Source organism: Homalodisca vitripennis, chromosome 5, assembly GCF_021130785.1.
Source record: "Homalodisca vitripennis isolate AUS2020 chromosome 5, UT_GWSS_2.1, whole genome shotgun sequence".
Lineage (NCBI taxonomy): Eukaryota > Metazoa > Arthropoda > Insecta > Hemiptera > Cicadellidae > Homalodisca > Homalodisca vitripennis.
In genome coordinates this window covers 151,640,210-151,712,298 of record NC_060211.1, presented here as the reverse complement: position 1 = coordinate 151,712,298, position 72,089 = coordinate 151,640,210, and the positions used below count along the sequence as shown (strand labels likewise).

The following is a 72,089-nucleotide window of genomic DNA, read 5'->3' as shown; positions in this document are numbered from 1 at the left end:
CCAACTGCCCAGGACATCCAAGTGCTGCAGAAAACTAGCGCACCAAGCTGTGGGAAAATCCTTCTCTCTTCACAGCAAGCTACGTGAAAAGGTATACAATATCTGAATTAACATCTTTACTGTAGTTAATTGTGGTACATGACTAGTATTTAACTTTGGTTTTTAATCCAACATTGTGTAATTGTATTTTCTTGTGGGTTTGCATAAAATCTGTACAAAATGTAAAGACTGTGTTTTTCTTTACTTTTTGTAAAGAGTGAATTCCTCCTCAACTTGTCTTTTTCTGATAAAATGCAAGATGATTTAATATACATGGAATGTAGAGTTTTGTTTATTGTAGTATCTCTAAATAAAGGTATACAACATTTTCCACATATATAAATTTTTTATTTTGTGCAAGGCCTTTCCTGAATTCAAAGATTCCATCATCAGGCACTTCATCAAAATAGAGTTTGTGTTGACATCTAATTTTTACACATACTGCAGCAATAGCTGCTTAATACCTATAAGTCTGATATGTTTCATCATCCACCATACACCTCTGATTGGGTACATCAAAATAACATATTTCACTTGTTTCATAAGAAGAAGAATGACAAGTTACAATGGTTTTTTTTCCAAGGGAAAGAGGCGATTGTCTCCGCACTTAGTCCTATAAGGACGTTTGCGCTTACCTAACTTATATATTTTGTATCCTCAGAATCTGAGACTTTTACAGAAACTGATCAGATTTGAGGACTCCTGTTCTCTGATGTCCTTAGGGCTCAGTCACAATGGTTAGAATATGAATTAAAAGTGAGTATCAAACATATTATACTTCATACATACAGAAGCTTGTACAAGGGCATTGAAAAACACTTTTCTTGATATGGTAAGTGTCTTTATTTTGGAGGAAAATAGCTGAGTGTTTTAGTTTTAGGCTGGCAAAATACTAAAAACTTTCCAAATTACTTTTTCAAATTTGATATTAGTGTTTTTCTTTATAACTGTGTAAAAATTGTTATTCAAAAATCACTCATGTAAAAATTTGTTTAGAAATTTTAGATTATCAATTAAAGTTTACTGAAACAGTCTGTTATAACTGCAACATTCACATTCAAATGCTGTAATTGAGGTAAATAGTAATTGCAGTCACTGTGAATGGTTCTGTATGTCCAGCCTGCTGAGATACTGGGAGGACGGTCTGAGTGACAAGAATATGGCGTTGTTAATTGAACTCACTCAGATATACAGCGGTACACAGCCTCGTAAGGGCAAGTCCCTGGAGAAGGTGTACACCATGGCGTCCCTGCTGGACCAGGGGCTCGTGGTCAGTGAAGACGAGGAGGAGAACAGTCATTCTCAGGACATTCTACCTTGGCAACTCTACTCAGGTAGCCATTTTTCTTTTCTGATCCAAGAGTAATCGTCAGTTTGTAACAATAGATTGAATTACAATGATTTGAGGTACTCTAATTTCGGTGTTCTTTGTAAAAACTGTTGGTTTACTGTTATTATTGTAGATTAAAAACCAACAACTTAAAATTTATCATATATTTATTTTGTTAAAATATTAGTTTTCTAATTTAAGGTATAACTTTCATTGCGTTCTAGGGGATGCAGATTGGCTTCGATGTCCTCTTGGATCACTGCCGTGGCAATCTTTATGATTGTTATTGCCAACAAAAGATTATACTGGCTAAAACTTGAAGATTGGTGATATTGCTGTTATTTTGTCTAAAATAGATTGATAATAAAATGTGTTTGATTTTTTATTACAAGTGAGATTTAGCAGTGCAATTCCTTTACAAAGCTTATTAATAATAAGATATTATAGAAATACATAATTAAAGCCTCTGGATTTTTTTTATACTTAAAATCAACTGCCAGAAATGTAAATTAAGTTTAAATCGGTGCCAGGTAACCATTTAAACACCAGGATAAGATGTAAAAGGGGATTGGTCTCTCCTTGAAATAAAAAAAAGAAAAAGGTATAGACAGACTAATTTGCTTAAAGAGACAACTTCTTATTACTATCAATTATCTAGTTGTCTGATGGTGATATAACTATTATTTATGTGTCTGACGATCAATTGTTAGTGTATTAAAATAAAAAAAAGTTATTGTTTCATATTTTAACCCTTTTGATACCCTCTCATTTCAACCTCTGCCAAAATTATTATGGCTGATATTTGATTTCTTTCTTAACAGAAACTCCTCAATCGATTTGAAGAAAAACCCAGATTGTGTACTTATACAATAGAAATTGGTTCTCAGCTTCTAAACTATTAACACTTAATCTCTTGTGTCAGATTGTTTTTGAGGTGGTTTTTTTCTACTAGCCCAATCTCAACGACTTCTATTGCACTTAAAACTTTTACAGACAGTTTAGAAATGGCATCATTAATTTACATTAGGTTTTACCGGTATTGAAGTTTAGTAACCAAGTTGATAGGTTGGAAAATCTGATCTGGTATTAAATCTATGAAATCTTTATCTTTTTGTTAAATAGCTCATAAAATTTTGCCTAACAGCGCAGTAAAAAACCAATGCCCATAACGATTGTGGGCACACATACAGCAGTGGTATAAACATCAATTTATAACTACTTGAACTAATGGGCTCTGCGCCTTTTATTATATTTATTATTAGATTTAAATTATTGGCTTGGTTGAATAAAGAAACGACATATTTTAAATAAAGAAGTATTGGAATTTATAGAGAATTCTCCAAAAAGCATTCCTCTGTAGTTCTTTTAAAACTTCAACCTCTAAAGGAACTCTATTGCGCAATATATTCTTTTAAAAAATTCAGTTGGCATATTTTATGATTAGTTTGCTTCTTCCAATCACGGTGCATGTTTTTCCTGTGCTACAATTTTATAACAGTAATGGTTGTGGAGTGGCTAATGGATACGAATAAGTATAACTCTAAAAATTACTAATCTCAATATAAGTCTTTGAAGAATATTTTTTGTGCATTTGTCCAGTATAGGTTTTGTTCCTTTTAATTTATATTATCCATTTATAATTTTAAATTTAGTAGGAATGTATATTAAAGGACTTCATATCCTTAATACACATTACTGTCTATTACTAGAATAATAGTAGTAGATGTATGTATAATCTACTAATTTAAAATTATATTTTTTGTAATTTTTCTCAAATTTTGTTGATTACCAAGGCAAATGGTGTAATATGACATTCCATCCCATCAAGGTAAATCATTCCATATCAAAGAATGAAGGTGTTTGGTTTTGCCCACCAGTCAATTGTGACAAAAAGTCAAAGATATATCTGCTAGGATTTGTTTATGACCCCAACAGTTGCAGTACAACTTTGTAATTTGAGAACTCATCTTTTCCAGGTAAGAAAGGGATCAAACCGTGCCCTCTTCCCTCTACTTACAGAGTTTTAGTATTGGATATAAATTGTGAGGTTAGGCGTCATCACGTATTTTACACAAGAAATGAGCATTTATGTATTAAGCCCAATGTGGTGGATGACATACCAAACTCTTAAGTGAGGATAAAGTGTTGAAGGCGATTCGTTAAGAGTCCCAACCCCACAGGGTAGATGCAAGTCTTATCTGTTAGCTCCTTGTAATCTCCAGCCCTTTGGAATTGTAAAGGGCAGTGAATGAGCATTTTCTAGGTCCTTCTAGACTAAGCCTAAGGAGACTTCTTTGGAAAAATGTACGTAATGGATAATACAGATGAGAGACCTTGAAAATGAGACTGTGGGATATAATGTCACCCTGATTTGAGATCACGAGGCATCATGGAGTCTTTTTACGACTTAGACCTGCCTAGTCTCTTGAAACTTTCAAGTCCTATTATTAAGCTACTGTATATATAAATAGAAAACATTTCAAATCAATTAAAACTGACTGTTGCCATGAATTATTGCCAGCTGCAATAAATACATTATTGTTATTAGTCAGCCAACACGTATCATGAATGGTCGTATTTCGCAACCGCAGGCCTAGAGCGTAGTCAAAACTTGTGGGAGTATACCCCTGTGCTAATCGGGCAGTAGGGTCGGGACGGATTGTGCGCCGACTGCAGGAGCAAAATACGGTAGGTTCGTGCGCAAGGCGCGTTATTCCACGCGCCTTGGGTCGTGCGCACGCTAGTAACTTACACATAAATCGCCGGCTTATAATAACCTGTTTTACCAATACATTTATTGTGGTTGGTTCTTAGGATGCAGCGCCCATATGTAATGGTGCCAGACCATCTATAATCGTATTATACAGTGCAGCTCTTAGGATTGTGTTCTGGCAGTTTTGACATGATGTAGACACATGCTATCCCATGATTTGAAACGATCTCTGCTTAAGAGATGAATGGAACAGAATTGCAGCAAAATTAATTGTAACCTGAGTGACTCTAAAGCGTAAATAACCTTATTTGTCAGAACGACTTTGTCACCAGGTCGATCGTTATGTTCGTGGTCCCAATTTGGAAGATGAGGCTATGAACACCGATCTAGACTATTTTGACGTTCGGAACTACGATTTAGTAGCCTAAAATAGAGATTACGTTGTCGGTAGCCAGAATAGCCTACACGACCATTACGGGAGCTTTCTCGAGAACTGTAGAGGCAGTCTTAATCTTGCTCCATTTGATATTATAATAAGGTTATCTCAATGTAGGATATGTTCATGACATGTTTAGCAGGAAGGACAAGGGTCGGCCTCTGGTTACAGTAGAACCTGTACCCATTAGCTGGTAACCAAACGTCAATTCTAAAACCTTGTATCTCAGAAATTTGTGATCCGTTTGGTATAAATGATAGTTACAAATGTACTATTTTAAATGTGTATTTTTATTATTGAATTACAGAAATAAATATTATACAACTACCATCTCAACTTTTTTCTTCATCAGGCTGCATTGGTCCACGTTGTGGAGCTCTTAAGATCATTATCTAGGGCGTATAATTTAATAAACTATATAATTTTCCAAATAAAATCCAAAACTACTGAAACGCGCAAACCACCGGTATTGCATTATTAAGGGGAGCACTTCGTAAAAAATCTCAAAAATTACAAATTTTTTTTTTTTTTTTTTTATTAAAGTTTGGAATTTCCCGATAACAATGGTGGTATTAAATTTTTTTTATGATGACTAGAAGTGTCCGAAATTTTTTTTTATGATGACTAGAAGTGTCCGAAATATTTTTTTTTTAAATAGGCCCTGCAGGCAGTTTCGGGCCTGTAGCAGTCACACTTTGAATGGTGCTGTTATAGTACTACTTCGTTGCAGTCATGTTCATGATTTGGTTGGCAGTGACAGTTTGTTATGTCAACAACTTACACTAACCAACAAAACATCTGTTTTATAACCATTGCTTATAACCTAGGTAGCATACATGTTTTGGTTACTGACATTTCTGTTTTAGAGAGTGAAAATTACGTAAATGATTATGGTTTTTTGTGAGTTTAGTGGAGAGTTCTGAGTATTTTTTGTTATAAGTGTAGTGAATTTTATAATGCCACGTTTCAAAGCCTGCTTTCAAGAAACGCGTTTTCAAAGGAAATCAACATAACCCTCCAACTAGTCCTAGGCCTAGTTTCTCAGGATCAAGTAACAATCGAGGTACCAATACTCCAAATGTGGATAGGCCAAGACCTCAAAGTGCATCTTCTAAGAAGGTCAGTCCTTTTTTGAAACAGTACCAATTGAATGAAAATGATGAGTCTGAAAACTGTATAGTTAATATAGGATTGTTGAATGAGGCTCTTAGTAACGTTTTCAGTGTGTAAAAAATTGCCATGGCCAACTTGTTTACAAAGTAAAACACATTGTAGGCCTAGCATCAAAAATTATAGTCAGCTGTTTCTGATTGTGAAAACACTATTACTGTGACAAACTCTGAATTAGTCAGGCCTAACACTAATCAGAATGAAGCAAAGTCTGATAGGCCTAACACATTTTATGACCTAAATCTTCGTTTGGTTTATGCTATGCGTAACATAGGCAAAGGTAGAGTGGCTGCGGAGAAAATTTGCGCTTTTATGAATCTTACACCTCCGCCTTTGAGATATCATGAACATGAGCATTACTTGGGTTCAATTGCTGAGTTAGTGTGTAAGAAGTCAATGCAAAGTGCTGTGCAAGAAGCTGTATCGGATAATGATGGTTGCAGAGACCTCGCTATAGCTGCTGATGGCTCATGGCAGAAGCGGGTCCACCTTTCACTAAATGGAGTGGTATCAGTGACATCTTTATCAACCGGTAAGGTCCTAGACATCGAGATTTTATCTAAATATTGCAGATGCACTAATAGACTAAACAACACGCATGGTGATGGCTGTATCGCAAACTTTAAAGGTTCTAGTGGAGCCATGGAAGTTGCTGGAGCAGTCGCAATTTTTCAGCGCTCGCAGGCATTGTATGAGGCTCGTTACCTTGAATACCTTGGTGATGGAGACAGCAAGGCGTACTCCAGTGTATGCGAAGCCAAGCCCTATGGTGATACTGCCATAACAAAGATAGAATGCATAGGCCATGTCCAGAAACGGATGGGATCGAGATTAAAAAATCTAAAAGCTAAGACTAAAAACACTCCCTGACGGCTCACGACTTGGCGGCAAGAACAAGCTAACAGATTCTGCCATTATTCAGCTCCAAAAATACTACGGATTGGCAATTAGACGCAACACAAACTCTGTTGAAGACATGAAAAAAGCCATTTGGGCAGAGTTTTTCCATGTGATGTCTTCTAATGAAAGGCCTCAACATGGACTATGTCCAGATGATGAAGAAACCTGGTGTAAGTACCGCAAAGCCGTAAAATCCAATGAAAACTATGATCATGGCAGCCATTTTTCACTTGCCTGAAAACCTAATGACATTTATTAAACCTATTTTTCAAGATCTAGCCAATCCAACTCTACTGGGCAAAATGTACTAAGGGAAAAACTCAAAATCCCAATGAGTCCCTCAACAATGTCATTTGGACCTACATACCTAAAAGAACATTTGTGGAGATTAAAACTTTGAAATTTGGCATATATGAAGCTGTTACAGCTTTTAATGATGGCTACATTGGCAAATTGCAAAGTATTTCAAGAAATAGGAGTGTCACCAGGGCAGCATTTTATTACAGCAATGAAAAAGCTTGACCGGCGGCGAATTTGGAAGGCAGAGAAAGCTCAAGAAGATATAGAGAAAAAAATTAGACAGAAGAAAAACTTACTAAAAAGAAGTCTGGAGGATGAATATGAGGAGCAGGAAGGAGATCAGCCAGCCTATGCACCTGGAATGTACTGAAAAAAGGTAATAAAGCAGTATTTTTTCCGTTTTTTTTGTGTTTTTCCGAAAGTTGCGGTTTTCAATACAAAAGTACATGTTTCTCAAAAACTACAAATGGTAGGAATATGAAATTTTTTTTGTATGTTTGTAGCACTGTTTTAACATATGTGGAACCACTAAAAAACATCACATTTCACTGAGTTCAATATTTATATACATACATATACACATATTTATATAGGTTTTTGACAAGCGTTAAAACAAAAATATATAACTTTTAGGGTATATGCCAAAAAAAATTTTTTTTTTGGTTCCACGTGTTCCCCTAGAAGCCCTCTTTAAATGAAAAAAAGAATTATGAAGATACCTCAAGTAGTTCTTGAGATAAGTGTACCTATGTTAACATTACGAAGATAGGGCGAAGTGCTCCCCTTAAGCTTATTACGTTACTCTGTGCCGCCAGACTGCCGGGGCTGTGTTGCAACGTAGTAAGTGCACCATCCGCTCGCATCCGGAATTGCAAGAAAAGCCGTAATAAAGTTTTATAATTTCTTTGACCATTCCTAATGAGAGCTTGGACTAGCAATGGCCGTTTTTTTAGTGGAAGGCAGTAGCGGAACTGACCGACAGAAGTGACTACTTCTTATAATGGGCTGTGAATAAAAATCATACACAAACTAAAATATATGCTAAAATACTGGTTTGAACAAAATACGAACTACTAATTTATTTATTAACGAATCCAACTTAAAATTGATCAACTTACTGCATCATTTAAAAGCAGTATTTAAAGCTCATCGGATTCTAAATTGAAGGGCAGCACGGTTATTATTACAGATGAGCTTTGAAAGCGACTTATTAAATGAACAGTGCGGGAGGTACAGTTGAAGGAATTTAGCTGTGCTCGTAGGGCCTTCATACTACCCTTTCAACAAATAAACGCTATCTGTTGTGGCGGGTTGCGTTTACATGCTCGCCGCTGAGATGAAGGCGCAACAATCGCTTTAACGACTTTAAACTCACGATTTCGATTTGCAGATTAGTATTAAGAAATACGTTATTTTCAAAAACACTTTAAAACAAAACTATAACAACTGAAAAACAAGGATAAGTCCTATTATTGATATTATTCGGTATTATCTTATTATTTAATTCCACCACAATCAGCACTGTCACAAAACAGACTGATTTTAGCGAGTGTGGTGAGTTATTTGGGCCAATACGATTCCTGAAAGGAGGGTTTTTACCCATTCGGAACACAGCGCATAATGCTAACCCCCGTCACCCCTCCCGCCTATCACCACACTCTCAAGGTCACGCTATCACGCGCACAGCTAAAGTCCTCGAACTGTAGTGAGTGAAAGTGATGTGAAGAGGGAGAAGTGTGGACTCCTTCCCCCTCCATATTCCTTACCAACCACTCCTCAGTTGCCATTTTACCACTCGTAGGTATGTGTTGCATAACAACTGTTTTACAAACCTAGTAATAATAACAAACAGCTGTTAACAATAAACATTTGTTTAAATACTTCGTAATTATACTAACATATTAAATAGATTCAATGCACTATTCTTATATTAACATAAATAATAATATTTGTTATTACGTAACAACGAGAATAACAAAACAGCGTGATGCTCCAAAACACCAACAAATGGAAGCAGAGCACCAGCAAGAAATAGATGAAGCAGTGAAAGAGAGCGTGGTCAAGCGCCTGCTCCTCCCCCCCCCCCACTATGCGCAATAAATCTTCGCGCAGGTCGCTTTCAATGCCGCTCATCTATAATTCCTATTCCAGTTCACAACTGGTTTCGTTTTGACGATATTTAAAAAGGATTACAAATACATTTGTACATCTTTTCTAACAAAGCTGCAGTGTAATTTAATCCTGGAAGAAAAATTAATCTTTCTGTTGATTATAATTATAACCTTTACTCAATTATATTGGGCCTTATCTTACATCACTTAGAAAAATAAATTACGTAAAAACAGATTTTAATCCAAATATTTCTGAAGAAACGATTAAATCATTAATAAATTGTCCTTTTTAAAAGATAAATTAAATTTAACAATGTCAAGCGATAAAAACACAAGTACAATGAGATGTGGAGCAACAAGATTTAAGTCCAGAATTTTTTATTTCTTATTTCAGTAATTGTATACCCATAATTTCATGTTTATAATATAACGGCAATGAAAATGTAGTAATTTCCCGCCTTTCCGTTATTTCAGTTAGTATAATTTTTCACTGCAATCTTGTATTTCTCAAATAAGAAATGAAAATTAGTCCCGCCCCTAGCGGCTAAAGAGCAAGCAATCGTTACGTGATGCGAACGAAAGTTTTTTTTCCCATGCAAAACACACATCCATAGCTCGCTAAAAGAAATAGTCACTTCAAAATTAATTGCCTGTCCTAGTGTTCAACTATTTCATTGAAATTACTAGTTCAATAAGAAACGGATTATATGTCCAATCAAACAAAATAGAACCAATTTTGGTCATTTTATGTGTATGTATGTATATATATATATATATATATATATATATATTTATTTATTTATTTATTTTTCCTTGGGGCGGCCTACTGCAATGCACTTAAGCCTCAAGGGCTCTTTGCGCACCCCAGAAACACACACCATGAGGCCCACCAGTCTACAATTTCAGCAGTTCCACAAACCGCCGAAAACAACCTATCAAGTCCTCCTGGGAAAATTCACCACCCTTGTCCAAACTACCAAAGATGGCACACCGCTCTCTTGCTATTGCGGGGTAATCAAAGAGCAGGTACTCAGCAGTCTCCTCCTGCTCATTACACCTTCTCCAGAGCGGATCCTCCTGAAGGATGCGGACTCTGTGAAGATGCTTCCTCAGATGACCATGCCCCGTAATGAGACCAATAACCTGAGAAGACATTGATCTGTTTAATGAGAGAAGGTCCGAAGCCACCCTGGAGGAAGGTGACTGTAATACCATTCTACTCATTCTCAAACGCGCGAATCCATTTCGAGACAACCCTAGAGGATTCACACCTTGGAACACCGCAGAACGGTTGAGGGCCCGTCATAATTGTCGCTGAGCCCTGGTTGGCCAGGACATCAGCTCTTCCGTTCCCAAGAATCCCCTCATGACCAGGAACCCAACAAACGGTTACATTGTTGATTCTGGCAAGGGAGGAAACGGCCTGATAGCAATCCCAAACCAGTTTGGATTTGATCACGTAGGAGTCCAGCGCTGCCTGACTGTCCGTGAAAATATTAATCGTCCTTGCTCCTATATCGCAGACGAAGATTCTCACGAGCACATTCCATAATAACTGCGACCTACGCTTGAAAGACTGTCGGATACGAACCCATAGGGACCACCAGCTCCCTACATGGTCTCACTCCCAGAATTCCAGCGCCTATGCCACTCTTGGTTTTAGAGCCGTCTGTGAACCATTGGAGCTCCGCTGGTGGAAGAGGCTTCCTTCCCTCTGACCAATCATCCCTTTAGTTTATACAACAAAATTTTGATTATAAAATAGTACGTGCAGCTGCTTAAATAAACAATACAATAAAAATAAAATAAAACTTGTATTAAAATTACAATCAAATATTTTATAAACATACAAAAAAAACCATTCAATAACATGCAATAAAACCTACCAAGAGTCATTACATAATTAAAGTTTTCCGATAATATCTACGGACGGTACAATGTGTGCTTTGTTATACTTTCTCCAGAGGTTTTCTCATTCCTTTTCTGTGTGTACTTTTATTATTGTAAGTTTTGGTTCTTTATCATTTAGCAACTTAATTATTTATTTTAAATCGTTTGCTTGCCGATATCATATAAATATTAAGTGAGATAAATTAGAATGAAATTAATTTAGTGACTTCAATCAAGTATAATTCATAGACAGATAGTTCTTGTATTCGTTGTTTAAAAAATGTATAATTATGTCCATCACTAAAGGCTGCGTCTGGACGTTACTGTTTTAATACAATAATGTAACATTTGGACCGTCTTGTAGGCAAGATTTTAACTTCAATGGGTTCAATGGATGTGCATTATGATATAAATTTTCTTTTGAGTTGACTTTAGTTAAAATCGATAGTGGTTTTATACTGATTTTACTGTGATAATGTCTTAACAATTAACATAATTTTACTTATGTGATGTTTTAAACTTTACGCAACGGATTCATCTCATTTTCTAATGTTGGCTCCCTGCATTTTTGGAGCGTAAACTACTTGGCCAAATCAACGAAACATTTGTAAATCAAAATCAACTATTTGTTGTTAGGTATAGTATTAGTTACTAAGTGTTTGAAGAATAGGAGTCTAGGTAATTCATTTATTATCTTTATTTGTTTTTCGTGTTGTTAAGATTTAGTTAATGAAATAAAATACGATTTGGGTTTTATTTTAATATTCCGAGGGAATGAAATTTAAAAGTTAACGACTAGTTATTGATAAAAACAAATTTAAGTTCAGAGGTAGTTACAGGATTTTAGTTCAGTGTGTTGATTATTGGTCTGCTGTTAGTAAGCCTTATCATTTTGCTATATTCACTACTTTATTTTCTAATCTAATAACATCGAGTTTTGTATTGGACATACAGAACATTCTTAAGTGCCCAGTAGGTGTTTGTTTTAAGTCATTTATTTATCAAAGGACATACCATTTTACAATTAGACTTATATGTCTTAATTATTTATAGTAACAAGAATATACATGCAATCCAATTTGCTTTAGTAATGCAGACAAACATTTTAAGATTGATAATTACAGAATTAATTTCAATTAACAGTGATATAGCAATACTGTATTTTAAAATGTGAATATAAAGATAATGCTACAATTGAATAGAGCACTGATGCTACCATGTTCAAACACTGATTTTACCAAAACCTTTATACAAACAAGCAAAACGTTTGTTTGTTTATAAAGGATGGTTGTTGTTTCTTAAGGGTTGTGTATTATTTAGATAATAATATGAATTATTTTTGTAAGAGAAGCCACTATTAACAGAACTACAATTTAAATCAAATTCTATCTGTTTTTATTCTTACTTTCGCAACAGCTTTTATTTATTAAGGCCTAGTGATACACATAGATATTTGAAAGTTTGTAGCGCTAGTGTTAATTACCAACTGCAGTATAGCCTAACATGCCCTTTTTTTAAAATGAAAAGAGTAGCCTATTGTAACCAATAATTTGGTTACTACAAATACCCTTCCTTCCAAGTCCCTCGATTATCCAATCTGTCAGATGGTAGCTGAATAATCATGTTAAACATGTTGGTCATTTTAATGGAAAGACTTTTCCACCTAGAAATTACAAGTCACAGACGCCATTAGAATATAATTATTAGTGGGTTGCAACTCAAATAGCATATTTGCTGCAGAACTTAGGTATTCTGTGTAGTAACCCTTCAAGTGCCAAGGAGCCTGTTACTGGCTTTTGGGATTGGGTTAGCCTACTTGAATAGGCCTATTGCAAAGCCCATTAAAATCTGTTAATAAGGCTAGGCAATAAAAGTCATTTGTTATGATAGCATAGTTGGCAGTAGTTTTGGATGCATTATAATAACACACACACAATCACACTTCGACAATCAAATCAGTGAACCAAATTATTGATTTGAGATAATGGGTAGGGTACGATAAGCGGACCCGGTTTTTTATATCAAAATTTGCAAACGATATTACTTAATCACAACCATTGATATAATCAATCGATACTGATTAATTATTTTAAACAATTAACTTAAATAATCTATATCAACAGCTGTAAACACTTTCAAATAATACAAGTAAGGTAATATTTCAATTTTACATAAGTAAAATTTAATTATTAAAAATGGCACTCTCAAACGGCAAAATTTAGAAAACTGCACAACATTGCTTTTAAAGTTGATAAGACAAGTTTTTTCGTGGCTCCAACATGTTGGACTTGTACCGAAATAACCCAAATGTGGCCGTTGGTCGTATGGAGTTTTTCCTAATTTTGGTTATAAATAATTTGTTTGGTCACTGTAAATATTGACTATTTTAATTTAATACATATTATGATTGTTATTGAAGACTACAGATACTTTTATATCAATTGATAGTCTAGGATTTGAGATGCGAATATTAGGTATCGATGATTACATTCTTTGATATAAAAAACCGGGTCCGCTTATCTTACCCTATCCGAAATAACTAAATATAGAATACAAAAATATTCCAAGTTTAATTCTAATTATTTTAAATTAATTGTTACCAGGGGATTTTAAATTTATTAAACGACAATGTTTTTTACAATTAATTTAAACTAAGTAAAATAATTTCTGAAGTACTTGGGTAAGGGCTACAGTAATAGCAATGTACATGAGTTGTTTGTACGATGTGAAACTGGCCATAGATTCTATCCATAGAAAAAAAGAATACCCGGACCTAGTTCCTAACTGAATCCTAACCTAGTTGTTCAACTTAACTCATACAAAATATATATTAATTTAATAATGTGATGATAAATACTACAAATAAAGGTTTTAAATGAAAAACTACATTTAACAAGTTCTGAGAAATCCTATAGATTGATCTGTACCTCAAAAACATACGAGGGCAAATCAAAATATAAACGGTAATTTTCAAAATTATATTTATTGAATAATATTATACAGAAAACTATACCTCCAACATTTTTCAATGTAGTCTCCTGCATTATCTACACACTTCTGCCACCGATTTGGAAGCTTGAATATTCCCTGTTCATAAAAAGATTGAGGGCGAGTTGTTAACCAATCGCGCACGTGCTTTTCGACGTCTTCATTGTTTTCAAATCGTTTTCATCTAAGTGATTCTTTTCAGGGGCGCAAACAAAAAATAGTCCAAGGGGACAGGTCTGGACTGTTAAGGAGGGTGTTCGAGAGTTTCCCAGCCCATTTCTTCCAATTTATCCCTTGTCAACAATGCGGTGTGAGGCCTTGCGTTGTCATGGAGAAGGATATCTCTAATGGGCACACCTCGTCTTTTGTTCCGGTAACTGGTTTTTGCTGACTGTAGCACCTGGCAGTAGTAAGCCGCATTCACTGTTCGTTGATTGTGAAGAAAATCAATGAGTAGAACTCCCCTTGAGTCAACAAAAATTGTTGCAAGAACTTTTCCGGCTGAGAGACGAGTTTTGGCTTTCACTGGGCATCCTTCATCCTTCCTTCGCCACTCCTTACTTGCCATTTTCGATTCGGGAGTGTAATGGTGGACCCATGTCTCATCACATGTGACGATGCGCCTCAAAAAATCTTCACCTTCTTCTTGAAATCGTTGCAGAAGTCTCCCAGCAATCTCCGACCTGACCTGTTTTTGATTTCCGGTCAACAACCTCGGAACCCAGCGAGCACTAATTTTTCTGAAGCCAAGGTGGTCTGTGATTGCAGACTGAACACTCCCGTAGCTGATACCAATTTCCAACGAGATTTCTAGAACAGTTTAACCGGCGATCACCTTCAATAAGCTGTCGAACCGCACTAATGTTGTCATCTGTAAGACTTGACCTTGGGTGTCGACCGTGACTTTCGTTTTCAACACGTTCTCGGCCATCCCTAAATTCTCTGGCCCATGTATACACTCGATTTTGAGACAGAGTAGTGTTCCCAAACTGTGCCTACAAACGAGTAAAAATTCCCGAAGGCTTAACACCTTCATTTGTTAAAAATTTGATGACGATGCGTTGCGCAACAGATGGATGTACTCTCGCTCGGTCATAATAATAATAATAATAATAATAATAATCTCTTTATTGCATTTTAAAACAATTTAACATTGTATCGCAATCGTCATAAACAAAAATAAATAGTCCCAACTATACCTTCATACACATTCACACTTACAATTCATACATTCGCTCAGGCACATTCAAACTGACTCCAGATCCAAAGCAAACATATACATACCGACTCCAGATCCAGAGCAAACACATACAAACTGATTATTTAAATACTGTGCAAAATTTAGACCTCCCAGCGGCTCATCATGAATTCATCGACAGAATAAAACGCTTTTGACACCAAAAGGCATTTGAGACGAGTTTTTAATTGATTTTGATTGATGGAATTTTTTATACTCTCAGGGAGCTTGTTGATGAGTCTGACACCAACTTGTTGCGGGAGGTGTTGTGATAACGTCAATCTGTATTGACTAGTTCGAAAATTGTCCCCTGCCTCTTGTCCCATATTGGTGAACGTCACCGCCACGAACCAAATCACACTTTGATTTGCAGTACGTGATCACCTCAAGAATGTAGAGGCAGGGCAAAGTCAGCAACCCCCAGCTCCCTGAAAGATTCCCTACACGACTCTCTATAATTCAGCTTTGCAATGATTCTGATTGCTTTTTTTTGGAGCTTGAAAACTCTTTCCATTTTGTTTCTTCTGGCACAACCTCCCCAGAGTCTCACTCCATACGCAAAGTGTGGGTGGATTAAGCCGAAATAGGCCATTTTTAAAACTCTGAGGGAACAAAACTTTGCTAAATGCCGCAAGGCATATATGCCTGAGGCTACTCTAGCACATACATTGTCCACATGATCAGCCCAGGTCAGTCCTCTATCTAGGAACATTCCCAAAAACTTTGTGGAATCAGTTTTCCTCTAAACGAACATCATCCACAAACACAGCAGGGTGCGCTGTGTGATCATTTTGTCGAAGGCTAAAATGTATGACATTTGTTTTAGACTGATTTGTTTTCAGGTTTATTTCAGCAAAATACTGAATGCATGCATTCAATTCTATGAAAGAATTGATTTCCAGATCTTGGGTTGATTTGTTTTTGAGACAGAGAGTAGTGTCGTCAGCATACTGAAACCAGCGTTCCATGCTGGATCACTGATTTCAATCTACAGACGTAAACTAGAAACAATAGAGGCCCAAGGATGGAGCCCTGAGGGACACCGTGGGTCATTTTAATTTTGTTTGAAACAACGTTCGAGATCTCCACGCACTGGTCTCGATCCTTGAGGTAAGAAGCGAGCCACAAGTGCGAGAGCCCCCGCACGCCGCATTTCTCCAACTGGTGCAACAGTGTCTCATGATGCACACAGTCAAAAGCTTTGGATAGGTCGAGGAATATGCTAAGCACATGTTCTCGTCCTTCCATTCCATCGACAACATTGTCCAGGAGGTTGTTCACAGCATCCACTGTAGATCTGTTTTTCCTAAATCCAAATTGTTCTGGATTCAGAATTTTGTTATTTTCTAAAAAGCTTGCAAGTCTTTCATAAAAAATCTTTTCGAAAATTTTGCTAAACACAGGCAGAATTGAGATTGGGCGATAGTTGCTTGCAAGGCAAGGATCGTCCTTTTTGAAGATCGGGATGACTTTGGCCGTCTTCAGGAGAGACGGAAAAGTTCCCTTTTCCAAAGAAAAGTTTATCAGTTTTGTGAGTGGTCTCACTATGTGCCTGAAGCAACGTTTGAGAAGCCACACTGACATCCCGCTGGCATCAACACGTTTTTTTTGAGTTCAGTCCTTGTATCACACGTGCTACCTCCCCCTCACACACAGGAGCCAAAGCCATGGATGCAACTGGTTCAACAGCATCTCCCCCGCCGAACCGAGGTTCAGTGAACGCCGAGTTCACTGTAGCAACGGAAGAGAAGTACTTATTGAATTCGTCTGCTACTTGAGCTTGATTTTCAACAATTTTGTCTTCAATTCTGATTGCAATTTCTTTGGTGTTTTTGCTCAAATTTGTATCTCGAGATAAGTCGTTTATGATTTTCCAAGCAGTTTTTGAGAAGTTTTCGCAGTTACCCAAGGCTCTATTTACATCATACGCTTTAGCTGCTCGTATAACTTTTTTATAGATCCTTCGGTAATTTCTGAAAAAAGTTTTGAAATTTTCGTTTTGGGTTCCAATGAAAATTTTGGAATTTTGGAAAATTTTCATGGCTGTACTGAAGGCAGAACACAACGCTAGTGTGAAGCAAGCAGTTCCCCCCACTCCTATTAAGCAAAACGACAATCGCCCATAGCCGCATCACGTCCGAACGTGTTTGGTACAGTCAACAGCATAATTACCGTTTATATTTGATTTGCCCTCGTACAAGCCGATTTTGATAAAACATTATATACACATTTGAGACACAGTCTACTATACTACAATACAACCCTCATTCTTTGGCTGCGCCTATTTAGCAGCCACACCGATTTTACAGGCTATGTACTAATAAATCAAATCTATGAATGGCTATACCTCAAGAACGTACGAGCCGGTTTTGATAAAACTTTCTATACAGATTCAATACATGGTCTACTATACTACAGTATAAGCCTCCTTCTTAGGCCGCACCTATTTTAGGAGATATATCAATTTTGGTTAATCCCTCACATACATATTCTTGTCACTCTAACAAAAAATTACTTGCATTAACCATCATAATGAAGATTATGTTGGTTCAGTTTTTTATTCGAAAGAACGGAATGAGAACCTTGATTAGAGATGGGCGGTATATAACACATTAGTGTCAGTAACATCGTTATTCAGTGGTAACCTATTACCAGGCGCGGCCTAAGAATGAGGGTAGTAATATAATACAGTAGACCATGTATTTAATGTGTATAGAAAGTTTTATCAAAATCTTCACCTACGTTTTTGAGGTACGTCATTAATAGATTTGTTTTTTTCTGCATTTGGCCTGTGAAATAAAGTACACTTTGTTCATGAAAACCAGTAATTTTAGTTTTAGAATGCCTATTAGGCAGATTCTATAGATTTTTTTTGTTTTCAAATAATAAAATTAATTTAGTTTTGTCAATTGAACTGGTTCAGGAACTAGTTTAGTGGTAGTTCAGGAACTAGGTCTGGAGTAGTTTCATAAACCAGGCTAGGATTCGTGTCAAAGGATTAGTTCTTTTTATGGATAGGATCTATCCATAAAAAGTTTCATAAAAGTTAGTTTCACACTGCCATTATTTGTATCACAAACTAAATCAGAGATGTTCGTTAACTTTTTATATTTATAATACTTACAAATATATTTACCTACTTATGTAGCCCAATGGTAGATTAGGGGCAGAGTGGCTTCCTTCTCCCCGACATCGCTTCCTTTTGGGAGATAGAAAACAAGAACCTCGTCATAATGACTTGCAATTTTCACAGAAACTCAAATAAAGCCTATTTTTTTAACAATGTAGTTTTTTAGGTTTCTCGGTTAGAAAATCTCTTTCTAGTGGCCTCCAGATAATACCAAAGTACCAAACATTTAATAAATATGTTATTGAATAATTTGATATTATAATTAATTTAACGTAACATAGGCTATGCTCTCAACTTCCTAATTATAATAATAAAATGTAAACAATATACATAAGAAGTAACTAATGTTTGGATAATTTGTAAATGGCAGTGAATATGAGGAAATTATGTGAGATATGAAATTTGAAAATGATTGTTCTTGGTGAGCGGTAAAGAGAAGTTTGAGGAGTGGACTACGGGCAGAATATCTTTGTGATTTTTTTTATACAGCAGGGATAAGTTTTTAGCAGAAATGAATACCTAATTATTATTCATGAAAACGCATATCTTGAAAATGATATTACCAGATTTCAGACATATTAAATAATATTTGGCTAGTTGTGACACTGCTTACTACGTTACTAGCAGAATATAATCAGAATAAAACTCAAATATAATAAACTGATAATTTTTTTGTAATGAGCAATTTAGTGATAAAAAAAACTGAATATGTTGCAAAAAATGTTCATTTTTCTCTAAGAACTTTTTTCCTAGTATTATGCTTAAGTACATGACTGACTTCTTGTTTTTAAATGCCCTTCAAGAAAAAAATATAAAGTACTTTTTATGAGTGAAGCACAAAAAAGTGTTCATTGGAAATAATTTATATGTTAACGTAATATTTTATAAGTATAAAGCAAATTCAAATTTCAGTGTACAATAAATACTTTAAAATTTGAGTTTTATTTATGGTTACATAGATTATAATTTTAAATAATTACATAAGTAATGCAAACAGTAATACAATTAAGTAATACTGCATGTTTTATCTGTATTGTAGAAAAATCATCCATATATTACGTATCCTGAAGGGATAATATGGCGTTTCAATGAATAATTGCATGGGTTAGATTTTTTAATTGATTGGTTAATCTTCTGTTTTATTTATTGTTTGAAAAACTCAGCAATTCATTTGTTGTAATAAGCTTTTTTAGCGATAAAAGTAAACAATTATATAAGCTAATTCTCATATAATAGTGGACTTTTTTCAAATAAAGAAGTTTTATGAACTGGAAAGGCCAGAAGAGTTTTGTGTCTTCTTGTATTATGATTGTGGTGATTTTTTTATTGATCAAAGGCGTTTTGATTTTTATGAACAATAAAAAACATTATGGTGGTGGCAGTATGTGGTTATTGTTTTGGTTCAACAATTCAAAAATATATAAACATAGTAGTGTGAGTATTTTAACTTTCTTAAATAGCGGTCGGCAGCTCTCTGTAAGTTTGCATCAACCATTGCTCGAAACAGATTTTTGAGCTAATGAATACTTTTTCAAAATCAGGTGATGAACCTCAGAGTACAATACAGTATTTCAGAATCGGTTTTACATGGGCAAAGTATACAATTTTACAAATAGAAATAGATACAGAATCTGCTAATATCTTCATTGCAAAACAAAAAGAGCTTAGTTTGTTTACAAAATAATTAACGTGAAATTTTCAGTTTAAGTTTTCATCAATTTTTACTCCTAAAACATGTGACTTGACTAGGTTTAATCTCCTACATTTAAAGATATTTATATGGTTATTTTTGTTTTAAAATGTGTTAAATGTTGTTTTTCTTGAAGTCAAGAAGTTAGTATTTGGAAAGTCATTTGGTACATTATTAATGTAGACTAGAAAAAGAATCAGACCTAAAATTGAACCCCATAGAACACCACCATAGACAGTGTTTTCTTAATTCAATATAATTTTAACTGAATTATCATTCATGATAGTTCTTTGTTTTCAAATTTGATTCTAAATAGTTAAGTGCTTTCTTTTAATTCCAATTTGTTATTTATAAGTTATACACTAAAAATGTATTCTGGCACTTTTCACACACACATTTTTTCTTTACAGTACTCAAAGGGTTAACTCATGTGTAATTAAGTGATATTTATTTTATAGATTAAACGGTTCGTGTTAATAAGGGTTTTTATAAGAAGTCCGTTACTGTTCTTCAGGTATGTGTCAAAATATTCGTAATAAAACATTAGGTTGCTGCTAAGGTTTTGAACATTTGCCATTATTATATGTTACGAAATTATAACACCTCATTTGGAGAATTTAAATCTATCCTCTACTTCAAGTGTCAAAAGTACAAAAAAATTTACAAAGCAGTTTTACTTTTTATTATTGAGAAGTACTTTAGTAACTAAAACTAAAATAATAGTTTCTAATCTGTATTTGTATTTGCACAGATGAATGCTTAATTAATATAAGATTAATGTAATTGAGTTTTGAACCGTTGACTGAATAATAAATCAATGATACCTTAACATTTGGTTAAACGGATTTTAAAAATACAATAAAATGATTTGTGGGCTGTAAAATAAGTTTTATTGAAGCCCACAGCCCCTAATTCAAAATGAAGTGTTTTATAAACTTTTAAATCAATGCTTTAGGCTACTAGAAATTTGTTTTATAAGTTTTAAATCAATGCTTTACTAGAAATTTGTTTTATGAATTTTAAGTTAATTAATAAGTATATTTTTACAAAAATTATGTTACAAAGTTGGATTCTTAAAATTTTTAAAAATATACAGCAATAAAAAATTTACTATTTATTTCATAAACATTTTGTTCTAAATTTTACTGTTGTTAAATATAACACTAAATGTTTCAGGTAGAAAGAGATATGGCTGATAACTCTTTTACTTACTGTGACAGTGACGAAGAGGTTTTTTGGGGGAAAGTTACAGAAAAAGATATACGGAAGCGTGCTTTATTTGGAAATTGCTTTGGACTCGTAAGTACTCTACACTTACTAGATGTTAGACAACTGATATTTGTTCACCGTTTGGCTATAGTCTTGCATTTTTACACATGGAGATAAATCACTATTAAGTCAATGACCACAGTGGGGGGAGGAAACACATTGTCTGCCCTCAGAATAGTGATTGATATGTACTGGTATTCATCCCCAAACTGTCTGCGTTTCATTAGTGTTATTTTTGTGGGTGCAGTGTAATGACAAGAAACATGTCTGCGTAGTGTAAACAGAAACATAAAACTTAGTCTCTTTTTATATTTTCAGGAAAGTGAAGAAACTAACTACTTTATACCTTCTAATTCAATGGAATAATATCATTTTTTCAATTTAAAACATTCATTTTTAAATTAAGTTATTTTGTGTTTTTCTTCTTTATATCCGTGAACTTTAATAAATTTTACATTGAATAAGAATAAAGTTTTCTTGTCCGTAAATAATTTATTATTGATTTTTCATAATTTGGTAGTACTCTGGTTGGATATCTGTTGGATTACCGCGGGAGTCCTGTACTCAATAATGATGCCAACTTAGGAGTTAATATTAAAAGAGCTTCTAGATTTTTACTCTATTGTTTTAATTAGGACTTTTGAGTTCTGTTTTGTTCATTTGGCTGTTTATTTGAGTAAGATACTGTTGTGTACGGGTTACGGGAATCGGAATAAAAGACTGAATTAGTTTACATCATCGACTGTGCTCGGTTAAGGTTGGAGGGTAACAGAGAGAGAGACAAGGGCAGGACACTGGAAGTGGTAGGTGGTGTGATCTGGTGGCGTGATGAGAACAGCCAATGGCATTTATTCAAACTAATCACCCCATATGACGTCACAGCATCATAGATCATACAGTTGGTCTTTGGCTGTAGCTTTAACTTGCCAGTAACAATTTATAATATGTATAATAAATTATTATTATAATTATTATTGTAATTCAATACATTACAGATACAATCATCTCCTCAAGGTTTAGTCAGAGCAATGACCTTATCTGTGTTTTTAGCTGTGGCGATTGATAGAGCATTTCTCTATTCTGTTTGTGAGTCAAAATATCCTTGTCTGTGGTTCTTGTAACAATTATTCGCATCTCAAATGTCTTGGTTTCATCAGTTGATTTGGTATGCAAAGTCTAAGAATGATGATGAGACTTTAATCATTGAAAATTGAATCAATTCCTACTTTATATAAAAAAAAATGTAGAGGGTTTCCTGTGCAATCGTTATTGCTAAAGTATTTCAGTAAATTTAAATATTTCTAAATTATATTGATCTCGTTAAATATGACATTAGTATAATGGGTTAATCAATGCTTCAGATTATTACTGACTTAGTCCTCCTTTACTCTTGGATTTAGTTTTTTCTGGGTCAATACATTACATTTCCTCCCTTCCAAATTTCAAAATAAATTGAATTCACACAAGTCATAGATAAATTAAACAATACAAGTGTAATAATAAATATATAATAAAACACATATAAATATAAATAACACATATCATTATTAAATGTCATCCTTAAGTACTGTAAGTTATTTACAAGTTTAATTTCTCTACAGGTTTCCTAATACGAGTTGGGTATCTGTTTTGTATGATCAGCTGTTCTAGTGACAGGAGAAGGAACAGCTGAGGGTAGAGAAAGACGTATGGTCTAGAATGAGGGGTAGAGTGATGTGACATGGAGAGGTATGATGCGGTGAGGAGGGGGAGAGACCAGCTGATCTAGTGAGGTCAGTGTTACTAATTCTGACTGGGCTTGGAGTTGGCGGACACTGAGCGCCTGTCTCAACGCTCCCGCAACTGGTAACGGTCCTGAGAATGGTGGAATTTTGACTGTCACTGTCAACAATACTACTGTGTAGTCCCTATCAGCTGATCAATATGTCTACTCCAAATTAGACCAGTTTTTTGTCATAACAGAATACATTACATTATTTAACTGTTTTTTATTTACAATGCCCTCTATCCATTTGTCTTTAAGAGCGATAAATCTCTCACTAATACAGATTGATTAGGAAATAGAATTCTCGTTTTTCTACCGCCAAAATATTCTTTTTGTTTGTCCTGTTTTTAATTGCACAGTTCTGGCTATATTAGGTCTGAGTAAATCTAGCCTGCATTCTTAGTGGTCTATTAAACATTAAATTTGGGCAGGTGTCTCGTTAGTAGTGCTATGAACGGAGTTTCTGTAATCAAATAACATCCTATTCAAGGCTACTTTAGTATCAATATTTTCTTGAAAAGCCAATCTTATTTTACGTTTAGCATACTTAACTGAGTTCTCAGCCTGACCATTAGACTGAGGATGATAAGCTGGTGAAAATGTATGTCTTATACCATTAAGTTGCATGAAATTTTTAAATTCAAACTGAGGTAAATGGTGGGCCCATTATCACTATGGATAGTGACAGGTAATCCAAATCTAGAAAATAGTTCTCTTAACTTTTCTATAGCTAGCTTTAGCTGAAGTAGGAGCCTACTTCAAATTACTTCCAACCACTTAGTGTAAGCATCAATTACTACCAAGTAGGTCTTATCCTTAAAAGGACCCAAGTAATCAATATGCAATCTTTCCCATGGCATAGATGGATAGTGCCAAACATGTAGATTACTCTTACTAGGACTAGAACGTTCCATAAGACAGGAAGAGCAATTTGTTCGCTAGGCTTTCAATGTTTTCCATCTATATTTGGCCACCAAATATAGGATCTTGCTACTGACTTCATTTTTACAATTCCCAAGTGACTCGCGTGTAACTCATTTAATAATGTAGCTACGCAACTTGTTAGGAACAACAATTCTATATCCCCACATAACAATGCCATGCTCAACTGTTAGCTCGTCCTTCCTTTGGAAATAAGGTAACAATTTCCCTATTTCTCTCCCTGACAAAAAATTTGGCCATCCGTACATCACATAGTTATGTATTTGTTTTATAATAGGATCATTTTGGGTTTCAGCTTTTACATCTTCAAAAGTTAAAGGTACTGAACTTTCAGCGATACAGTGTAAATAGGTACCTTTCCACCTTGGTTCATTGTTATTATTTACAACGTGTTTAGTGCTTAAATGGTAAGCGTGATAATGCGTCTGCGTTACCATGCTTTTCTGACCTTAACATACTGTACATCAAAATTGTATCCACTAAAAAATAATGCGTATCTTTGTAATCTGCTTGCTGCGAAAACAGGGTAAACCCTTTTTGGTCCAAATATGCTAATTAAAGGTTTGTGAATCAGTACACAATGTGAATTTTCGGCCATACAAATATTGATGAAATTTTCCTTACTCCATATACTACTGCTAAAGCTTCCTTATCTATTTGTGAATATTGACATTCTGCTGGTGATAAAGTACGAGAGTGGTAATGCAATAGGTTTCTCAACGCCTTCAGGAGTTATGATACTAAGTACGCAGCCCCAGCCCTGTCGAGCTTTGCGTCTACTGCTAGTTTTACAGGCAACTTTGAATCATAATGCGCCAAAACTGGTGCTTTAGTCAAAACATCCTTGACATGGCTAAATGATTTGAGACATTTTTCATCAAAATCAAATGGCACGTCCTTTTTTAACAAGTTGTACAACGGACTCAAGATTGTTGACAAATTTTTGATAAACTTTCCATAATAATTTACCAAGCCAATAAAAAGCTTTGACTTGGAGTGACAGATTTTAGGTACAGGTGCTTGATTTATAGCTTTAATTTTAGATTCAGAGGTTATGCAGTCCATCTTTAAATCGATACTAAAACCAAGATACTCGATTTTGTCCTACAAAGAATGTACATTTATCTTTCTTTACGGTAAATCCTTTTTCACTCAGGCGGCGTTTACAAAACCTCTTGCAACCTACTTACATGAGTTTTCGTTATTAGGTGCGGTGATAAGAATATCATCCATGAACACTGATATGCCTTCTAAATTATGCAAAGATTGTTCAATAACTCTTTGAAAATATGCCTGGGGCTGATGAGATTCCATAAGGCATTCTACAATAATGAGAAAAGACCCTTATGCGTGCTAATTGTACATAATTTTTGTGACTCACTATCTAACTTTTCAATGAGAATGGTAATCGGTCTTGGCCTTAAAATACCTAGGTCTAGCATTTTTCTTTTAGATTTAGTTTTACTGGTTCGCCTGTATACTGACCTAGTTTCTCAGTGAACACTTCTGGAAATTGATTAGTTAGCCTCGGACGTCATTGTCTCGAAATTAGCCTTGTTATCTATAGGTCTGTTTATAACACACAAGTTATTTTTAAACGAAATGTCAACTCCCAGTACTTTAAGCCAATCACGACCCATTAAAGGATGTGAACCTCCTCTAATCACAATACAAATCTAAGCATTTATGTATTTTCTCATAGCAAACATCAACATTAACTTTGCCCACAGGTATAATAGGTTCATTAGTGTACGAACTCAAAGTTAGGTCGTTTTCTAACAATTTACAAGAACTAAAATTATTTTCATAAAAATCCTCACTACACACTGTGACACTAGCTCCAGTATCAACTTCAAATATGGTTTCTCGACCTTGCACTAGGACTTTAATCTTAATTGGGTCAACTCTAATTCTTTTTACGGTGAGTTTCATTTACTTTAAATAAATTCTGTATGTCCCTCGACATAACTCTCAAGATTTTCATCACTCTGAACATAATTCTTAGAATTATTTGAATCTGACAGTTCTGAACTATCATTTACAAAATTATGTTTCTTATAATCTTTGTTTTTCTTGTTTTGAAAATTAGACTGATAAGATATACCTTTCTTAACCTTTCGAAAGCTGATTGTCTGGTAACTTACTAATTTCAGTAGATCGACATACCTTAGATATGTGATTTCTTTTACCACATTTGTGACACACAACACCAAAAACAATTTGCACTGCTTCCTATAGTGACCACACTGCCCACAGCACGTACACAGCACCTTGACTATCGTGCCTTGCGTTGTAGCTCGCGCTGGCCACCACTGCCGCCGACTCCTCACATGTGGGTGGTGATGCGCTGCCATCCGCTGGACCCGGCTGCGCCCGTTCACTGTCAATGCCGCCGCATTCTTCTCCGCCGCTTCCACTGAGCAGACGATTTTCACAGCCTGGTCGAAGGTTAGGGTGGTCTCTCCCAAACAGCCTCTGCTTGGTCGACTCACTCCTGATGCCGCTCACCAGTCTGTCTCTGAGATAGTCGTTGAGGGGATGCGCCAAACTCGCAGTATGCAGACAATTTCTTGAGGCTGGCGATGTACTCTGCGACTGATTCTCCTTCCTGTTGATTCCTTTTGCTGAATTTGTACCTTTCAGCTATGAATGATGGTCTTCGGGTACAAATGGTCCTGAATTAACTTCACTAATTCAATCAAACTTTTTCACTGAAGGTTTTTCCGGCGTAACATAAATCACGTAACAAACTGTTACGTTTTTCACACCCACGACTGTTAGTAACGTAACTAACCTTTTTGTCGTCACTAATACTGTTACAGTCAACGAATAACTTCAAATCGTTCAACATACGAATTCCAAGTTTCTGCACTGTTGTCGAAGTCACCGATTCCGCCAATAATTCCCGCCATTTTTACTGTTTCACTAAATAAAGACGAAATGTTCTAATTTATGACCTTGTCTTCCAACATCAAAATGTACCGATTTTGAGTCCACGTGACGCCAAACTACAGACACACTTCCTCCCACTATAATTTTCGGAGAAAATTATTTACGCACAATCGAACAGGTTGCATTGCACTCGCGGGATCGCATCCCATCCTCGTCGCCAATTGTTGTGTACGGGTTACGGGGAATCGGAATAAAAGACTGAATTAGTTTTACATCATCGACTGTGCTCGGTTAAGGTTGGAGGGTAACAGAGAGAGAGACAAAGGGCAGGACACTGGAAGTGGTAGGTGGTGTGATCTGGTGGCGTGATGAGAACAGCCAATGGCATTTATTCAAACTAATCACCACCCCATATGACGTCACAGCATCATAGATCATACAGTTGGTCTTTTTGGCTGTAGCTTTAACTTGCCAGTAACAATTTATAATATGTATAATAATTATTATTATAATTATTATTGTAATTCCATTACATTTACAGATACAATCATCTCTCCTCAAGGTTTAGTCAGAGCAATGACCTTATCTGTGTTTTAGCTGTGCGATTGATAGAGCATTTCTCTATTCTGTTTGTGAGATCAAAATATCCTTGTCTGTGGTTCTTTGTAACAATTATTCGCCATCTCAAATGTCTTGGTTTCAATCAGTTGATTTGGTATGCAAAGTCTAAGAATGATGATGAGACTTTAATCATTGAAATTGAATCAATTCCTACTTTATATATAAAAAAAATTGTAGAGGGTTTCCTGTGCAATCGTTTTATTGCTAAAGTATTTCAGTAAATTTAAATATTTCTAAATTATATTGATCTCGTTAAATATGACATTAGTATAATGGGTTAATCAATGCTTCAGATTATTACTGACTTAGTCCTCCTTTACTCTTGGATTTAGTTTTTTTCTGGGTTAGAACAAGTTACCTTTCAAATTGTAGATTATCTGTTCTCTGTTATATTGTCATATTGTACTGAATCTCATTCTTACAAATTTGGTAGAATTGACCTCTGCCCTGGAGGATGTTGTACTTGTCCGGGAAATATGGGTCTACCTCATCTTAGAATCTACATCCAGGTTTCAGTTATCTTAAGAATTTTGTCAAACCAAGCAATTTTCCAACATTTCCCAATTTTAATAAAATTTTGTAAGGAGGTTACCTTTTAATAGGCTAAGAAAAATTACCAAATTTTATAAAATAATTGTTACCCATTTTGGATTGATTTGTTTGATCACATTAAGTTTGTGCTAGGCTGAATTAAGTTTTGTATCACCAGTAAAATAGTAATGCCGTTGTCGCATTGTACTGCTGCTCGCTATACCAGCAAAAAAGTAATTTAAGATAAAATAAGATATACCAACACACAATTCAGGCAGTAAGCCGCATCTAGGTCAGAAAAAATCTTTAAAATTAATATTTTTCAAAGAAATGTCATCTACATTATCAGACAAGCTCCGAAAAGACGAGAAGACTGTAGGAAAATAGGAGCTTGGTGCTGTGCCCTTGCCACTGTGAACTTCCCTGGCGGTCAGCGGCACCACACCTGGGCACATTTGCTTAAAATTGTCATTTTGTTTTTGAAATTTTCTATTTACCTTATTTCTGCTTCCTGTACATTAAAAGAACCAGAACAATTCATCTGAATCTGTTTATTTGTTTCCAGACCTGTTGTAAGAAAGCAGCACACCCAGGCCATCAGCAACTAAGAAACTTGCAGGAAAGCAGTTCCCAAGTTTTTACCCGATGTGTGCTCAATGACTCAGTTAAACACAGTTTTTCCTGCTAACTGTGAAGAACTTCCAAATATTGAGGAACCAAAAGGTAGTTTCAAACGTAGAAAATTCTGCTATTCTGAATGATTCACTCAACAAAGATGAAGATGTTGACAGTGATGTAGTTATAATTGACTTGGATGGCCAAAATGATTCTGTAGTGATCATATCAGATGATGAAAACTTAACAGGCAATGATGAACTTTGTCAGAATCGTAGTGGAAATAAGCCTACTGTAGGAACCGGAGAGGATAAGTTTTGTGATACATTCAGTGCTATATCTACAGAAGATAAAATTGAACACACAAGCCGTATTGAAGTAGAAAACTCAAGCCAAAGTGCTGATAAAACTACTGATGATGTCCTTGAAGAACCTGAATGAATATCTGGGTAATAACAGCACTGTGTCTGATCTAAGCTTCAAACTCGAAACAAAAATTAGAGTGTGGAATTCTTGAAAAATACCAGTTCTTTGTCTAATGAAGACTTGGAATTCAATACTGCTGACACTACTAAAGAGAGTAACAACATTTTAGGAGTTGAACATGACCTTGAAAACAAAGCCATAGTTGAGTCTAGAAATGTTGAAGACACTTTTTCATCAGAGGAGTTGAATGAATGTAGAGAGGTATCTGAAACTGAGAAACTAGTTGAATCGAATGAGGATGCAGTGTCAATGGAGTCAGCTTTGGAAAGTGTTGCAGAAACCAACAAACGTGATACAATAGATCCATTGTCTGTGGAAGCATTAATTCAAGCTTCAATTCACTTAGGAAAACCAAGACGTCATCTCATCAGAAAATAAAACTAATAAAGATATCCTTGTTGAGAAGCCCTCTGTCGAATTGAGTGGGTTAAGTGACTTTGATTGTTCATCACTGAATGGTGTAAGTGACAGCATTTTAAACATATCCCATGGTTCCTCAATTTTGACTAGTCCTGTGGTAAAACCGCTCAAAAATCATGTGGGTTTTACATGCAAAACGTCATGTACGAGGATATCAGATTGTGATGGAGAGCTGCTGCTTGATCAAGTGCCCAAACGTGTAGAGGAATCTGGAAGACTTACACATGTCAGGTGGATGAACCTGACTTTTATAACAAGGGGAGAGCAGTCTCATCGAGTCCGGGACTTCAGCTAACACTTGGTTCCCAACATTCCTTTTACAAGTCCATGCTTGAACGGTAGTGACAGTAGCTACTTCACAGCATGCACTTGACGCCAACAGTAGGCATCCTACTTCCAGTTCGTTTCAGAGCTACAGAGACAATGCTGACAAATCAATAATTCTAACTGAAGAAACTGAAAAATCAAGTGCCTTGGAAACAAGTTTTGAAATGGTTCATGAAAAATCGGCAGAAAACTCTTTCACAGACACTTCTTTGGCCACATCTGTGGGAAACACATCAGGACAGGTTAAAACTAAAAGTGTGTCTAAATTACCGGTATTTCAAAGTAACAACAAGTTTACTCAAACCCCCAAAGCTCAATGTGAAACCAGAGGTGTTGATGACAAGCAAACTACAAATGGGCTAAAAAACTTCCATTGGATGCAAACAAGACCGTTTCAGCCCATAAAGAAGCAAGTGAAATTTGAAAACAAAAAATTCCATCTACCAGCTCTCTAGCAAGGCCCACAAACCTTCCTAAACTTACACCAGTAAAAAGCACCAGTGGATATCCCATGTGTAGTAGACAAGTTGAAGACTCCGACTGAAAACAAAACACCGGCTCGAGGAGTCATAAGTCAGTTTTTCAAGATTAGTAAAATCGGACACAAAAACACCAAAAATGAAACCTGTGAATAAGAACCTTGCACTAAGTGAGTCAAAAGAAGAAAAAAGGAAATCGCCTGCACTTTTAAATGAGAAAGACCGTTATAAGAACATCATCAGTCCTATTCGAGCGTACATAACACGTTCTCCAGTTGTTTTAATGAAAAAAGAAAATGTGTTGGATTCTGAAATTCATGTAACTGGTAGCTGCAAAAAATCTACGGTTTCACACTTGCCAACACGGATACCATCAACTCCAAAAGATGCAGCAAAGGCTACAAAGCGACTTGACCTTTGGAACGGTGAGAAATTACTTTTTACGTTTTGCATGCCTCATACAAAATTGCAACTGTAAGAATTAATCTTGTGTTAAGGTTTATTTTATTAAGGCCTTATAAGTTTTTAGTAGTAAAGTAAATTAGTTAAAATTGCATAATACTTGACATTAACATGAGAGAAGTAAAAATATTTTTGAAGAACTACAATTTCTTTAAAAACAACCTAGAAACAGCCACTGATATTGAAATTTCTGGCATCCAATTCATGACTTACTAATATTTCTGTTTGTACTAGGGATCACATTTTTATTTGAATAATTTTATGTTTCTTGACAGTGTACATCTTAACATAACAAATTAACCTCATGGGGGGGGTGGGGGGGGGGGGGGGTGGGGGGGGGGGGGGGTGGGGGGGGGGGGGGGTGGGGGGGGGGGGGGGTGGGGGGGGGGGGGGGTGGGGGGGGGGACAACACTACAAGGTCAAGATCTACGAAAGTTTCGGATGCTTTAACTCTCTGAAGTAAATGACTGCTGATTTTCAACTATAGTGAAATGTTTAGTTCATTTATTTTTTTAAGGGCTGTGTGCTAACAGTGCTTCTGAACGCACCGAATAACCAGATCAACACCGAATTAAAAAGATTTAAAAATTGCGACGAAAGAGAAAAGTCAAGCAGATTAAGTACACCATCAAAACGCCCAGGAGGGTCAAAAACTGTTTGAACGATTTTTTGCTAATGTATCAATCCGAGCTAACCATTTATAATTTTCATTTACAAAAAAATGTTTTCCAACTATCTATATGTTAGGCCAACTCAATGAACTTAGGAGAAAATGTAAATTTCAAGGTCAGAAAAACTAGTTCTCATTTATTTCTGGCGATATGGATATTTAAATGGGGAGAACCCAAAACAGTAAGAAAATTATTAATTGATAAACTCGGACATTCGTAAAAAAGAATCTTAAATTATGAGGTGGGAAGGGTATATTCGTTTCATCAGGTGCACAATTGAGTGGCACTTTCGATGACTATCCCAAAGCACAGGCGCAGCGAACCGATTCTTCTACAGACATACCGCAGCTATGGTGGGAAGGTTGATTCAATGCGAATGTTGATTTAACTCCAGTTCACCATCCTCAACGTGCAGCAATCTGAAATCTGATCGCTGTTGTAGACTTTGGCTTCTTAAATTTGAAGTCCATAATCGTCTGAAGGGATCAAAAACTGTCGGCGAAGAAAAACGAGAGAAGTTCAAAACGATGATGCAATCAAAATAAAACCTCTTCAACTATATTGCACAACTTGTTTGAAAGTCTGGGTTTCTCTGATGTTCAAAACGATGCGGGGGGTTTCGTTTTTGTTTAATACCCGAAAAAAATCAACATATGTGGTTTCTTTATGTGTGTATTTGCCTAAATCATCTTTTCGGGGAAATGATTTTAGTAGATTAAATGACATGGAAGATAAAATTTAAAAAGGAAGAGATTAAGAACCATGCTATTCTTACGTTTAATGGAGTTAAGGAAAGCTCTTGTTTTAAAGAAACGCCTTATGGAACGTTAATCAGGTTTCTGATGGTTTTCATATCTTTTTTTGAAGAACTAATGCAACGTTATAGGAATATTTTAAGCACATTATAGGAATAGCAATCACTCCAACGATTACTAGTGGTGCTAATTACGTAGATCTAACCTTTAAAAATACCGTTCGGGTTTCTAACATGCAATAGGAAAAAACAGAAATTTTAAGGAAGATACTCACATAAGAGGCACAGCTTTTACCCATTAAGGTGGCAAACCACTCAACTTCCTCGATCTTGGTAATTGACTGGACTATCGGCAACCCAACTACGAGGTTGTACAGAACATTTCCAGATACGTTTAATTGGTAAGATAAATAGGGTAAGTAAACTATTACGTACTTCATGTTTTTTTAAGTTCAAATATAAAACGTCGGAAAATATTATTTACAAAGATAATAGATGTATCAAAACAGCACTAGTGAAACTATTCATTCCGTAAACACCGAGTTAACAGATTACAAACAATGAAATATAATTAAACTAACAGATATAATATTCTCATTTTGAAGTATATGAAATTAGCCATGTAAATAAATTTTTAACTAAATTCGATTGATCCAAAAGTTAGTACAAGATTTGAAATAGTGTGGAGGAATGTTTTATACATTGATTTTAAAATAATGTATCTTTTATAATTAAGCCACCCTGCTTGCATATTCATAAAGCATAATGAAATCTTACAAGGCTAGTGAGTATATCTCAAGAAGTAGATATAAAATCAATAATCTATATGATCAAGAAATGTTATACTCAATAATGCTTTAGTTAACATTAAAAGTGGGGTCAATAACGTTATTGTAGGTCAGTTCACTTTTTCCCAGGAACCAGAAACTTTATGTGGTGGAAAGCATTCAACGAAATACTAGAAGGTATTCTATAGGCCGGGATTTGTAAGGACCTTGATCTTTCTACAGTATAAGGTAAGAGCTATCGAGAACATTAACCAGGCATATGATCTGAATCTAGGAGGGAGAAATTTCTTAGGACATTAGAATCTGCAAACAAGCACTTTTAGAGCAGGATGATCTTAAAATAGCCTGGAGTGTTTGTCCGAGGCCTCCTAGAAGTTACGTTAACGTATATCTGGGACATTGCACCCTCAAATTGCATGTGGCTTTTAGAAGACGGGAGGTTTTAATAGTTTCAAAACACCAGGTCACAACAACGAGATGAAATATAATGTAATAAATTTTTAACTGGTGAACCTGAAGGTTTTAGTTTGTTATTTGGGTGGTACGAATAAGCTATATAAATATACACAGAAATGTAATGTTCATACAAGATGGTACCACATACAATGGTTTTTTTTTGCATTCTTGCGAATTCTCCGATAGTATTTTGCGATTTGTTTCTTAGTTCCAGTCTATCCTATAAGAGAATGATATGTAAAGCCCGACCACAAGCTGAGGCCGAAAGGAGAACGAAAAGCAGTAAAGGCCAAGGTAAAAATATGTGAAATCGGGTTAAAGAATAATGCCTATATTTACCATAATTATTTTATCAATAATTATAAGATTTTAAGCTTTCCAACATTCAAAAGCAAGTAAAGATCGATAATTCATAATTAAGCCACATTTTTTTAAGTAGATAATTAATATCATATGTTTTAAAAGATGGCGGACAGTTTTAAAGGAATTTTTAAAAAGCTTATAAAGCACTTCATCTAATAGGATAAACGGTACTGAAAATTTATTTCGACTAATAAAAGTTTTGCTACATTGAATTATTAATACTTGTATACTGTGGTGTAGATGTAATACCGTGTATTTAACAATATATACGGTATATTCTTTGTACCATATCGTATAGCCTATATAATGTCTATAAGAAGTTTATATAGTTGGACGATAAACTATTAGCATGGTACGTACCACCGACTTAACGTACATTTTAAGTCACCGGAAGCTGATATAAATAAGTAGTTTGGTTAAACTAAAACAAACAGGTAATTGTCAACGAACATGTCCTTCTTTATAATGCATAAAATTCCAAATAAATAAACCTTTCCCAAGCGTAAATTGCAAAAAGAGGATCATGTAAGTAATTACACCTACTATTTACTAGATGGAAGTGTAAACCGTAATAATACTACATTATACTATTAGGAATTCTACAAGGTTAACTCAATTTTATCTTAGGAGAATCCGTTATCAAAGATAATGGAGCGCATGTAAAATGGACATATCATCATCACATCAACATTATCAACTGGAATAATGCATTACAAATATTTTAATTCTTCTCCTACTAAGATCTCCCAATTTAGTAAAAACATATTAGGGTGAAATGAGATGAAAAATTACCTTATTAAAGGCGCAGTTACAACTATAAAGTCCTCTACAGCATTTAAACTCATAAAAACCCCATTAATAACTAAATAAAATTACTGTTCTTCAAAATTAAATAAACAATATATTAACATCCTTAAGAGTGTTGAGTACATTGAAAAGTACTAACATGAATTCAACTGTACCTAACTTAATTAATCTACAGTTGTTGCACATTGGTTAGCAGTGTTTCCATTTAAAGCGGCTTTGTTACACAGATAACAAAATAAGTACAATGGAAGTTGGGGACAGTCCCGCCAAACTGTCTACTTCTCTGACGGACAAGTAAAGCCTGCGATAATTTCCCCGGAGGAAGTGAGCCGGTCTGCTGCCCAACTTCAATAGAACTGCGTCCCTGCAGGCGTCTGACATTTCCTTCCCGGCTTTGGCGGTAATTGGCATTAGACTGGAGGCCAGAACAATGGCGCTGATGTGAAGACAGTGTACAGCTGGAATGGAGGGAGCGCGGGAGTAATACATTTTACTCTGGATTAATATTTCCTGTAACAATCATGTAGGTTTAATTAATTGTTTTATCCGAGAAAGGGGGAGTTTAATGCACATACCGATTTATTAACACCAATCAGTAATATTTCAATTATTTAACATAAAGAGTTATAATGACAAATAAAAGTATTTATTGGTGTTGCATAGTACGTAGTATACTTATCATGAAAATGGTTATTTATGAATTCTGATATAACTATAAATTTTTAGTTTACTAAAGTCAAAAATATTTTTACCAATGAAGCATATTATTCTGGTCGTTTCAAATTATAATAAATATGAACTATTTCGTTGTACTGGTGATACTAAATAACAAATTGTTTAATTTATTTCCCATATCATAATATAGTTTTACTAATTGTTGCACTTAACTTGCTCTAATTTAATTACAAAATTTATTGTTCCGACATTAAATATTTCGCGGTGAATCGTCTTATTTTTCCAGTTATAAAGGTTTTTTTCTGTTATTTAAAGTGTCATTTTCTTCACTTCCATTTTCTTCTGTAGAGCAAACGAGACAGAAAATTAGTTCTGATATATTTTGTAAACACCTTGAGTTTATAACGAACGCGACCTTAAATGTCGAGGAAAGTTTTATAAATATTATCTACTTCTGAATTAGTTTTTTTACTTGAATTTGAACCCGTATATTTGAGACCTAACTTTTGTTTCATTAAAATATTACGCAGATTTCAACTACCATATTTTAAATATAATTTAAAGATTCTCTACAATGTTTTTATTTTATGAGGCGACTTTTGAATGAATAAACCTCACTTTAAGGTCTGACAGGCGCAACCTCATTATTATATCGTTGGAAAACCATTCAGCCGCCGTCAGTCGGAGGGCAAATAAAACGGCTTTGCGAGAAAATTGGACTTTAACCATCGTTGCCGAAGTGAGAAAAACATTTTGCGAGAATTGTTATTGGGTAACATTAAAGGATACCACGTCATATCCGACGCTTTAGTGGAATATTGCGTCTATAAAATAAGCGAGAGCGGTCTGGGCGCCACTCAGCTCTCTCTGGATTGTATACTGATTGCATTGCTTTCAACTCAACAAGCGGGCACTTATATCTGTAGACCATCTTATTATTAGGAAGTCTTTCTAGTTTAACTGTGACACAATTCTAGTGGGAAAGATTAAAGGCTATCCAAACTTTAATAATAATATTTTGTGAGCCTTTTTAACAAAATGATAATGAATGTACCGTATAGAGAAAGCTAATATTATTATGTTATTGCGTATATAAAAATGATATGTTCCAAAATTCAATGAAGGAAACTCTATATTGGGTTTTAACTACGTAGCACTATAGTAAATAATTTTTACAAATTTCTGATAAACAACAAACTTGTTTAAACAAATTAGAATCTAAAATTTGAACATTTAATACAATAGTAAATATTTTTTAAAAGTAATATGAAACTATTTTTAAGACCGTTTTTTTATAGAAAACGAATAAAGATGAGTACTTTGTATTATACTTAGTATTTTGCGAGTTATCTGTGAAATAGCCGGCTCGCTATAAACAAAACAGTTACACAATATAAGTGATGCAAAAGTGTAATAACACTTGGTCGGGATGTAATTAAGGACAACAAAACGAGCGTTTGTCCTAACCAAAACATCATTTCACCCAAACTTGCCTGCTTTATTGGAAGCTGTGCGGGGTTTATTGCACGTGAAACGACTGAAATTTGCTAATAAACTCCTTTATCGTTTACGATTTAATATAAGATCGTAGATGATATTTACGATTGTTGCTAAGGCTCAGTTGGTTTGTCTTGTATTTCATTTCAGAAATCACACTCCGTTTTACAATAGTTATTTAATTATAATTACAATGAAGAATTAACTCTTTTAGCTTGAACTTAGGTTTGTAATAAGTAGTAAGTAAGTGGTCGGTTTAATACTTTGATTGTAAATAAGTTTGAGAAATATTACAAACATCTACGTACCATAATATTTGCAATAATATTAACCGTAATGTTCTAAGTATTATATGCATGTCTCTTTACTATTTTGGTAGAAGCAAAACACGCGAGTCAGGCGAGAGCTGAGATAACAATGTGTTGGTTGTAATGAGCACCCTTTTAATTACAACTAATTTATAAAAAGACCATCTTTAATGATGCCCGCTAATGACGTGCTTCTTCTGTTTAATGAGGAAGTGTAATGATGTGTTGATCATAAATTGGTTAAATTAATTAGCAAGTATGACGGCTACTCCGGTGTACAGATGGACGTGTACTTGACATCCATGAGTCCGGGACCACGTTATCTACAAACTTGAGTCAAAATCACTGCTAAAACAGAACGTTGTCTGCTAAGATCTCATCAGCTGTCAATCTTATCCAGAGCTGATAATGAACTGGTTGTTTCTACTAGTCTCTTGTGGATTGTAGACAATACATACCATTGGCGAGTACCCATAACTTTTATTGCTGACCTTGCCATAAACTATTTATTCCAAATTTATTTAGTTTATATTTGGATACGTAACATTTCCTTTCAAAGACGATTTCCAGTAATGTTTTTAATTTGTTACAATATATTCTTGACTATTATAGTTTATTTGTAAACGCTAAATTAGTTCATCATTGGTAAATACAAATTCTGTTCTTCAAATAAAGATGTTGAAACTGTGGATTTAATACTTTTAAATAGTTTAATGAATTATGTAAAGGTACATTTGTATACAAATCGATTCTAAGCAAACCGGTGTGCACTATTAGAATAAGAGAGCAATAAAAAACCGTTAATGCTGAGATTGGAGCAATAAAGTTAGACTATTAGATAAAAACGACTGCTAATTTATGCTAATCCTGCAACTGAAAAGCGTCTCACGTCTACAAGAAAAACGTTTTAAGTACTTACTATAAACTGGTAGAGGTCACCTTCCGGTGTAAGATTATTATATTTCATTCATGATTTTGTGTCTGTAAATGACTCAATTTTCACCTACATTGAAGAGATATTATTTTTTAATTACTACTAATCTATAAATAGGGTAAGATCAATTTCAAATACTTTTAGTAGAATTCAGGATGTATTTATGTCTGAAAATAGTTATAATTTTAAAGCAATATCTATTTGACAATAATCACATAGGAAAAAGTATGCACAATTTAAGAAATTATTCTTCATCACTTTTTAAGATCTGTTACTAATATTGAACTAGAAATTTAAGTTATCAATGATTCAAATAGTTTAGTACTTTTAAATTATATTTCTCTTGCTAATTATTTAATTCAAACAATTTTAATATGGGAATAAGAAATAAACACGTATTCATTGTTAATAATTGTAGGGATACTTAGTGAAAATATTTTTGGACCGTAAAATTTGAAGAGATTAAGTCGATGGATATTTTCAAAAAACTGCATGAATTGTACAATCTAATCAGAAAATTTTGATTAAAATACTTCCACACGAATAAAAGTTCAGTAAAGCAATGTGTGTATTTGTTTAAACACCACTTTCAGGTTTAAAGTATTTAAATTTAAATGTTTCAATTTGAAGAGTATAATATAATACTGTGTTTTGTCTTACTCTGGATTCTAGGAGTCCAATGTTAACAAACAATTACATAAACCTCAAACTGTATTACAAGTCATTTCACTTCGTTCATTACGCGAAGAAGCGCGTCATTAGCGGACATCATTAATTATATTTTTATAAATCCATTGTCATTTTGGAAAGCGCTCATTACACCCAACTCATTTGTCACTTCAGCTATTGTCCGAGCTGTGCATTTTGTTAGAATTCGAAATGAAAGTCTACCTAAATAAGCTTTCCATTATGAGATATGTTTTTAAGAATATTGTTCAAATCGATTGCCAATTATATGTTTTTGAAAAGAAACATACAAAGTTGTATGAAATTCGCGCATGATTAAAACTGGGACATTTATTCGAACCCTACTACTATCAAACGATTCGCTCGAATATCTATGTAGCCACTAGCAGTTATCGCGGGCCTTCCAACTGTGTGAAATTGTAATTTTGGGAAAACTGTGAAATCGTGACCATATTCATTTTAAATGCCACTACAAACAATTCTGAAAATAAGTAATATTCACTGAAAAGGTATTGCCAATCTCTTGATCCAACCACGTTATAATAGCACCCTTAGTCGGAGGGTGAAACTGTTTTTATAATTACCTTAAATATATCTCAATTTATTGTTCAATACTGTATGATATTATATTGAATAGCTCCAATGATTTCAGTAACAATTGAGGTTTTTAATTCTAGTTCTAAAGGGGATTAAAGGCGAAGTCCTTAGTGTGGGGGGGGGGGGGGGTGGGGGGGGGGGGGGGTGGGGGGGGGGGGGGGTGGGGGGGGGGGGGGGTGGGGGGGGGGGGGGGTGGGGGGGGGGGGGGGTGGCTTCTGAACAATTTACTGCAATCCCTACATAAAAATGGCTTTCCGTTGAGCTTCTATGATTTTTCAAATATAAGACTACATAACAAATTTCGCATCAAGTTTGCCCTCCGCCTCCTAGTGCAAATACAGGTTAGCAGAAGTAAATGAAGAAGAAATTACCTACAATCACAAACATTCTCTACCTCAAGCTGTATTGACAGCAATAAAACATACAGAGATTTGTCAAGATTAGATCTACTAAAAAAATGTCTTCATGGTAAAACCCAGAACGTGAACGAATCTTTCAACAATGTAGTGTGGAACCGAATCCCAAAAAATGTGTTTGTTGGAAGAGAGACGCTTGTATTAGGTGTTCATGATGCTGTTCTAACATTCAATGAAGGTAACATTGGAAGGATCAAGGTTTTAAAGGAGTTAGGAATAAAAAGACTGTGGCAAATACACCGTAAGCACATTGAAGAGCCTCGATGAAGTCAGGATAAGGAAGACAGATCTGAAAGCAGAGTCAATGACTAAGGAAGCAAGAATAAAGAAAAGGAGACAGTTATTTAGGTGAGGAAGAGGAAATGGAATGGTAGCTACTGTCCTGGAGGCTTCTAAAGGTAATATAAACTTATAATTATTTCGATTTTTTGTTTTCCGCTGTTTTTGAAAATTACCGGTTTTTAATTTATATGTACCTTTTTCTCAGAAACTATAAATGCTACACACATGAAATTTTTACTGGTTATAAAGTAGCCTTTTAGAAGTATGTAGCTCTAGTGTTATCAAATTTCATCAATAAATAAATATTTAGACAAATATTTTTATCTTAAAATATAAAAATAAAAAAAATAACACAAATATAAATTTTTTTTTCTTTAGTTGTATCAATTATTTTACAAAGATTTTAGAGGTATAAATAACAATATTATATCCTACACCTTGTGTAAAAATTTCAACTTCCTAACTGTTATGAGTTCTGAGAAAAAGGTACATAAAGTTACCTTATTTTAACATTGGGCCTTATGGACCGTTCAACTCCCCTTAAAGTGAGGTTTATTCATTCAAAAGTCGCCTCATAAAATAAAAACATTGTAGAGAATCTTTAAATTATATTTAAATATGGTAGTTGAAATCTGCGTAATATTTTAATGAAACAAAAGTTAGGTCTCAAATATACGGGTTCAAATTCAAGTAAAAACTAATTCAGAAGTAGATAATATTTATAAAACTTTCCTCGACATTTAAGGTCGCGTTCGTTATAAACTCAAGGTGTTTACAAAATATATCAGAACTAATTTTCTGTCTCGTTTGCTCTACAGAAGAAAATGGAAGTGAAGAAAATGACACTTTAAATAACAGAAAAAACCTTTATAACTGGAAAAATAAGACGAATCACCGCGAAATATTTAATGTCGGAACAATAAATTTTGTAATTAAATTAGAGCAAGTTAAGTGCAACAATTAGTAAAACTATATTATGATATGGGAAATAAATTTAAACAATTTGTTATTTAGTATCACCAGTACAACGAAATAGTTCATATTTATTTATAATTTGAAACGACCAGAATAATATGCTTCTTTGGTAAAAATATTTTTTGACTTTAGTAAACTAAAAATTTATAGTTATATCAGAATTCATAAATAACCATTTTCATGATAAGTATACTACGTACTATGCAACACCAATAAATACTTTTATTTGTCATTATAACTCTTTATGTTAAATAATTGAAATATTACTGATTGGTGTTAATAAATCGGTATGTGCATTAAACTCCCCCTTTCTCGGATAAAACAATTAATTAAACCTACATGATTGTTACAGGAAATATTAATCCAGAGTAAAATGTATTAATCCCCTCCCTCCATTCCAGCTGTACACTGTCTTCACATCAGCGCCATTGTTCTGGCCTCCAGTCTAATGCCAATTACCGCTAAAGCCGGGAAGGAAATGTCAGACGCCTGCAGGGACGCAGTTCTATTGAAGTTGGGCAGCAGACCGGCTCGCTTCCTCCGGGGAAATTATCGCAGGCTTTACTTGTCCGTCAGAGAAGTAGACAGTTTGGCGGGACTGTCCCCAACTTCCATTGTACTTATTTTGTTATCTGTGTAACAAAGCCGCTTTAAATGGAAACACTGCTAACCAATGTGCAACAACTGTAGATTAATTAAGTTAGGTACAGTTGAATTCATGTTAGTACTTTTCAATGTACTCAACACTCTAAGGATGTTAATATATTCTGTTATTATAATTTTAAGGAGAAGTAATTATGTTCAGTTATTAATGGGGTTTTTTATGAGTTTAAATGTTGTAGAGGAATTGATATAGTCCTAACTTCTCCTTTAATAAAATCATTTTCCATCTCATTTCACGCTAATATGTTCATAACTAAATTGAGAGATCTTAGTAGGAGAAAAGTTACAATATTTGTGATACATTATTCCAGTTGATAATGTTGATGTGATGATGATATGTCCATTTTACATGCGCTCCATTATCTTTGATAACGGATTCTCCTAAGATAAAATTGAGTTAACCTTGTAGAATTCCTAATAGTATAATGTAGTATTATACGGTTACACTTCCACTAGCAAAGTAGGTGTAATTACGATCTCTTTCTGCAATTTACGCTTGGGAAAGGTTATTTATTTGGAATTTTATGCTTTAAAGAAGGCATGTCTTGACAATTACCTGTTAGTTTAGTTTACAAATTTATTTATCGCTCGTACTAAAATGTACAGCTAATAGTTTATCGTCAACTTATAACTCTTATAGACTATATAGGCTATACGATATGTACAAAGAATATACCGTATATATTGTTAAATACACGTATACATCTACACCACAGTATACAAGTATTAATAATTCAATGTAGCAACTTTTATTAGTCGAAATAAATTTTCAGTACCGTATCCTATTAGATGAAGTGTTTATAAGCTTTAAAAATCTTAACTGTCCGCCATCTTAAAACATATGATATTAATTATCTACTTAAAAAATGTGCTAATTTGAATTATCGATCTTTACTTGCTTTTGAAATGAAAGCTTAAAATCTTATAATTATTGATAAAAATATGGTAAATAAGGCATATTTAACCCATTACATATTTTTACCTTGGCCTTAAGAACAAATCCGCAAAATACTATCGGAGAATTCGCAAGAATGCAAAAAAACCATTGTATTGTACCATTGTATGAACATCCATTCTGTATATTTATTAGCTTATTCGTACCACCCAAATAACAAACTAAAACCTTCAGGTCACCAGTTAAAATATTACATTATATTTCATCTCGTTGTTGTGACCTGGTGTTTTGAAACTATTAAACCTCCGTCTTCTAAAAGCCACATGCATTTGAGGGTGCAATGTCCCATATATACGTTAACGTAACTTCTAGGAGGCCACGACAAACACTCCAGCCTATTTTAAGATCATCCTGCTCTAAAAGTGCTTATTGCAGATTCTAATGTCCTAAGAAATTTCTCCCTCCTAGATTCAGATCTATGCCTGGTTAATGTCTCGATAGCTCTTACCTTATACTGTAGAAGATCATGGTCCTTACAAATCCCGGCCTATAGAAACTTCTAGTATTTCGTTGAATGCTTTCCACCACATAAAGATTCTGGTTCCTGGGAAAAAGTGAACTGACCTACAATAACGTTATGACCCACTTTTAATGTTAACTAAAGCATTATTGAGTATAAAATATCTTGATCATATTGATTATTGATTTTATATCTACTTCTTGAGATATACTCACTAGCCTTGTAAGATTCATTATGCTTTATGAATATGCAAGCAGGGAGCTTAAAGATAAAGATACATTATTTTAAAATCAATGTATAAAACATTGCTCCACACTATTTCAAATTTGTATAACTTTGGATCAATCGAATCTAGTTCAAAATTTATTTACATGGCTAATTTATATACTTCAAAATGAGAATATTATATCTGTTAGTTAATTATATTTCATTGTTTGTAATCTGTTAACTCAGTGTTACGGAAAGAATAGCTTACTAGTGCTGTTTTGATACATCTATTATCTTTGTAAATAATATTTCCACGTTTATATTAGAACTAAAAAAAACATGAAGTACGTAATAGTTTACTTACCTATTTATCTACCAATTAACGTATCGGGAAATGTTCTGTACAACCTCGTAGTTGGGTTGCCGATAGTCCAGTCAATACCCAAGAACGAGGAAGTTGAGTGGTTTGCCACCTTAAGGTAAGCTGTGCCTCTTATTTGAGTATCTTCCTTAAAATTTCTGTATTTTCCTATTGCATGTTAGAAACCGGAAACTGTATTTTTTTAAGGTTAGATCTAAGTAATTAGCACCACTAGTAATCGTTGGAGTGATTGCTATTCCTATAATGTGCTTAAAATATTCCTATAACGTTGCATTAGTTCTTCAAAAAAGATATGAAACCATCAGAAACTGATTAACGTTCCATAAAGCGTTCTTTAAAACAAGAGCTTTCCTTAACTCCATTAAACGTAAGAATAGCATGGTTCTTAATCTCTTCCTTTTAAATTTTATCATCCATGTCATTATCTACTAAATCATTTCCCCGAAAAAGTAATATAGGTATACACACATAAAGAAACCACATATGTTAATTTATTCGGGTATTAAACAAAAACGAAACCCCCCGCATCGTTTTGAAATCAGAGACACCCAGACTACAAAAAGTAGTGCAATATAGGTGAAGAGGTATTCTCATTGCCTCATCGTTTTGAGCTTCTTCGTTTTTCTTCGCCGACAGTTTTTGATCCCTTCAGACGATTATGACTTCAAATTTAAGGAGCCAAGTTTACAACAGCATCAGATTTCAGATGCTGCACGTAAGAGGATGGTGAACTGGAGTTAAACTCAACATTCGCATTGAATCAACCCTTCCCACCATAGCTGCGTTATGTGTAGAAGAATCGGTTGCTGCACCGTGCTTTGGGATCGTCATCGAAGTGCACTCAATTGTGCACCTGATGAAACGAATATACCCTTCCCACCTATAATATAAGATTCTTTTTTACGAATGTCCGAGTTATCAATTAATAATTTTCTTACTGTTTTGGGTTCTCCCCCATTTAAATTCCATATCGCCAGAAATAAATGAGAACTAGTTTTTCTGACCTTGAAATTTACATTTTCTCTAAGTTCATTGAGTAGGCCTAACATATAGATAGTTGGAAAACATTTTTTTGTAAATGAAAATTATAAATGGTTAGCCGGATGATACATTAGCAAAATCGTCAAAACCGTTTTTGACCCTCCTGGGCGTTTTGATGGTGTACATAATCTGCTTACTTTTCTCTTTCGTCGCAATATTTAAATCTTTTTAATTCGGTGTTGATCTTGGTAATCGTGCGTTCAGAAGCACTGTTAGCCACAGCCCTTAAAAAATAAATGAACTAAACATTACTATAGTTGAAAATCAGCAGTCATTTAATGTAGAGGTAAAGCTCCGAAACTTCGCAGATCTGACCTTGTAGTGTTGTACACCTGACCTTGCAGTGTTGTACATCTGGCCTTGCAGTGTTGTACATCTGACCTTGCAGTGTTGTACATCTGACCTTGCAGTGTTGTACACCTGACCTTGTAGTGTTTTACATCTGACCTTACACTGACCTTGCAGTGTTGCACATCTGACCTTGCAGTGTTGTACATCTGACCTTGTAGTGTTGTACATCTGACCTTGCAGTGTTTTACATCAAGACCGACAAGCTCGTTATCCAGTCCAAGCCCTGCATGCATGGCTCACACACCGAGTATAACACAGGTAGAGTCGCCAACCGATGCTTTTATAAAGGAAACCCCACCGCTGCCCATCAGGGAGCCCGGCCCTTCGATTACGTGCGCTGACTAAACAACTATACGAACTTAATAACTTAAAAATATACACATCCAATTGAATTTTGTGAAATGTTGTTCATCAGCTATTCCATAGTTCGTTGAACATACGAGTATGATGTCACGTGTACTATCACGGTAGGAGTACGCTGCAGCACGTGTTGTGTGTAACAGGAGGCTACGCTAAGAAACAACGGAACATGAAATATTCCAAGTTGATAACTCATAGTTGATTAGTTTGGCACCATGTGTTATCGATCTATGCCACTTGTTATATTTGTTGTTTGACTATAATAATGTTTTATTTGCTTGCAAATATATTTACTCTGCGAGGTTCTTGTTGTCTTTGTCATTATCCATAAGACCAACGTAAACGTTTTTGGTAATGCTCAGCTGAATCCCATGTTATGACAGGCACTATCTTTAAATTCAATATTAACTTTACAGAAGTTCCACACAATATTTAAAGTGTACAGGTCATTTCGTTATCGAGATATAGAACGGAGAGACAGACAAAAGTTACTTTTGTAAGCTCCTCGAGTGACAGGCTTTGCGGACGCTCAGCCAATTATTGTTATAGTTGCTTATAATTAGTTGTCTTTCGTGTGTAATTGATTCACTTACTACGGTATAATTGTGATCGTCTGAAAAATTCCTAACACACAGTAAATGAATAGGCCTCAGAACTGATCTAAACGTGGTTACGTGCAACTCCTAAAACCGATATAACGAGTTAAGCTCTTAGTTTATTTCAGCTTGCAAAAGAATGTTGCGTTTGTCACACAGAAAACTTAGATTGCCTAATTTGCAAGAGCTGTAAAACAATTATTTTATGAAACGATTAGGAAATATACACACTTTTGTAAATTATTACTCATTACTTTTACCTTACTACTTTTCATCACAAAGCTTTTCAGATTTGGAGCTATATGCTCGTACCTCTAGGACAATTCAAGCATCACAGAGTTTTCTCCAGATTTTAAAGTTACTTTTGAGTTCACATACTCAACGGTAAAGTTAAAAAGTGATAAATATGCATTTTAAAAACTACATTAATTTTAATTGCAAAAGATTCGTTTAAAATAATTATGCCCGTACCTTTACAATTTTGGAGTCTTCTTTACTACAGTACTTATTACGTACTCATGTGTATAATTCAAACTAAGATTTCTAGAAATCCAAAATGTTTTACAATTAAACTAAGAATGTTTTTAGGGCATAAAAATCGATTCAGTTGGAATTCAAAACCAAACGAGCATATGTATCCGGTTGTATTACATCCACTTCGACTCACTCAATTGCAACGTTTGAATTGTGAAGTGCTTTTGTAAATTTGCTAGTACAAAACGAATACAAACGACAGCGACAACAGAGCCAATGCAAAGCTGAGTTTCACATCACTAATTCCAATTATTCCGTTTGATCCGAAACCAATACAAAGGTATTCAATAAAACCACATTTTCCCGCTTGTCAGGCAAATATGTGACAAACACAGTCCATATGTAATGCCGGTCACTGCAGTATTTATTTACAAACAATGAAAATTACTATCAAAGAGTTCGGCTCTGTCAGGCAGAGGATTTGTGTGTGAAATATTCTTCTCTAAATTAAATCAAATATATACATGTTACTTCGTTTAAAACCATACAAAGCCGCAGGTGGCCATCAAATAAATACCTCTGTTGTAATATTTGAGATTCTTGATTCAACGAAAATGTTATTAAATTAAATTATTTGCTAACAAGGATATTAATAACGAAAACTGTAAATAGATTGTTCACAGTGCAATATATCTCTCGGAAAGAAATACTGATGAACTTCAATTCATCTTCCATTCCTAAAAGCTTGGCTTTCGAAAAGAAACTTTACATTCATCTTCGTCTTTGAACGTTCTGTCTTTCTTAAAAGTAAAAGCCTACTAGCTCCATTAATCTTTATATTTACCGACCTTATAAGGATTAAAATCTTAAATATATTATCTTAAATTATGTACATTTATAATTTATAGAAAAAGATGATTAACGAACCAAATTATATAATTATCTCTCCAATAACATGGAAGCAAATTAGTAACTTTCAATTATTCACGTTACCAATGTTCTGTAAAATTAAACGCTAAGTAAACATATTCTTACAACACCGTAAAGTAAAAAAAGGGTGAACTATTACTGTATTTGCTATGAGATATACTACAACAAATACACTTTCACCGGCTTTTTCATAATTATCGTACTCACACTCTAAAATTATATTACACAATCCTTTATGTATATTATATTAGTATACATATAATTGATTTGTACTGAAAAGTGTTGGGCGTAATCCATACTTCGAAATATGGAACACATTTCCTATTATCATAATTAAGTGGTATCTTACTTGTTAGTTTATGTGTTTTTGTGATTCCCTTTATTTGCAACTTATAAATGGTTTTAGAAAAACAGTGAAATTTCGTTCGATTGTTAATCTTGTCTAATTAACTCATAAAGGATAAGAGAGACAAATATAATAATTTTTTAAATGACATCATTTTAAAGATTTTTGTATTTATTCTCTCACCAAAATAATGAAAATTTCTTTTAATGTCAAAATGCTAAGTTTAACTAAATTTAATATTCCGCTTAATGCATTGTCTGAGATCTGACACTGTCACAGACTTGACTTTTTCATTCTGGACACCTCGGCCACAAAAGAGCTCCGTCTGGTTTAACCAGCAGTAACCTCTAGCAATCCAAGTGAAGAGGTATTCTCATTGTGTCATCAAGTGCACGACAGAGTGCAGTACTACGTTTTAAACACGGTCATAAAGAACGGTGGTGGAGTCTATTTACACATAAAGCAGCTATGGCGAGAATGTCATTTCAATGCGACTTTTGAGTTTATATCCATTTCACCTTCTGCTTAGTACAGCGTTTCACCTCAGATATGATACTGGTCTGAAGTCAAGCTAAACTCAACATTCACATTGAATGAACCCATCCCACGATAGCGATGTTTGAAAGAACAAATATTCAGAGCTATAACAAAATTGCAACATATGAATAGATTAACAAATGATTTATTCTAAAATTAAAGTTGTATGATCTTCATTACTAAAAGGTGATTCCAAAATGAAAATGTATACGAATTCTAAATATAATTCCTAACATGATATTGTTAGAAACTACAGACCTTTGTGTTTCAGTTTCAACAAGAAAGAACTTATATGAACGATTTTCAATTTAGATTTTCCAGAACACGCATCATCATGTTCGTATCAAGGCGATAGCTTCTGATCATTCATACAATGGAGGAACCAATATATAGTACTATTTATTTTTTTGGACCTAGTCTAAAACTCATCATTAATGCAACGCCGTGATTCATATTTCATATAACGTACGCAAAGAAAAATCACCGATAAGAGCTAATATTCAAAGTAGAGCTCCTTATAATACAATGCTTTTCTCAGATATTGATAATGATACATTTATATTCAAATCTGTAAATTTAAATAGCTGGTTATAGAGTAAGAGTTTAATAAGATTTGTACACTTTTTACAAACTAAGAGTAGGAGCCCACAACTCGAGTTGCGTGACAGGCTTCGATTAGGTTCCATGCAAAATCCAAAACCTATAGCTCACATCATTCTTGAGATGTCCTGCGGACAGATAGACATACTGGAAAATTTGCATCCCCACGGTAGGCGAACTAGAAATAGTTCCAATCTACATAGTGAAAGGTTTAACTTAAAGTCAACGAAATTCCATGATTATACATTTACCATTATAAAACTCATTCTTGACTACGTAAAAATTCATTTTTAAACAAAACTTAAAACCTAAAAATCGTTTTTTGATTAAATGCTGCTTGGTATTTCTTTGAAAATGATACAATTGTCAAGCACAAACGCTCTCAACAGACAAATAACAATATTTTCAAACACCTAACGGGGTTGAAATAGGGCTACAACCCTAGAAAAACTATATATTTGTTTATGAATTTCAGATGGCCTGGAGCTTTGAAATGCACGTGCCTTATGCTCTCAAAAGAATAAGCAAAGATTTTCCAAGAAGATTAACCATCCATAGTATTTGAGATATGGTTGCAAACCTAAATGTTTCTTTTTAAATTTTCAAATGCCAAATGTACAAAGGTGAAATTTGATATGCATGTATATAATTCTCTCAACATACAGATAAATTGAATTTTCTTTAAGAGAGACCACTCATAGAGGCTAAAATAGGATTGTAAACCATAGAAAAACTATATTTTTTGTATCAACTCCGTTCTCGTACAGAGGTGAATCTTAACAAACATGTGTCTCTAAATAAACTACCGGTACCTGAAATACCTTAGTTTAGAATGATTGGAAGAAGACATCTTTTGATTGAAGTAGATTTTTCCAGATCGGACCAACGTATGTACATATTTTCTTGATCGATGATAAAATGCAAACGCTAGTACTGTACCCGAAATAAATTAGACTGAAAGTAGATTAAAATATCTAAAAGTAGAGGATGTTAGATTGAAAAAGACTTGTCAGATCTGTGTATGTGCGTATTTTATTGATAAGAGCAAAAACATTAGTAAGGCATCTAAAATACTTTAGACCAAAAGTAAATTACAATATTATTAGATATAGATGCTTTTCTACCAAGTAGATTTCTCAGATTACTTTCTTGAATAAGGCACCGCGAACAACTTAGGCCGGAAGAAGATTATAAGGGCTGAAATTGAACAAAATTATGTTTCACAGACCGAGTATATATATACAGGTATATTGTGTTATTGTAGGGCATCAAGATAAATTCTAGTATGTCGTGTGGTTTATACCTGTTCCAACCCAGAAATGCCTATCCGCGCGCTGAAGCTGAAATAAGAGGCAGTGGCAGTTTTGTTTAACTTTCGAAACTCTTAACAATGAACAGTAAAATAATATTTACCTTAAAAACGTCTACTTCCGATTCATAGAATTTCAACTAAAAGAAACGAAATGTAAGAATATTTAAAGAAAATACTCTTTGTACTCGACGTAACTTTAAAGAATGGGCGCAAATGTCGGTAGAAATGCTAATGAGGTAATTAAGGAAGTTTCTTCGTTTTTCCTTAGAGATAAAGTTTAAATTAAGTGTTGGTATAAATTTATCAAAAAGAGTTGGGTTATAAATGAACTAACAGTGTTTTACTGCACTTACTTTAAAGTGCAGTATAACAAGACTTTTTACAGGTTGTTTATGCTAACTTTCTTATGGTGAAAACTACCAACTATGTTTTACCATAAATATATTATTATGTAAATATTTCTATAATATCATTCTGATTCTTGTCTCAGTAGCTTGTATGAGAATAGCTTATGAAGAACAATGAACACATAAGAGTATCACCACACCTTTGAAAGCTTTCAAAGGTTGTGGTGATGGAGATTTTCTGTTGGCAGAATATTTAAACACAGAAATTTAGTATTTAGTAAATATTTGGCTAGAGTTTGTATTTTTACACTTGAATTATTCTTAGTTTCTTGTATTTAAATTGCTGAAGAAAATGTGGGTATTTTCTATGGGAAAATTTCAAAAACATTCGAGATGTAAGGATCTTTTCATAATGTTTACTATCTCGTAGAACATATCTTTATATTTTTCATTCATTTCCTTACATTTCTCAATAGACTAACATTAATAAACAATGTTTCGAAATGTGTCCTTAAATGTTTTTGCTTGACCAAAATCGATCTTGATTTAAAGTGTGGAATGGCAATCTTCGGTAATTACCAATAGCTTTTAGAACAATATTACGGTAGCAAGGTTTGTGGTAAATTGAATTTCACATAAAAAAAACTAGTAATGAATGTGTAAAATTGTTGATCTTGACAATTGTAATTTATTTCTTTGAGAAAGCAGTCCACATGAAGTTTCCAAGTATACTTGAATATCAGTTGGAAAACAATATTTGATACATTTATACAAACTTAAAAGAAATAATAAAAGTGTGCTTCAATTTACGTACGGTATACAATTGCTACATTTGCATTTGCTCCCACTCAGTTTTTTCTCGCATAGTATATCAGGAGATATCGATGTATCGGTTATTGTACACTGATATTGATCTGAAATTGTGTGTAAATATCTGAAGAATCTAACATTTGATCAAAATTTAGATTAAATTCTTAAGTATCTCCTTTCACTCGAGGTGCTGTGAAAAATGCATTTCTGTCTGTCTATCTATCTGCCTGGACGATATCTCAAAAGCGAACTGACCAATAGACGACATTTTTATGAAGCTTCTTTCATATATTACCAACACTGGCAACACTGAGTTCGAAGATTGCGTATGTCACTCCATGAGATTTGGAATAGCGTTAGCGAATATTTTACGTTGGTCTTGGGGGTAATAAAAATCAGAATAAATAGGTTATTAAAGAGGTTATAAAACTTTGAAAAACTGGGTACAATAATTTTAGATTAAAAACGTGTCTTTTAATCATATAATGAAAAGAAATAGAGTGAAAAGTGCCTGATAAAATTAGGTAGCAAGATTTGATTTCAGCGCACTTTGTAGGTCCCACCTTATCTCACCGGTACTCTTTTATTTTAACTATGATATTAAATATGATTAATTGATCAAAATAGCAATGCATTATGCAGATATATCACCAAAGATTTCATTTTTGAACAATAAATATTGTGTAAAAAGTCTACTTAGGGAAGAATTTTTCTATGATGGTGCATGCCCAACCATACCATTACATTAAAAGCTATGGCTCAGTAAAGATACACAGTTTCTTATTCTCCTATTGTAGGAATTATAAACAGTTTTTTAATTATCAGCCTTTCTGTCTGTCCACAGGATGTCTCGAGAAGGAAATGAGCCATAGATTAAAGCTTGCGTGCCACCTAAGCGAAACCTGTTACACGGAACTTGGTGTGGTAATCCTACCTTGCTCCTAATAGTTGCAGGAATGCTCAGATAACTTTAAAGTACTATCCAAAAAGTACCAAATGGACCTGTGCCTAACAGGGCCGAAAAGGACGTTAAAGACATCGTGAGTCCACATCCAGCTATAATGAAACTACTTTGAGTGTTACGACGCGGACCTTCTTCTGCTGTCCGCGTTGGGAAAGGTGTCCGCCTGGAGGCCACAAGAAAACTCGGGGTTTTTTCGGTGGATACGGTCTGCGAAAAGATTATGGAGGATGAGGGGAACTGGGATTATTTGTCACAGTTCGTCCGGGGCATCCTCCTGGAAAAGAAATCCGATCTGGACCGCGAAGTGGCCCAGATCCCTTGACCGAGCGGCTGGATAAGGAGCGAGCCCCACGGGCTTAAGCCAAATTAGGCCTAGCCTGAAGTAATGTGATAAACAATCCCAGGTTAGAATCCTAAAGAGTAGAGGAGGTTTTTTAGTGGGTAAACCCGTTTTTAGGGGAGTCCCACACCACAAAAAAAAACCTTGTATGAGCAATGTTAACACCAAACATTTTTAAGCAGCTATTATTCTTGGCAATAGAATTATGGAACATGATTCATTTTATAAGTAAAAATAATACGCTCCATGAAGCTTTTAAATTTCGTTTTAAAGTGTACAATTTGTAGTGTATAAAGAGCCAAATTGTGTAAAATATTTTTCTCAACAACAAATTAAATTACTGATGAATCCAAAAACTCAAAAACGAGACATCATCCACAATTATACGATCAAAGCGAGGGTGTAAACATGTTCTTACGGGACTAGCCTACATTCAACATGGCTGCTGATACATCCGACTCTGAACCACTGTTTTAGTAGTATATTTATCTTGGTACCAAAAGACTCCCATTCTGTTCGATATCATGTTTCCACGTCAGGACGGAAAATATTAGGATGCCACAATCGGTCTATCTCTTAAGATAAATAACGAACTTGAAAAGATTTGTAATCTGATAATTTAGTAACACTGGCCTTTTAAACGTATTTAATAGGTTGATGTAATTTTAAAGAAGTTTCTTTCTCTAAATGAATGGATTAATGTAGAGCCTCGATAAGGATAATAGTTTATGACAATGAAAATAACAGCAGAGAGGCGATTAAGTGATAAAAGCAGTAATACTGATAACTAACCTTAATCTAGTAGTAGTGTGCATTCACACAGGTAAGCTACGACATATAACAAAACAAAACTTATCAAAATGGTTTTATAAAATGTATATTATGACGCATTACTTTTCTGAATTTTTATCTATATACAATTTTTATCTCTATAAACTTTTTATTTTATCACATTTTAAGGAAATAATGAAAGTATTCATGTTCTAAGGCGTAAGCTTCAATAATTAAATATATTCTGGATCAGTACTTTTCTGACTTTTTAAGACTTAAAATCATTATTATTATCTTTATTTTATGCAAACAAACCACGTATTCATGACCTAATGTATAATTTAAAGTTTAAGCCAACATGTACGATTGCAATAGCGGGATGAACTTGGTTCTTTTCAACATCTTGAACTGTAGCATTATGAATATTATTTTGAGTAGAGCACAAAAATATTTTATATTTCAGTAGAGACTAAGAGCAAAAGATTACCATGGTCTTAAGACCACCATATTATATAAAAAAATCAAAAGTTTTAAAACTGTATTTCCGGTTATATTGATTTAAATTTCAAGGTACACCTTGCAACAGCAATGATTGTGTTAATTTAAAAGGCAAGATTCTATTTAAAATATTATGCTGTATTACTATGTATAAATAAATAGATTTATGTACGAAACGTTTGAAGGAATCGTGATTGGCACGACTATAAAAACTCTCTGTACATGTTAGAGGTTGCATTAACTTAGGAGTGACTGTGAGTAATACACGTGTATTAAACCTAAACCTATCCATACGTTTTCATCATAGTGCTAACTTTTTTCATTTCCTTTATTTCCTTTTGCTTAAAAAAAAAATTCGAATGCAATAATTCATAATTATAAACCTCAATTGTATTGACTTTTAGGATTATTTTTAGCTATCGAGAAAGACCGTAAAAACTGAATTACGTTTATCACTTAATTTTAGGAAAAAAACAAATCTTATTATCTATTTTCCAAAAAAAATTTAAGTTTAATTTAAGTTATGAGGAAAACTCCACCTTATAGCTCAGGCTACTAAAAGTCTTCTGTTGTTATTTTTGTTCAATTTGTAACATTACTTCTTCCCCAAAACACTCAGCAATAAAGTAGGAAATGAAAATTGTAGAGACTCATCTGGTCATCTCTATTTTCTTCAGGTTTCATCTTCTAAGAAAGGGAAGGTAACATGTTTTACTGTAAAGACCTTGTAGGAAAATAAACCTTATCAAGACTACTCCTTATTTTAGCCTCATTTGGAAGTGCATATTTTTATATTTGTTAAGAGTTAATAATAAACAAACACAACCACCACACGTTGTTTTTTGTTTTTTATTTGTTTGTTATAATAGGAATTTCGTTTAGAAATGTGTTATTTAAGATTGTATCAATAAAAATAGGTCACGTACCTCACTATCACTAAGGTTTCATATTAGTATTTAAGCAGGGTTGGAATAACATGATTTTAAAGACAAGTTTTTTTACTGGTAAAATTATTTTTAGTCTAGATTAAATACGAGATGCTATATCCTAACTTCCTCTCTTCTAAAATAGAACGCTTTATACACATACAGGTAAATAATTCAAAGTTAAATCCTACTTTTAATTATGTGTGTTATTTTTAGTATGGCAGCAAAACTTTATTACAAACATATTTTGTATTTTAATTTGACGAATTTTACATTCCAATAACTTAAGTCTCTAAAACTCGTTTGCTGTCACCTTAATAATATTTTCAAAGTGATAAATATGCCAGCACATCCCCCCAGGTTTGTGTCAGTTAAGGCTGCAACCATTTTCGAGAAGTTTTTTTAACATATTTTAGAGTTTGTAAAACAATGAAAAGAATAATGACTAACACCCACCTTTTCATATTACATTCTTGTATTATATATTTAAAGGTTTTGTATTAGTGAGTTGTATTATAATATATTTATTATATTTGTCAACGCCGGATGTTATTCCGTTTGATAGTCAAATAACTAAGCATAGAAAAGTACATCATGTAATACATACACATACACTTTCAAACAGATAAAAAATCTTGTAGTATTTTCAAGGTGCGCTAAATATATTGTAAAAGAGTAAGGAACACATTTTCAAGAAGAATTTGTTTATGGAATAGTTTTATTTTAAACATAATTTCTTTACCCCCATAAAGCTTTATTAAAATTCTATGAAGCTATATAAATATATAAAATTATAGCTATATAAAATTCCTTATGAATTTTAAATGAAATAAAATAGAATAGAATTTATTTCTAATAAATCAAATTCAATACTTCGTCAAACGAACAGCATTTAGTAATTAGGCCTAGTATCATATAATACTGAATACTGAATTTAACAAAAATAAAACGGTCAAAATTAAAATTAAAATATTAAAAATAATATTTTTACTTCATATGCAATTTGGAAACTTAGCAATGTGCAAAATCTAAGAGAATACTCTCTCTCTCTTCCTAATTTTAAACACCAAAAACCTTTTGGATCAGAAACTACCTCTCCTTTCTCCCTTTAGGATGCGACCAGTTATGTAAATCAGGTTTTTTCTGATGAATTTTACAATTTGTCACACTAAGTATGAAGTGTAATTTCATTCATTTGAAAAGTGGAGTAGTGCAACAGAAGAAAAGGTCAGATGGCACATCTCGAAACGTGGTGTTACTGATTTTGTATGCCATTAAACGATGGCAAATACCCGGAAAAATCCCGTTCCCTTAAATTTGTTAAGGGAAGGTGAGATATTTGGCCCTCAACATCGTAACTTTAGGCTTTTTCGAAACAAGGCCTGAACCAAGCAATTTGACTCTCGAGGATGTCAAAGTGGTTCAATTTCGCACGAAGAAAATATGGTTTATGGAATCGAAGGACTACGAATAATCAATCGTTATTAGAGAGGTACACATATCCAGATCCCTCGTCCCAAATAAGTTTGCGAACATATTCGGCAATGCATTGCAAGTGCTGTGGTTCTTCCTGAACCTTGACTGAACTTTTGGCCACTGAGAGGGGTTATGTTTTTACCCATTGGTGAACTATTTTCTTTGCCTCTTTCCAATGACACATTCATTAACTGAGTTATAGCGTCTTTAGCTTTCATCATTGCGATATTTTGTGCACCCCAGTAACCAGAGAGTGTAATTTTGTTTGTAGCCAAACTTGCACGTACTGTGATATTTGTTTGAATTCGAGGAGATTTTATTTTTGACCGTACGAGTTCATTAGTTCTTCGCCCGCTTCATAGAATGATCCAGTCTGTACAAAGTATTCATTCATTTTGTGAAATAAATACGCTTGAGATGAGATGGTTATTGGTATCACCATCTTTGTTTTAGATAGTTCTAAAAAAAGCTTTTCACTCCTTAGTCTACCAGCTTTTCGGCAGAGGTTCTTCTTTTACTTTTTTAAAGCCCTATTCAATATACTTCTCTTTTTTATAGTCTGTCTAGCCAAACTCATGCCTACTGTTCACAAAGTAACTCTTTAGTTTAATTTTCTAGTTGGTTAACACAATAATTTCCTAATTTTCCTCAGGAATTTTATCTTTGTCAGTTGAGGTGCTAAATATTACTTCTAAGAAAAGAATACCATCATCATGAAACGGAAGATGGAAATAAAATGCCTCATACTTTTGTTTCCTTCTATACGTTAAGTGTTCACAAAATAACTGTTTACAAAATACAGTATGTTTCATCATGGAATAAACAGATTGCAGTAGTGTAAACATCTAGACAACATAATTAATGGCTCAAGTATAACTTCCTTCACTTAATCAGTTTGCTTACGTTAAAGTGTTTTACTGAACCGAATAGGTAGTTGTTTGTTAACTAAACCACTTTTAAAACTCGATTACGAAGATTAAGAGTTTTAGATAGCAGTTAAGCTAACCTACACAGATATTAGTCTAACTGGCTTTCTTTAAGCCATCCTTCACAGTTAGTAACACTTAATCGTACACTTCAGATCTAACTTTGCCAATTCATTCCTGCAGCGTACATGTGATCAGTGTTGGATTTCCATTGAATTGTGTTCAATGTGACTATCCTTAGAGTTGTTAATGAAATAGTGACTAAGACACATAATCACATTTAATTTATTATAGGAATCTATGAACTTTTCAGATTTTCTTCTCCACCAAAGATTGGGACCTGATCCTGCGATATGGTTGCAAGGTAAGAAAGCACTAATAACTGAGATAGCGTTAGTATCTCATGTGTCTTAATAAATGTATCCTGTTGTTTGGTTTCATCGATATAAGAGCCAATAAATACAACTTTTTTTGTTTTGTTGCTTCTCGGTTTGTTTTATGCCCGTACTTGTTTTATGTGTTGAATCAGCTACTGAACAGTAAATTCAATATTTTGTTTTATTACACTGAACTAATTGAACTGTTCTGTTTCAGGCTTTCCTATGGGTTTATGAAAAATGAGTAAGGTTATTTTGTTTTATGAAGAAAGTGGCCTAAATTAATAGTGCATTCAGTTTTGAACCACTGGTATTTAAAAATATATACCATATATTTTGAAAAGCTCAGATAAGCATAAATGTTTCATTTTTTTACGATTTAATCTTCACAGTCAGTAATAAAATTTAATAAACCTTTAATAAATCTATTCAATTCATAGTTCTATGTTAGACAGGTACTTACACTCTCGGACATACTATGCACTGACATAAAGAAAATAGCCTTATATTCCTCATATTATTATTATTATTTTCCTCATATTGTCTATAATAATCCACTATTAAAATATTTTTATCTGATTTTTTTATTTAGGGTACCAAAATAAAATACCATAACCGGTAATAACTCCTATACTCAATATAATTAAATTAAATTCCTTACGAACTTTGAATACTACTTTATTAGTAGTTTTTTGAAAGAGTTATAACGTTGGCCTATTGCTATACCAAAATTTAAATTTTTTAACATTTGTCTCAGTTAGTAAAAAAGTGAAATCTGAAGTAAACCTGCAGTATGTATTGGTGGTTTTATTCAGTTTTAGGTATATTCTACATACAGTCATGCAGAAAAATAATGAACACGTTGACTCATTCACTTTGACGGTCGCAATTCACTTTGTTGCGCCTATCAAAACGTAACTGCCATAAACTATTATTACTTGTTTCTGTGTAATTGCATTATTGTTTTAAACACACATTATCATAGGTTTTATACTAATTCTTGAATAGAAAAAGGACGTGAAGTCGAATTAGAATTGGTCAATTACATCAGAAATAAAGAAGGCGGATGAGCTTGCATGCATCTTTACAGTGACATACAATAATTATACAATTTATTACAAGTTTAAAATGTACATTAATTCATATTAGGAAGCAGGTAGCCTAAAAGTGATTGTCTCAATCCCCAAATTTAAGCGTGATTAGTAAATTTGTAAATGAAAATTGGTTAGAAGGTATCGTGTAGTAGAAATATGCTCGTAATATGAGATCGATACAACCCATATTTAGACTGGGGTTAGCAAATAACTTTCAACAATGTTTTCAACAATACATGAGCTTCTTAATATATTTATTAAGACTGTTTTAACATTTGTTATGGATTAAAGGTTTGGCATCATCTTTATATCCATCTACACATTAACAACTTCCCTGGCTATTTTACTTGAGCTTAAATTAAAAAATATCATCAAAAATTATTCTGCTTAGCTCAGCAGATTAGAATATTCCAAAAGAACGATGATCTGGATCTTTAATCTAACGGTTGCATTTTGTCTGGACAAAACCTTGGAAGTTAATAAATGTCGATGTCACCTTTACATTGTTCCTGGAACTGCCTAAGGCTCGATGTAGGGATGTACGCCAGAATCTTTATTTTCTGTATGCATAATATTATACATCATAGAACATCACGGCCTTCTGCCGGGGAAATTCCAAGAGTTGTCCTGTCTTCTGCCGGCCGTGATGTTCTATCATGTTTAATATTCGCGTGTGATATGCCTTTCAAATGTTGCGTTTCTTGTAATTTATTTTTCGTCGTCTTTGTACCGTGTTTGTGAATTTAAACCTATGACGACACCAGATGGATCATTCTAGCTTGTAATATGTATTGACAGTGACATCAGAAGATGAATTATTAAAAGTCGAAACTATAGTAGTGTATAACTACAGTATGAACTGTTTGACGAGGGTACGTGGTTATTGTTATAAGTAATTTTATACTTTCGACTTAGGCATGTTATGAAGCCTTGGTACGCTATGCCTGATCAATTTAACTTAGTTTTCAGAAGAAGAAATATGGGTCTCAGAAATATGGATATTGAATTCAAACACGGATAGTTGAGCTTCGAAGTGGCAAGATAAACTTGAGTGTCAATGTTTTCTTGTTTCGCGGAGTAACATTTTTCATTAATTAATGATGAGTAAAATCAAAGCCCCAAATGTGTTTCCATGCGCTAATCTCAGAAACGACTAGACTAATTCGGCTAATTCTTCTTTTATAATATTCTTTTAAGTCCGAGGAAGGTTTATAAGATGGAAAGGTGTGGAAATAATTCCATTAATACTTGAATTTGTGTTACTCCAAATACTTTTACGGACTTTATGACGTAATGAGACCATAGGCAGATTACGGTATTGGTTCTGATAGTTCATGAAATTTATTTTAAGAAGGGAATTTATAATATAAACTACTTTAATTCCAGAAATTCCACTTACCGATACTAATACATTTATACTTTGTATTTTTTTACAGGGTCAAATCCCTTTACGCAAATATTATAAATATAACTAGGATCTTTATGATGTCTTTGAAGCTCAATACTTATTTTCGCACAATGTCTATTTACAGACAATAAGATGCCTACAAGGTGTCTATTTACAGGATTTATGTATTTACCTTATCCTGTAAAGTACGAATTATCTTCACCGTGACTTGCGGTAATTGGCTTACTTAATTAGGTCTACTTATGTTGTATTATTTATTATGAGTATTTCAAATCAATTGTATATGAATTTACAAACATTATCTCACATTCAAATTTTTAAATTTATTGTTTTCACTTCACTCAAACAACCAATATTTGCATTTTTCTTCAACCCAGGCAGACGGGAGTATAAAGATAAAAAAAAACATTCATGATGTTGTTATAATACTATGTCAGCACTGACTGTCTTCAAAAGACGCATTAAACTTTATACATTATTATCTTTAAACTCATTAAAAATTGTGGGTGCTTCAATCACCGTCAAATAAATACACCTGGTATTTATCACATGTTACTTTAATAAGGGAAAATGTTATTGGATGCATAATTAACGTTATTACTGAAAATCCTATTTTAACTTAAAAGTAAAAATGTATAATTGTTTTACTCTTGTCAGCACAACCACAAAGATACTTGGGTTCGTGGTGATGGTGGTTGTAGCAGACATCGTAGCAATAGGTATCTACTACAGTCTACAGCCCGCCCCTCATACCACCCCCGCCAGTGATGACGTTCTCTCGCCGCCTTCCCCTTCCGACACCGTCCTGGGTGTATTCAGCCGAGCAGCCGTAGTCAGTGAGGGAGGTCCATGCGCTGGTTTTGGCAGGTGACGTAAAAGTTCGATTATTTAGGATGATGTCATCTCACAGCAACATACAACACCTATGATTTCTACTCTCTTGACATTGCAGAGATATTCTGGCGCAAGGAGGTAACGCAGTGGACGCAGTTATAACTACCCTCCTGTGTGACGGGGTCTGCGTCATGCAATCCAACGGAGTTGGTGGAGGATTTGTGATGACGATTTACAACAGTTCAGAAGGAAAAGCCTACTCCTTGATTGCCCGAGAGACCGCGCCAGGACTGGCTACGCAGGATATGTACGTCAACCACTCAGATTGGGCAACTATAGGTACACGTACATTTTAGAGCTTCACTAAATTTTTTATTTATAAATTACCTTAGGACGATCTGCTTTATCATTTGTCTATTGGAAAAGAGACCACCAGCTCCACCGAGACCTCTGTACAGAACATGAAGCTGCTGGAGTTCGAGGAGAACTAAAAGACTAAAAGTATCTCCACATGAGACTCTTTAGACTTAAATGAAGAGTTTCAACCTACATTATATTATTATTCTACAGGGCCTAAAGCTGTTACAGTTCCAGGAGAACTAAAGGACTTATGAGTAGCTCACACCAGCTTTATTAGGATTGAACGAAGGGCTCTCTTTCAGCCTATAATCTACTTATTCTATTTTTGTTCAGGACCTAAGGCTGTTGGAGTTCCAGGAGAACTTAAAGGCTATCAGGAGCTCCATGGTAAATTCGGGAATCTCGAATGGAAGACTCTTTTTCAGCCGACTATTAAACTAGCCCAGGAAGGCGTCCCTGTGAATAAAAGGCTCGCTGAACATTTTGCCGAAGAGGCTGCTAAGATTAAAAACAGCGATACATTTGTGTAAGATATTATTTTACAAACTTAGTAACTACCATAAACATTGAAGGGCTCTGGAGAAATAGTGCTGCTCTTTGTTTCTCTATAGACTGTATAACAATATCAATGTCTTTATTTCTGTAATATAGTGTCAAACAAAATGTTTTGTGTTTTATTTTATCTAATATGGGCATAAAAGTGAATTTATTACATTTTAAAAGGTTATCTTAGGGTAATGTTAAGTAAATGTCTGACTAAATACTTTTGAAATGACGTGTAATTATGGATGTTGTCAAATTTCAAACTTGGTTAGTACTACATTTTCCGACTCACCCTTAAATTAATATATTGAGAAATTTATGTATAAAACCTATTTATTCCAGCTAATTTAATTCATACAGAAAGGTGATTCTGAACTCTACGGGAGGCCGGCTGCCCAAGGAGGGAGACAAGATCAAGCTGCCACTCCTAGCACAGACTCTCAGTGTGATAGCAAACAGTCCCAAGAGGGCAGATGAGTTGTACAACGGCAGTCTGACCAAAAAGTTTGTGGATGATATCCAAGCGGCGGGCGGCATCATCACCGAGGAGGACATGAATAATTACGCGTAAGTAATAAAATACTATCTTGAAAGCCTTGAAGATACAAAAGACTTCACTATACGTATAAAATAAAGTAATGAATGTCCTATTTTATCACTCAAAGTTAGGGCTAAAAAGCTCTCTCTAACGTAACCCGGGGGTCAAAGGCTTAACGTGACTTCAGAATCACCACCAATGACCGACTAGGCGGGCTACTTCAAGGACAGGATCGCTCAGCGGTCAACTTTCCAAGCAGCAGCAGCCTCGATAGACACTGTTTGATCCGGTTATCTCGTCATAATCACTGTACTTGATACACTGCGTAATTGGAAATTAAATTGCAATAATAATGACACTAAACGTGTCACATTTAATATAATAATATAAACACACACTTTAGATATCAATTATTATGTGGTTAATTCTAATGAAAGTGTATTTAATTATTTGTTAATTAACCAATTAAGTAATATTTCGTTATTATGTATTATTGTTTACATTAAATTATCAGGGTTACTTAAGAATATGTAAAACTATGAAATAATAATATTATTTTTTCCTGAATATTGAGTTTAGATTTCAATATTTTCGAAATTACTTTGTACTTTTCAGTCTCTAAAATATTCTTGAAATGTCAAAAATCATTGTACAGGTATATTAAAAACTATAAGTTCTACCATGATTGTAAACCTGAATTTCCATTGCAATTATAATGAGAGTTATCAGATTTTTATTCACTCATTTTCAGCATTAAAACAAATTACCCTTTCAACACTCTAATGTTGCTCTTTTTTTTAATAGACCACCAGCACCACAGAGCTAAAAAAAGAGAAAAAAAGCTGTAAAGAGCTAAAATATGTTGTGTGGTTCATATTTTTATATATACACAACATTTTAGCCAATGACTACAGTTTTACTGTTATCTTTGAAGAAGGAAATTGCAAAAATGTTCTTATAATACAACAAAATGTATTTCTCCAACAAATATTGATGAAAATATAATAACCACGATTACAGATTATAATAAAAGCACTTATGCCGATAATATTGGGAATAATTTCTCACATTATTTAATAATAAATAAATGTTTAATTTATTTCTATTTTGTAATAAATATGGAAAGATGTACTGGGTGGATGCCAAAATATTTCGAATATAATACTTGATCTAATATTGACCATTATGGGTTTGAAAGGATAGGATCTTGAACATTTGCCATTGCACGTATAACACATGTATCGCATGTATTCGAGGATTGAGATCTATCCTTTTTTCAGGTGTACAAAATACCCTAAGATGTTAAAAAACTAAAAAATGCGGCAATGGTGTGGCACACAAATCTAACGTAATTAATGTAATAATAATGTCAATACAATGTAATAACATAATTATAAAATGGTAATAATAATAAATAATATTAATGTGACCGATTTCTAAAGGGATAACACATATTGCCAAAAACATTTACATAAGACATAGTCATGTAATAAAAAAGCAAGCAATAAAAAACAGGACATTCTTCAAAAATAAATATAGATAAGAGAGTTGCAACATAAAATTTCCCAATTTCCTTAACGTAAAAATAAGTGTCCACTACAAACTAATTTGAAAATTAGATAAAAATTCTTAGAGTCTCGACGTGAATCTTATGCGACGGTCGATCGTTCCATTTATAATACGTTCCAAATTTGTAATGGATTTGGAATTTCTTGGGCTTGTCTACATTGCATTAATTATTTTTAATATATCTTCATAGTCATCTGAGGAATTTCAATGCATTGATAGTAGCGTTTGTATGTAGATGCCACAGATAATAAATACAGAACTAACTACCATTTACTTCAGGGTACAGTGGGAGAAGCCCTACAGAGCCAATCTATCCGACGGCTCCACAGTGTACTCTGCAGCCCTCCCCGGCTCTGGTATCCTAGTAACGTTTATGCTGCGAGTTCTGGACGGTTTCCTGCAGTTCGCTTACTCTGACTTGCAGCGGTCCCAGCTCATAATTGAAGCCTTCAAGCATGCGTACGGTCGCCGCTCAGACTTGGGGGACTACCACAAAATAAATCCTACAATTTTTGAAGAGGTAAGAAACACTAGTTCCATCTTAATAATGGAAACACCTTTAGTTTTACTGCATAGTTAGGCTTGCTTTTTCAGTTGTTAATAAATAAACATGTTTCTGTATTCAAATCTAAAGGGAGATTATTTCTTATGATCTTGATAATAAAATATGAAATATAGATAACAGATTTTAAATCTACTGTTCTTCTGCACGTATTTATATTATTGTTACTTGTTCTTTGTACACGTACGAGAACGCACAAAGAACAAACCCCCACACCCACACTTTTTTTATAATTATTATCTTACAATTATTTGGAGAACAAACCCAATTTTGGTACTTCAAAATTTTAATAATTTGTTAACAAGTATCTATTGTAATAAGTTTTATGTATAATTAAAAATTATAATATCTCTCATACCGTGAGTATTATGTATATTATACCGAGAACGCATTTCATCCTATTTATTCTTTAAAATATGTCCGTCATTACATTTTTATCCAGGTGAAAAAGAATCTAACGGATGAAGCGGCAATACTCGCTGTGAGGGAGAAAATCAAGAGTAATTGGACATCCAATGACGTGTCTTACTACGGCGGCCACTACCTGAAGGATGACCACGGAACCAACAACGTGGTGGTCGTGGACCAACAGGGCAACGCTATCAGTGTTACCAGCACACTCAATCTTCTGTATGTATAAGATAACACAGTACCCACAGGCAGTATCAGTCGTCACTGTTTTATTGATAGCTTCCTTACTCCAGTTTGTCGTCAGGTTTGGCAGCAAGTTCGTCTCCACAAGCACGGGGATCATCCTCAACGACCAGATGGATGACTTCTCCACACCAGGCATAAAGAATTCCTACAACATCGCCCCCTCAGAGAACAACTTTATAGCCCCAGGCAAGCGACCCTTATCCTCTATGAGTCCAACCATCGTGGTGGACAGTGGCGGAGATGTCAAACTTGCCGTGGGAGGGGCTGGTGGCTCTAAAATCACCACTCAAGTCACCCTCGTAAGTGTTGCAGGACGTCCGGTTTTAATTTTATTAACTCTGGTAAACAAGGCCAGTTTGTATTTCCTGGATTATTTCTTTTTACATTTACTTTCAATAATCATTTCTGAATAGGGAGAATGATTTTTATAGGTATTTACTATCTGTTGTTATTATTAAAAATAGTCAATACTTTTTCATTCAGCATTATATTTCTATTCGGACTTGTATAAATGAGTACTATTACACATGAAATAGCTAATAGTAGGTGGGAAGGGTTGGTTCAATATAAATGTTGAGTTTAGCTCCATATCAGCTTCCTCTTAGTGCATCGTCTGGATTCTGAAACTTTCACAGACGACTACTGGAATCTGGAGTCATGTCTGAAGAGATCAAAAGATCTTCGGTAACGAAGATGCTAAAAAAAGTCTTTACATCTTTTTGACATCAGAGACACTTAGGTTATAAAATACATATAGTGTATGAAGAAAGTGTAGTGTAGTGGGTGAAGAATTGTCACACATTTTCTCATCAGGTCACATAATTGAGTGCATTTTGATGTTCCAGACACGATCTCTAAACATGGTGAAGCAACTTAGTTTTATACACGTATTACAATTAGTACAAGTATAGTTGGTCCAATCGAATCATATCCTGTAGCAAAGATGAGTTAAGTTACAGGGAAGTTATACTTACTTAAAAGAGTCCAGAACTAAACAACCACTTTCATCGTGTTACAACATTACACAAAACAGAGCAATCATTACTCTACACAGTTGTAACTCACAAGCCGATGGTTGTAAGAGAATGAAATCATGTACGAAGAAGATGGTATATTCATATAGTATAGATGTGACTCTCATTTTGTCTCGATCTAAAGCTGTTTGAGATTTCTAGAAACTGCGTATGATGTTGTTTGTTTATTTCACCTTATTTATTTGTCGTGGTTTGAGGAGCAGCGCAATCCAAGATATTAAACTACAGTATTTTCGCTTTTCAGTAATATTTCAAACGAAATAATGCTATATTTTTTATATTGTAATGGCCAGTAAATGAGAGATTGGTTTGTGTACTGCCCACAGGTAACGATAAGGAACCTGTGGCTAGGGAAGAACCTGAAGGAGGCAATAGACGAACCGCGGTTCCATCATCAGCTTCTCCCCATGAACGTTACGTATGAGTATGGAGTCTTAAAGGTTAGTTCAAGGGAAAATGAAGTAATATGTGTATGAACTTTTTATATTTAATATTTGGAAAGTAATATATTGAAAGGTAATAATAGGTGAAATATAAAATCATCTCTATTACTCTCTAAGTATCTCTAATAAGTACCACATCGTTGACATAAAATGTTAATTTTAATTTAATTTTTATATTAGTTTTATATATATAATTAATGTAGAAATCAAATTTGAATGACAATTTTAATGATTATATTAGCATTTGCGTTAAATATGATACATGGAAAAGAGAAGAACATGAAGAAAAGAAAAACATGTTAATTAAATTTTCTTGTTCATTTATATTTTTTGTATCATAGGATCTTAAAACCATTAAAAAAACATTGATTCAAAACTATATATATATATATATATATATATATATATATATATATACATATATATATACATATATATACACACACACATATATATATATATATATATATATATATATATATATATATATATACATATCTCATGTTAACAATTTATATGAAATTTATCAGAATTATTGTTTGATTATATAAAATGCAGTTAATTGTTGAATGTAGAAACAAAGTCGATACAGATAGTCTTCTCAGAAAAAGAGTAGGGGTCCTTCTTTGACATAATTAATTACATATATTATATCTTTTTTTTCTTTATGGACTAATATGACAATCAATAACGAGCACCTTAGTTTACCAATGCAGGAACGACAAGAACAGCTATCTGAAATCTTATTTATACAAAACTCTTCAATATCAAAACTTACTACACAGTTCTATATTTATTGTGTGCTTACTGTTCCCAGGAAGTTGTTGACGGCTGGCACAACATAGGCCACAGCACCAACAGGCTGTCGAAGAGCGGTTTTCTGGCTATAGTGAACGGCGTAGCTCGACTAGGTGCGAATCTCACGGCCAACTGTGACTGGAGGAAACCTGGATCTCTCGCTGGTCTTTGATCCAACTAAACTACGTAATTTATGTGAACCAATACACGAAAATTTTTATACTTAACTTATCTCAAAATGCACTTTATCCCTTTTACTATGCTTTCATATGACAGGAAATGATTCTGAGGATGACACTTTTGATCTAACAGCTCAGCTTTAGGTCGTTGAGAAACATTTAAATTATTACAAAAAAGTGTAATCATAAAAATAATGTTTTATGTACATTTAAATATAAAATATGTGGCTTTTTTAAGTGAGTACTGTACTTCTTTTGGCGGGCTATGGATCTATGTTTTGCACGGGGAAAAAACTTTCGCTTCCTGTCACGGAACGTCACGCTTGTTCGCTCTGTAGCTGCTACGAGCGGGACATCGAAGCTTTTTTGACGTCAGGGCGTTTCTCCGTTCAGTGGCTATCCAGGCGTGCTACTGAGAGGTTACTGTCGCTCCTTAGTGAAGACGTGCTTAATTCTTTTGGCGGGTTATGAATGTTATGAATTTTGTTTCGCGTCACACATGTTTTTAAAGTAGAATTACGGCCTTAGCGAAACGTAAACAAATTGTGATATAAATATCTGATTATAAGTTTACGGTAATTAAACATCTGATAGGAGAATGATATTGAAAGGGAAATATAAACCACAATTCTATACATTATGATAAGGAAATAACAAAGCGCTACTATAATCTAGTAGTGTCTTACAACAATTTGTTTTGAACTGTTCGATCTGTTCGTTTTTTAACCTTACATTCAATTAAAAAATAAATGAAATAAAAACATGTTTTAATACAAATCTTGCTGAAGAAACATAAAAACCACTAATTGACTTTTGAATTAAGTTTTCCTGCTATATAACTTTAGGACTTCTCCCTGAAGGCGTACATATTCAACGTGGATATTTAATTTGTGTGTTTTTTTAAAAAATAAAGTAGTTTTTTACTAAAATGGTTTACATGGCATTATATATATATATATATATATATATATATATATATATATATATATATATATATATATATATATATATAAAATTGTGGTTGTTGTATTGCATATATCACAGGTATGTAATAGACCAATGCATTGGTAATATAATTAAGACGCATAACGGAAATATAAATATAAAGATGAATATAAACTGTTTTCATCCGCCTTGACGTACATGGCAGCCGGGGTCAGCAAACTTGTACCCGATCACTGTTGGCTAAAAGCAGAACGTCGTCTGGCAGATCTCAGATCAGCAGAACTGTATTCAAGCTTACCTAGAGCTGATTGTGATTGTGCAGTGGTTCATTGTCCAATGGTTGTTAGAAACACACCATAACTGGTAAATTTCAATAGGAAAATCTTGTTACATACTTCTCTTTAAAAATGTGCTGTTCTCTCCAGAATTGTACTGACCCACTCTGAAGATATCCCTGCAAAATCTTGCATCCAATGTTTAATTTACAGAATTTTGAACGCAAAAGTGAAACAAATTGTAACAAACCTGTGAAATTCGTAAGCAGTCATATTCATGATAAGTACACTTTCAAGATAATAATCTTAACAGAATAAATTTTATCCTCGTAAAATTGTAATACGTAGTATAATCAATTTATGCTAAACTATCGCGACGCCTAATGCTCAAGGGGCTGGAAAATCCATTTCTGCCTGGCTATCCTACTGTCTGTCCTTGCGGTATTTAAAAAATGAACTGACCTATGCACTTGAAATTTTGTATGAAGCCCCATATGAGAGGAAAAACTGAATTAGACGGGATTTGGACACTCCATAAGATTTGCCTGAACGTTAGCGAATATTTTTACAATGGTTAACCATGATTGTAATGAGAATATAATAGAATAAATGAATATGTAAAAAACCCAATACACCCATAAGGAATTCAAACATATGCAGCCTAATTATGCCAACAAATAAAACATAACTTTAAAGTGACTTGGTGTGTAGGCCTTTGTTAAGTACTGACACAAATTCAATCTGAATTTATAATGTGGCAAGATATGTTGAGTAAGATTTCATATGTAACTTTACATTTTGCATACAACTTAATTTCTACAAGAATGAGATCTATAATGCGTAATTTTTGTTTCAACGTCTTTTTTTAATGATTGTCTGTCTTCTCTGCAGAGTTAAATCAGCTGTACATTTGAAATGTTGTATGCAACCTCAGCGAACCTGTTACGACACGTGGAGTGGCGTTCTTCAACCTTGTGTATATCACACCTCGTATTGTACAGAATATAAAAGTAGGTTTTTAAGTTAAAAGTTTAAGTAGTATCCTTACTTGTTAAAATAGAAAGAAAAAGTATTGAAGTAGATGGAAGTATTGCCAACCTATTTATCAAAAATGATTTCCCTCGCGACCCCGCAACTGGCAGAACTGTCTGTTTTCCCATGTGATCCTGATTTGCTTTGTTGACCGGGCTTTATACTTATTCAATCTTTCTCAGTATTAAGATTCTATTAAAAAATAATCGATTTACTATTTAAAACAAGATGTATACAGCAAGCTTTAGTGTATATGTGACATCACTACGAGTATAAAAACACACAAGAATATCCATCACCGGCATTACTTGGTAGTGTGGGGCGATTGTTCAATTTCAGGCGGTTTTGAGAATTACCGCACTTCCCCCCTTTACTACCACACACACACACACACACACACACACACACACACACACCACACACACACACACACACACACACACACACACACACACACACACACACACACACACACACACACACACACACACACACACACACACACACACACACGCACGCACGCACGCACGCACGCACGCACGCACGCACGCACGCACGCACGCACGCACGCACGCACGCAAGCGCGCAAGCGCACGCACGCGCACGCACGAACGTGTGTGATGTGGTTTGTTGGATTGCATACCTGTATATCACAGGTATGTAATAGACCAATGCATTGGTAATATCATTAACACGTATAACGGAAATATAAATATACAATTGAATGTATGCTGTTCTCATCCGGCTTGATGTACATGGGAGCAGGAAAGCACCTTAATCATCAAACTTGACCCCAATCACCCAATCACTGTTGACTAAAAGAAGAACGTTGTCTGGCAGATCTCAGATCAGCAGAACTGTATTCAAACTTACCTAGAAACTGATTGTGATTGTGTAGCGGTTCATTGTCCGGTGGTTTGGTGGAAACACGTCCTAACTGGTTGAATTTAAATAGAAAAATCCTGCTATATACCTCTATTTGAAAAATGCGCTGTTTTCTCTCCAGAATTTTGCTGACCCACTCTGAAAACATGCCTGCAAAAATTTAGAATAATTTACTGACTTTTTAACGCAAAAATGAAACAAATTGTAACAATCCTTGTGAAAACCGAAAATAGTCATATTAGTTGTAGGTACACTTTCAATTTAATAATCTTAACAGAATAAATTTTATCCTCGTAAAATTTTAATACCTGGTATAATCGATTAATGCTAAACTACCGCGACACCTAACGCACAAGGGGCTGGAAAAATTAATTTTTTTGTATCTATCAGAATGTCTGTCCTCGTAGTATTTAAAAACGAATTGACCTGTGCACTTGAAATGTTGCATGAAGCATTATTTATGAAGGAGGAAAACTGAATTAGATGGGATTTGGTCACTCCATGAAGATTTGCCTGAACGTTAGCGAATATTTTTACAATGGTTAACCATGATTGTAATGAGAATATAGTAGAATAAATGAATATGTAAAAACCCAATACACCCATAAGGAATTCAAACATATGCAGTCTAATTATGCCAACAAATAAAACATAACTTTAAAGTGACTTGGTGTGTAGGCCTTTGTTATTTAAGTACTGACACAAACTCAATGTAAGGTAAAAATCTGAATTTATAATGTGGCAAAGATATGTTGAGAAAGATTTCACATGTAACTTTACATTTTGCATACAACTTAATTTTCTACAAGAATGAGATCTATAATGCGTAATTTTTGTTTCAACGTCTTTTTTGAATGATTGTCTGTCTTCTCTGCAGAATTAAATCAGCTGTACATTTAAAAATGTTGTATGCAACATCAGCGAACCTGTTACGACACGTGGAGTGGCGTTCTTCAACCTTGTGTATATCAGAATATTGTATTGTACAGAATATAAAAGTTACGGTTTTTAAGTTAAAAGTTTAAGTAGTATCTCTTACTTGTTAAAATAGAAAGAAAAAGTATTGAAGTAGATGGAAGTATTGCCAACCTATTTATCAAAAATGATTTTCCCTCGCGACCCCCGCAACTGGCAGAACTGTCCGTTTTCCCATGGGACCCTGATTTGCTTTGTTGACCGGGCTTTATACTTATTCAATCTTTCTCATTATTAAGATTCTCTTAAAAAATAATCGATTTACTATTTAAAACAAGATGTATACAGCAAGCTTTAGAGTATATGTGACATCACTAACGAGTATAAAAACACACAAGGAATATCCATCACCGGCA

General features: G+C 34.1%; 1 protein-coding gene and 1 long non-coding RNA gene across 3 annotated transcripts; both read left to right on the top strand.

Annotated features, from left to right (window-relative positions):
* Positions 1–19,362: 19,362 nt before the first annotated feature.
* Positions 19,363–28,556, top strand: LOC124363020. The gene is made up of 3 exons (XR_006922515.1): positions 19,363–20,448; positions 21,111–21,233; positions 28,520–28,556. It is a non-coding gene; the product is annotated as an uncharacterized LOC124363020 (long non-coding RNA).
* Positions 28,557–43,698: 15,142 nt separating this feature from the next.
* On the top strand, positions 43,699–67,669 carry LOC124363019 (scoloptoxin SSD14-like). Of its 2 annotated transcripts, none has more exons than XM_046818080.1 (11): positions 43,699–43,717; positions 57,539–57,589; positions 60,762–60,971; positions 61,057–61,277; positions 61,632–61,824; positions 62,202–62,408; positions 64,228–64,468; positions 64,953–65,140; positions 65,226–65,466; positions 66,528–66,641; positions 67,462–67,669. In XM_046818080.1, exons 2-11 carry the CDS (start codon positions 57,579–57,581, stop codon positions 67,612–67,614), a joined length of 1,779 nt encoding a protein of 592 aa, XP_046674036.1. In that variant the 5' UTR covers positions 43,699–43,717; positions 57,539–57,578; the 3' UTR covers positions 67,615–67,669. The 2 variants fall into 2 exon arrangements, with proteins under 2 accessions (XP_046674036.1, XP_046674035.1); XM_046818079.1 differs by lacking the exon at positions 43,699–43,717 and adding an exon at positions 53,429–53,451.
* The last annotated feature ends 4,420 nt before the right edge of the window (positions 67,670–72,089 follow it).

Coding starts and splice junctions, on each gene's coding strand:
- LOC124363019 (XM_046818080.1), top strand. Junction 61,825..62,201: donor AAAAACAGCGATACATTTGT/GTAAGATATTAT, acceptor TAATTCATACAG/AAAGGTGATTCTGAACTCTA. Junction 65,141..65,225: donor ACCAGCACACTCAATCTTCT/GTATGTATAAGA, acceptor GTTTGTCGTCAG/GTTTGGCAGCAAGTTCGTCT.